We start from the raw sequence: 72,089 nt of genomic DNA, 5'->3' as shown, positions 1-72,089 counted from the left end.
GTATTTCTTCTTTTTCTTCTGTTTTATTTTCTTCCCTTCTGTTGTTGAGGCATCTGTTTTGTTAGGATTGGTGAAGACAGCAGATCGCGAAGGAGAAAGTGTTTAAAAGGAAGATGAGAATCTGGGTTGTGAAGAGATCTGAGCCGTCGATGTAGGACATATAAAGACGCTAGGGATCGATAAAGTGAGATGTTATTAATGACCGACACGTGAACACCTTTATATTTATTTATTAAGAAAAACAAATTATAATATTTTTAAGTATTTTAAACTTTGACTCATATACAAAATATTTTTATAGTATTTTTACCGCTTTTGAGAATGAAACCATTTACAATCTACGATCTAATTTTTATTCATTTTTTAATATTATTAAATTCAATTTTTAATTTAAAAGTAATTTTCTTTTTAATAATATGCACATACAAAATACCATTTTTATGATAACTTCTACAACAATTTTCTATCACATCACTTTAAAATATTATTAAAATTTAATTTAATGTATAGCTTTTTTGACATTTCACCTTATTGGTAATCAACCACATTAAATCAAAACACGACATGTTGTTTATTTGTAATTTATTAAAGTTATATTTTTTTATAAAAGTGAGATTATGACAAATATATAAATAAATAAAAATTGTGAGGACAAAGAAACATATATATTTAAGAAATAACATAAATGTTTTTTTAAAATAATAATGCATTTTAATGTGAATTTTATTTTATTCAATATCAAAATACCATTTTTTCTTCTATTTTTTAATATACACGCGTGTTTAAAAAAATTAAATCAAATGGACATCATATTTAAAAATTGGCGCATTGTATTTTTATTTTATTTTATTTAAGTTAGTTACGAATTTGACTTTTCGTAAATAGCATAGAAAAATTATAAATTAGGTGCGGCGCCAATAACTTATAAGTATCGATTTCATTTAATTTTATTTTATTTGAAATGTGGGTATATTGAAAAATATGAAGATGGGATACTGATATTAAGTGTTGGAAACTTTGTTATTTGGAAGAAAAAAAATCTCTTATTATATTTTTGTTTAATATTATTTTTAATTTATCCTAAAGCAGGGTTGTTGTTCTTTTTCGTAAAAAAAAAGTTTATGGGGTTGGACTTTTAGGGCTCACCACATCGAGTAAGTGTGTCTCAAGGTTCAAAGAACTACAATTTTTAAAAGGTGACATCAATATTCTTAATCGAATAATTTATAGATTTAATTGATTAAAAAATGCAAAAATTCAATTTTTTTATTCTTTTTGGTTTGAAAAGAGCTTTAGCGTCGAAATTGCTTTTGGAATTTTTTTTTACTTTCTGACCATTTTTTTTTTTTTGCTTTTGGGATATATTTTTGTTACTTTTTGAATTTTTTTTTTCAAAACTTCATTTTTCATAAAATAATTAGTAGAAAAATAAATATAATGAAAGTACGATATTTAAGCACGTGTTAAAAGAATAATTATAATTTTTGAGATTATTCTTTATCAAGTGGCTTACTCTGTTTTTTACCAAACAAAAAAAGAATAAACTTTAGAGGACTAATTGACACCTTTGACCGATAAGGCTTGTGATATTTCTTTCTTTATCAAATTTCATTATTAGAAACTTTTTGAAGAGTTGTCGTGATTAACTCATTTGACAATTGTCATAAACACAACTGTTTGAGCAATTGTAATCATCAAAACAAATTGACGATATTACATGTACAACGCATATAACCATATTTTCTCCCTAAAATAGAAGTGATAGATAAAAGATTATGAGTTATTAATTTCTCCTCACAGATAAAGAGAATATACTTTACTTCATATAAGAGTATACTCCTCATCCTTTGAGATTATCAAAAAGACAAAATAAACAAATAACACATAGAGAACATCATGAATATATAAGCAAATGAAACTGTATTCGTTTTAAAGGCAAAAAAAAATATTATAAAACAATGAATATGAAAAAATATAAAGCATGCAAAAAATGGAAGAAAAAAAAGTTAAATCAAGACAACTACTCATTATTTCAATCATCATCAATAGGAAATTCGTGAGGAACTTTTGCTCCAGCGTTAATCGCTTGATTTTTCAAGAAAGCAACTCGCTTGGACAATCGATGAAGAGTTTTGGCGTTGTTCTGAAGTAGCTTGTTGTTTTCTTGGGTTCTTGCAATAATTGAAGACAATAGGGCTTTTGTTGAGGGAATTTGAGGAATTTCAAGGTCAAAAACTTCCAAGTTTGTTGTCTCGTGTTCTAGGATTCCATTATTGTTTCTCAAAATGTATCTTAGAGTTTCTTTCAATCATTGAGCATATTGAATATGAACATTCCCCTTCCAATCTGATTTAGGGATGTCAACGGGTAGGGTAGGGTGCGGGTTTCACATTACCCAAACCTGCACCCAAAATCACCATCCGAACTCGAACCCAAATCCAATGGATATTCGGGTGGCAAAATAACACTCACGCCCACACCCGTTGGATTCGGGTTTTTTCACCCAAACTCGCAGCAAAACACATAAAATACAACATCAACTTTGAAATTTTCCATCAATTTTTCTACAACTTTCCATCAATTTTTCTACAACTTTACATCAATTTTACTACAAATTTCCAACATCAACATTACAAATTTCCATCAACAATGAAATTTAAATTAAAGTCTACAACTTTTCATCAAGTTTGTTACGCTTATATATATTTAGGGGCACTTATGCAATTTCAGCTCTAAGCGGGTGTGGTTTCGGGTTTTGGATGCAGATTTCACACTACCCAAACCCGCACCTGAAATATCGGGTGGCACTCGAACCCGAACTCAGCCAACTCGGGTTTTCACTTGTTGACTCGGGTTCGGATGCGGGTGGGCTCCGCGGGTTTGGGTCTGCCTGCCATCCCTAATATGATTTGAGCATGACACGTGATTTTCGTGATAACGCCTCCATATGGTAACCATGTGCTAGTCCTTCTTTTGCATTCTAACATATGTTGACTTATCTCATATGCTCTATTGGTTTCAATGATTTAAGACAACATCCAATTGATCACAACATCGTTCCTAAAAAAATCATCTTGGTGGATTTCCTTGGAAATAACACATGCGACATAAAATATAGAATGAAACAGTAAGATGGTTCCATATATCTCGCATCGATATGAAATCTATGACATGTATTAGGATTAGTGATAGGGGTTAGGGATGTTCGTGATGCAGTTCTCTTAGAAAACTGAACCGAACCAAACCATTATATAAAGTCATCTGAACCATACCGAATCGTTTCAATTTTTCTAGAACTAAACCAAAAGTTTTAGTTTGGTATAACAGTTCAGAATTCTGAACCGTACCAAACCATTAGAAGACAATTTTTTCAAACCGAACCATTTGTTAAAGAACTGAACCGTTATATTTGGTTTTGAATTTTTTTAAATAAAAAACCTATTTAAAATTTTTTTTAGAATTTTTTTACAAGCGTTTTTAATATACTGTTTACAAGATTTTTTAACTTAAAAAAACTTTTTCTATCTACATTCACAATCAAAATCGCAAACGCATTCAAGTGCTAACAAAAATAAGCACGTATGAATAAGCTTGTACAACTTTCATGAACCATTTCTTAAACCAAAAGTAACTAAAATTAAACTAGGGTATTCTGAAACTCTTTTAGCTTGCAAAGTCTTCTTCATCATCATCAAGATTAACCGACGTTTGAGATGTTATCTCTAGAAAACAAAATAAACCCAAAATAATATTGAGAGTCATTCAAAATGTTAGTTCCATGGTTTTTGTATCGGCATAATTTTGCTAAAACATGGTTCTTAACTGATATTGAACAAGATGTGTTAACATCATGTACTGCTGTCATAACAGGTTTTGCTGCTATGTGTATGGACAGATGTTCTGCCAGATGTTGTAACATTCTATACCAGAACATCCTGACAGTTTTGACTGTTTCTAATCCTTGAAAGATTTGATTGAAAAATATGAGAATCTAGAATATTTGGATAATCATTAAAGGCGCAGACAATCAAGGGATGATTAGGACAAATGCATATTAGTCAGATTAGTCTCTGTTTTTAGAAAAAGAATCTTTGAGATTTCTTTTGGAAAACTAAGATTTGATTTTAATTTTATTTGTTTCTAATTTGTAAAAAGATCTTGCAGGTGTTTCAGAAAAGAGAATACTGGATTCAAAATTGAAGTCCGAGTCCATTATGTAAGTATTTATAAAAAGAAACTTGGAAAAATCTAGTTTACCAAGCTTTCTTGTAAGGAAAATCGTGGGAGAAATAAGGATTGTTGTTTTGGTAGTTCTTCAAGTCCTTCATGTTTTTTATTTATTTGTGTCAGTCATGTATCTTCTGATACATTGAGGTGGACGTGTGTTCTTACTTTTGAAGCTTTTAAGCAAGAGAGTTGAGTGTTGTTCTCGATCAAAGCTTTTAATCAATATCAAGTATTGTTCTTAGTTAGGATTCTTAACTAAGTATTTTGTTTACAGGAAAGTGTAATCTTTCTACTTGGGTTTCCTTGGTCACGGGGTGTGTGATTGTTTTATCACTGGGGTGATTAGAAGTGGGATGGAGATTTCTTAGGTCTAGATGTCGACTTCTAGGCAGAAGTGTTAGAACAAGATTTGTTCTGATCAATATTCTTAGTTTTGATGATAACAAGAATATGAATTTTGTATGAGATAATGTGGTACTCTAATACACTGCAATTTCCCTTTCAGGAAATATATATAAAGAGTATGCACAAATCAGCGCTCAGAAGCTTTGACTCAGAAGGTTCAGCATGCAACATCAGAACATGGTCTGGCAAGACATCAGAAGATGGTCAAAGCAGAATCAGAACATGGGTCTATGGAAGCATCAGAAGAACTTGAGATCAGAAGCAGAAGCACTGAAGTTCTCATGGTATCACTCTCAGAAGCACTTCAAGGTCAGAAGACAAGAAGATGCTCTGCACCAAGCTGTTTGACTCTGATGATATTCAAACGTCGTATACATAAACATCAGATCAGAAGCAAGTACAAGATGGCAGGCTACGCTGACTGACAAAAAGGAACGTTAGAAGCTATTAAAGGCAACGTCAGTAGACACAGCGTAAACAAGGCTCGAGGTAGTTGACAAAAGAGTGAAACATTAAATGCAATGTTGTACGGAATACGCAAAGCATTAAATCCTCCCAACGGTCATCTTCTCAAGTGCCTATAAATATGAAGTTCTGATGAGAAGCAAGGTTACCGATTCTGACGAATTCTGTGAATACAAACTTGCTGAAACGCTGTTCAAATCAAAGCTCTCAAACTTCATCTTCATCAAAGCTCACTACATTGTTGTTGTAATATATTAGTGAGATTAAGCTTAAACTTTAAGAGAAATATCACTGTTGTGATTATAGCTTTTCAAAAGCATTGTAAAACTCTTAGAATTGATTACATTAATTTGTAAGTAACTAGAGTGATCAAGTGTGATCAGGATACTCTAGGAAGTCTTAGCTTGTGTCTAAGCAGTTGTAACTAGAGTGATCACGTGGTGGTCAGGATACTCTAGAAAGTTTTAGCTTGTGTTTAAGTAATTGTTCCTGGAGTGATCAGGTTATGATCAAGATACTCTAGAAGACTTAGTCGCGGACTAAGTGGAAAACCATTGTAATATATTGACATTAGTGGATTAAATCCTCAGGTGAGGTAAATCACTCCAAGGGGGTGGACTGGAGTAGTTTAGTTAACAACGAACCAGGATAAAAATAACTGTGCAATTTGTTTTTATCGTTCAAGTTTTTAGATTACACTTATTCAAACCCCCCCTTTCTAAGTGTTTTTCTATCCTTCAATTGGCATCAGAGCGCCGGTTCTAAGGTGCAAGCATTTAACCGTGTTTAGAAAAGATTCAGGAAGAGAAAAATGCTTCAGTAAAAGATGGCTGGTGAAATTCCAACAGACCCACCTGCATCTACATTTGGCTCTGCTGAGCAATACAATGGTAACAATGGTTATACTAGACCACCAGTATTTGATGGTGAAAACTTTGAATACTGGAAAGATAAACTGGAAAGTTACTTTCTTGGTCTAGATGGTGAACTATGGGATCTTTTGATGGATGGTTACAAACATCCAGTGAAAGCTAGTGGCGTAAGGCTTACAAGGCAAGAAATGAATGATGATCAGAAGAAGCTTTTCAAGAATCATCATAAATGTAGAACTGTTTTGCTGAATGCTATCTCTCATGTTGAGTATGAGAAGATATCTAACAGGGAAACAGCCTATGATATATATGAGTCATTGAAAATGACCCATGAGGGAAATGCTCAAGTCAAGGAGACTAAAGCTCTTGCTCTAATCCAGAGATATGAAGCCTTCAAGATGGAGGATGATGAAAACATTGAGAAGATGTTCTCAAGATTTCAAACGCTAACTGCTGGATTAAGAGTTCTGGATAAAGGCTACACCAAGGCTGATCATGTAAAGAAGATTATCAGAAGCTTACCCAGAAGATGGGGTCCAATGGTAACAGCATTCAAGATTGCAAAGAATCTGAATGAAGTTTCTTTGGAAGAGCTTATCAGTGCCTTGAGAAGCCATGAAATAGAGCTGGACGCAAACGAGCCTCAAAAGAAAGGTAAGTCTATTGCATTAAAATCTAATGTTAAAAAATGCACTAACGCTTTTCAGGCTAAAGAAGAAGATTCTGAAGAATCAGAATCAGAAGAAGAAGATGAACTGTCCATGATCTCCAGAAGGGTAAACCAACTCTGGAAGAGCAAGCAAAGGAAGTTCAGAGGCTTCAGAAGTTCAAAGAGATTTGAACGAGGAGAATCTTCTGGTGACAGAAGATCTAACAAGAAGAAGGCTGTCTGCTATGAGTGCAATGAGCCTGGACACTTCAAGAATGAATGTCCAAAACTTCAGAAGGAGAATCCCAAGAAGAAGTTTCATAAGAAGAAAAGTCTTATGGCAACATGGGATGATTCTGAATCAGAATCAGAATCAGACTCTGAAGGAGAGCAAGCCAACTTCGCGCTGATGGCTACAAAAGATGATGGATCAGAATCTACATCAGAATCAGATTCTAAAGAGGTATTTTCTGAACTATCTAGAGAAGAGTTAGTTTTCAGTTTAACAGAACTTCTGGAACTCAAGGCTCATCTTAGTATCAAATACAAAAAGCTGAAGAAGCAATTTGAATTTGAGACTAAGAAGCTGGAAGTGGAAAATTCTGAACTGAAGGAAAAAGTTTTAAATCTATCCAAAGATAGTGGATCTCTTTCTGAAACAGAAAAATCCATTCCGAGTCTCAATCATATTCTGAAAGAATATGACTCGAGCTTCAGAAAGTTCTTATCTAGAAGTATTGGCAAAAGTCATCTTGCTTCTATGATATATGGAGTCTCTGGAAACATAAGGTTTGGTTTTGGCTATGAGGGTGATACCTCACATAAATTTGAACCTATTGATGATCTGAAGATCACATACAAGCCATTGTATGATCAGTTCAAATATGGCCATGCACATGATATTAGGCTCACTTCACATGCACAGAGTTTTAACACTGTTCACACCAAGAAGCATGTGACACATCCTAAGAAATATCATGCTGACAAACCTAAAGAATATCATGTTGTTCCTCCTGTTAAATATTATGCTAAACCCAAGTTCAATCAGAACTTGAGGAAAAGTAACAAGAAAGGACCCAAGAAATTGTGGGTACCTAAGGAAAAGATTATTCCTATTGCAGATATCCTTGGCTGCAAAGAAGACAAAGCACAACATGTCATGGTACCTGGACTCTGGATGCTCGCGACACATGACAGGAAGAAGGTCTACATTCCAAGACCTGGTGCTTAAACCAGGTGGAGAAGTCAAGTTTGGAGGAGATCAGAAGGGAAAAATCGTTTGCTATGGAACCATAAGTCTTGGTAACTCTCCTTCCATAACTAATGTACTTCTTGTAGAAGGATTAACGCATAACTTATTGTCCATAAGTCAATTAAGTGACAATGGTTATGATATAATCTTCAATCAAAAGTCTTGCAAGGCTGTAAGTCAGAAGGATGACTCAATCCTATTTACAGGCAAGAGAAAGAACAACATTTATAAGATTGATCTTTCTGATCTTGAGAAGCAGAAGGTGACTTGTCTTATGTCTGTTTCTGAGGAGCAATGGGTCTGGCACAGAAGATTAGGACATGCTAGTTTGAGAAAGATTTCTCAGATTAACAAACTAAATCTGGTCAGAGGACTCCCAAATCTGAAATACAAATCAGATGCTCTTTGTGAAGCATGTCAGAAGGGCAAGTTCTCCAAACCTGCATTCAAGTCTAAGAATGTTGTGTCTACCTCAAGGCCGTTAGAACTCTTGCACATTGATCTGTTTGGCCCAGTCAAAACAGCATCTGTCAGAGGAAAGAAATATGGATTAGTCATCGTTGATGATTATAGCCGTTGGACATGGGTAAAGTTCTTAAAACACAAGGATGAGTCTCATTCAGTGTTCTTTGAATTCTGCACTCAGATCCAATCTGAGAAGGAGTGCAAGATCATAAAGGTCAGAAGTGATCATGGTGGCGAATTTGAGAACAGATTCTTTGAGGAGTTCTTCAAAGAAAATGGTATTGCCCATGATTCCTCTTGTCCTAGAACTCCACAGCAAAATGGAGTTGTAGAGCGAAAGAATAGGACTCTACAAGAAATGGCCAGAACCATGATCAATGAAACCAATATGGCTAAGCATTTCTGGGCAGAAGTAATAAACACTGCATGTTACATTCAGAATAGAATCTCTATCAGACCTATTCTAAATAAGACTCCTTATGAATTGTGGAAGAACAGAAAGCCCAACATTTCATATTTCCATCCTTTTGGATGTGTATGTTTTATTCTGAATACTAAAGATCATCTTGGTAAGTTTGATTCTAAAACACAAAAATGTTTCCTTCTTGGATATTCTAAACACTCTAAAGGCTACAGAGTATACAATACTGAAACATTGGTTGTAGAAGAATCAATCAATATCAGGTTTGATGATAAGCTTGGTCTTGAAAAACCAAAGCAGTTTGAGAATTTTGCAGATTTTGATATTGATATATCAGAAGCAGTAGAACCAAGAAGCAAAGCTGCAGAAGTTGATAGTCTCAGAAGCAATGGATCAGAAGATCAAGTTGCTGCATCTTTAGAGAATCTCAGGATTTCTGAAGAGCCAACAGTCAGAAGATCACCCAGACTTGCATCAGCTCATTCAGAAGATGTGATCCTTGGAAAGAAAGATGATCCTATCAGAACTAGATCCTTTCTAAAGAATGACTATCGGAAGTAGCGATCAGAATCAGAAGATGTACAGTCTTTTCAAAACAACACAGCTGTCATCTATGAGTATCTGAAAATGAACGCGTGTCTGTACGGTCAGTACAAAGCGTGCAGTTGAAAAGACGCCGACCTAGGTAACTGTGTTAAATCATTTCATTTACCATGTTCTCTCTCCTAATGTCATTTCTCATTAAATGCATAATGATGTTTGTTTCCTTCAAAACAGTTTTCTTTCTTTATTTTAATTTTTTTAAATCGTTTAAATAACCCGCTTCATCTTCATTTCTTCCTTTTCTCTCTCTCTCTCTCTCTCTCTCTCTCTCTCTCTCTCTCTCTCTCTCTCTCTCTCTCTCTCTTTTGTGTGTCTCTTTCGTTGCACTTGTTTTCAAACCCTAGTTTCTGATTTGATCTCAAAGCATAATCATCATGAACTCATCTTCAAGTTCATCAAGCCCAGCAGAAAGTCTCACTTCTACACAGATTCTTCTACGCAAATATGGGTATGCTCCTTTGAAAACTTGCATGATTCCCACGGACGAACTGGAAGTTCTTTGTGAATGTGCTGTGGACTTCGACAATCTTAGAGCAAATGGTTTTCTGTGTGACGTCAGAATATTGGAGCAAGGATGGTCGAAATATCTTGATAGACTGGTTGGACCAATTTATCCTGAACTTGTGAAGGACTTCTGGGTACATGCAACGGTTACCCCAACTGCTATAATTTCCTTCGTACTAGGGCATGAAGTGGTTATTACTGAAAAACTCATCAGGAAGCTGTACAATCTGAATGATGAAGAAGGTTGGTCCGGCTTTCGACCTGGTACGATTAACTGGCATCAAGTTGAAAATCAAATCTCTCTTGCCTTCGGAGCTGATTCTCATAAAACGGGTACTTTGAGGCCGTTTTATCAAGTATGGGCTGAGATTATTCTGGGTTCTCTTCACCACAGAAAGAAGATGTTCTCTCCCTCCGCCTACATCAGTCCGGATCACAAGTACACTCTCTTCTGCATTGGTAGAAAGATAGAACTCAACATCTCTCACATTCTATTTGAGAATCTGAAGACTTCTATAGTTGAATCAAGAGAAGATGAAAGGGCGAAGTACCCTCATATTCCTAGAAAAACTATTCCTTTCGGAAGAATGATTTCAGACATTCTGATTGAAAGCAAATTGCTGGACTCCATCAGAACACTTGATGCGTCCCATTTTCTTGGAGTAGTTCAGGGTCCCATCTTCAATGGTGTGGATTTGTTCAGACTAGAGCTCATCCAGAATGTATCTTCTATGTGCACAAGCTTTCCTGACATTCTGTCAAGAAGAGTTGTTGTTGAAGGTTTTGTCTCTTTGTTTCATAAAGAACTTCATCAGGTTGTCAAGCTTTACCTGGAAGATTGTGTTAGGAAGCAATCAGATATTGATCCTGCTTGGATCCGTGGCAGAGTACTTCTGTCCAAAGCTGATCTTCTGAAGAAGGATCAGAAGGAACAACAGGCAAGGCTAAAAAGAAAGGCCCGAGAAGATGAGGCTAAGAAAGCCAAGAAGCTGAGGGTCACCTATGATCTTAACAAGGTGTACTCTCCTGAATACAGGGATAAAAGGATCAGAGACTCTTTTCGCACCACCAGATCTACATATGCTTCTTCTGAATCCGTCACCAGGCATGTTTTTACTCCACCTCCTTCTGTTCCTAAACCTTCCCAATCACTTCCTTCTGAACCAAAAATCAACTTCACTATACCAAATCCTTCTCCATCATCTCTTTCCACTCCCATTCTAAACCCCACACCTTTAAGTATTCTTCCCCCAACTACTTCTGATAAATCTTTCTCACTAATCCCCTTCATAAATACTCCATCCTCTTCACAACCTATATTTTCTGATACTCCATCCACATCAATCATTCCCTCAGATGTTCCTTCTTCCTCATCCACCGCACCTCCACCTTCTTTATCCCATCCCTTACCTATCAGAAAATCCAAACCCTACTGCCTTCTCTACCCTGACTACAAATTCACCTTCAATCCACCTGAACCTGAACCCTATGCCTACCTGGAACTGTTCAGACATGAGGTGATTAGCAGTTTAGACCTTCTGAAGGATGCCTTCCTAAATGGTCTGGATGATGTTTCTACAAGAAATCTCTGGAGAAGCTTTCGCCAGGATTTTCAAGTAGGAGCAATGGGAGTACAGAAGAGACTAGTGGCTGCTGCCCCTGGTTACCCTGGTTACCTTCTGGAGGGTGATAATGGTATATACTACCATCCTCTCAGAAATTGTGTTGCTGTTGAGGAGAAGCAGTTTGTGGATGAATTGGACGAAGCAAGACTTGCTGCTGCATTGGAAGCTAATCCTTGCAGGGAAATTGTGGTCTGGCGACCTCAATATCCTGTTCTGCTCGGAGACTTCAAGACTCTCTTTGACTTTCTAAGGGAAAACCCTTCTAAGAAAGACCCAAGCTTGGTCATTCCAGAAGTTGTTGACCCACCAGAAGTTGAAGGTCCTTCTGCCCCTAGGAATCTAGCTGCCATTCTTCAGGCACTTGAGAATGGAGATTCTGAGATTCCGGTTGTAGAATATGAAGATGCTTCTATGCAAGAAGCAGATGTAGAAGATCATGCTGCTGAAACAGTTCCTGTTAAGGAAAACCCTGCAAATGATCTATCAATGGAAGCTACAGATCACAATGCCATCCCTGTGGATAGAAGCTGTGAAGCTTCTTCTGATGAACCTTCACGTCTTTCAAGGACTCTGGAAGTTATTCAGAAGAACCAGGATGAGCAAAGCTCAGTCAATGAGGCAGAATGAGCACAACAATGGGGTTCAAGATATGCTGGCCAAGATCTTGTTGAAGCTAGGGTCATCTTAGATTGAGTCTTAGTTGTTTTGTTTTCGTTTTTTCTTTGCTGCATCTGTTTTGTGCATCTTCTCTGGCTTATCCTCTTGTACTTCTGTCTTCTTGAGCTTAAATGAAAGTTATCTTTTTCTTCCATCTGTTTCCTTTTGTTTTTCATCTGAATCTTTTATGTTTTTGATGTTATGACAAAAAGGGGGAGAAAATTGTGATAAATGATCTGATTAATATTATCAGTTACCGGGTAAAAAGGCCCCACATTTCTAACAGAACTTGCAAAGTTCTATGCTTTAAGTTTTGTTATTGCAGGAATTGAAGATCTCTTCAAGGAGAAGCAATTCTAAAGAATCAAGCTCTTGGATTCTTGAAGCAAGCTGAGTGCTATGAAGCTTCAGAATCAGAAGCAAGAAGCAAGAAGGAAGAATGTTCAGATATTCTGATGATAGAATATGCTCTGAAACATTATGTCCATTTGTTCTGATACATATTATGTGGCTCTGATACACATTATATGTTCTAACTCATTCATGCTGACTTTTGTCGTTTAGCGTTGTTCTGTAACATTTCAGGATGTAGAGATGCTCTGATGATGCTCTGGTACATTCAACAATGTTCTGATACAATCTAGCATGAAGTGATGTAAAAAGAAATTCAAGCTCTGAAGCTGTCCTGATGGAAGCAAGAATCAGAAGCTGTGAATGTTCTGAAGATCAAAGAAATTCAAGCTCTGAAGGTGTCCGATGGAAGCAAGAATCAGAAGCTATGAATGTTCTGAAGATCAAAGAAATTCAAGTTCTGAAGCTGTCCTATGGAAGCAAGAATCAGAAGTCATTAATTTTCTGAAGATCAAGCACTGTGAACGTCTCTACTGAAATACTCAGGGAAGTTTTTTTAAAAAAAAAATTCTTCTAGTATTAATTTCAGGGGGAGATTATTCATCTCAGGGGGAGATTGTAAATCTCAGGGGGAGACATATTCACATGCTTATACTTTAGCTGTGTAATTGTCTTTAGCCGTCAGCTCTTTTTGATCGCAAATTCATATCATTTATATATGTTTTTGTCATCATCAAAAAGGGGGAGATTGTTAGAACAAGATTTGTTCTGATCAATATTCTTAGTTTTGATGATAACAAGGATATGAATTTTGTATGAGATAATGTGGTACTCTAATACACTGCAATTTCCCTTTCAGGAAATATATATAAAGAGTATGCACAAATCAGCGCTCAGAAGCTTTGACTCAGAAGGTTCAGCATGCAACATCAGAACATGGTCTGGCAAGACATCAGAAGATGGTCAAAGCAGAATCAAAACATGGGTCTATGGAAGCATCAGAAGAACTTGAGATCAGAAGCAGAAGCACTGAAGTTCTCATTGAAGGATAGAAAAACACTTAGAAAGGGGGGGATTGAATAAGTGTGGCTTTAAATCTTGGACGATAAAAATAAATTGCACAATTATTTTTATCCTGGTTCACTGTTAACGAAGCTACTCCAGTCCACCCCCGCAGAGATGATTTACCTCAACTGAGGATTTAATCCACTAATCGCACGGATTACAATGGTTTTCCACTTAGTCCGCAACTAAGTCTTCCAGAGTCTTCTGATCACAACTTGATCACTCCAGGAACAACTGCTTAGTTCACTCCTAAGACTTTTCTAGAGTCTACTGATCAACACGATCACTCTAGGCTTAGTTCACTCCTAAGACTTTCTGCTCAGCCAACTGCTAAGACTTCCTAGAGTATACTGATCACACGATCACTCTAGTTCCTTACAACTTAATGTAATTCTAAGAGTTTACAAATGCTTCTTAAAAGCGATAATCACAACTGTGATATTTCTCTTAATCGTTTAAGCTTAATCTCACTAAGATATTACAACAGCAATGTAGTGAGCTTTGATGAAGATGAAGATTCTGAGTTTTGATTTGAACAGCGTTTCAGCAAGTTTGATATAAGTTGTTTTGGTGCAGAATCGTTAACCTTGCTTCTCATCAGAACTTCATATTTATAGGCGTTGAGAAGATGACCGTTGAATGCATTTAATGCTTTGCGTGTTCCGTACAGCATCGCATTTAATGTTATACGCTTTTGTCAACTACCTCGAGCCTTGTTCACGCTGTGTCTACTGACGTAGCCTTTAGTAGCTTTTAACGTTCCTTTTGTCAGTCAGCGTAGTCTGCCACGTGTACTTCCTTCTGATCTGATGTTTGTGAATACGACGTTTGAATATCATCAGAGTCAAACAGCTTGGTGCATAGCATCTTCTGATCTTCTGACCTTGAAGTGCTTCTGAGCGTGATACCATCTTCTGATCTTCAGTGCTTCTGATCTCATGTTCTTCTGATGCTTTCATAGACCCATGTTCTGATTCTGCTTCGACCATCTTCTGATGTCTTGCCAGACCATGTTCTGATGTTGCATGCTGAACCATTTGAGACACATCTTCTGAGCGCTGAATTATGCGTACTCTTTATATATATTTCCTGAAAGGGAAATTGCATTGGATTAGAGTACCATATTATCTTAAGCAAAATTCATATTATTGTTATCATCAAAACTAAGATAATTGATAAGAACAAATCTTGTTCTAACAATCTCCCCCTTTTTGATGATGACAAAAACATATATAAATGATATGAATTTGCGATCAGAAAGAGTAGACGACAAAAGACAAATTACACAGCTATAGCATAAGCATATGAATATGTCTCCCCCTGAGATTAACAATCTCCCCCTGAGATAAATAATCTCCCCCTGAAATAAATACTCGAAGAACTTTGATAAAAGACTTCCCTGATTATTTCGGTAGAGACGATCATATAAGCTTCTGCCTTCAGAGAATTCATAGCTTCTGACTTCTGCTTCCATTGGACAGCTTCAGAACTTGAATTTCTTTAGATCCTTAGAACACTCACAGCTTCTGATTTCTGCTTCCATTCAGGACAGCTTCAGAACTTGAATTTCTTTGATCTTCAGAACATTCACAGCTTCTGATTTCTGCTTCCATTCAGGACAGCTTCAGAACTTGAATTTTCTGGATCTTTTAGGACATTCACATCTTCTGATTTCTGCTTCCCTCGGATAGCTTCAGAACTTTGAATGTCTACCAACATCACTTCATGCTAGATTTGTATCAGAACATTGTTGAATGTACCAGAGCATCATCAGAGCATCTCTACATCCTGAAATGTTACAGAACAAAAACTAAACGACAAAAGTCAGCATGAACGAGTTAGAACATAAAACGTATGTTTGAACACATTATATGTATCAGAGCCATATAGGCTGAAATAAAGTATTAGAGCAAATAATGTATCAGAACCATAACATTATATATATCAGAGCAAATAGAATTTTGTCAGAACAGGATAGACAATGATATTCAAATTCTATTATCAGTGCTTCTGATCGTGCTTCTGATTCCTGAAGCTTGACAGCACTCAGCTTGCTTCAGTTTCCATGGTTTTGCTTCTTGTGTTTGCTTTTGAAGATTCACTCCACTTCTCTGTACCTGCAAAACACTTAAACCATATAGAACTTGCAGTTCTTGTTAGTGAATGTGTGGGAGCCTTTACCCAGCAACTGATAGATTTAATCAAATCATTTATCATTTATCTTCTCCCCCTTTTTGTCATAACATCAAAAAGAAATATTTAAAAAGATTCAGATGTATAAAACGACAAAAGAAAACATTTACTGGAATGTAAAAACAAAGAAACTTTTCATTTATAATCAAAAGATATTACAAAAGGTTCCTATGTTTAACAAGATGAAAAACATTCCTAGCAAATACAAAGTAGAATTTCCAAAGAGGAAATGACTACAAAAATTAAAAAAATACAACATTCGGTCAAGAAACTCAACATAGAAGTTGAGCATATCTTCCCACAACTCAAGAAAGTCTTCTGTCTTTGGATGAAAGTTGATAACAACATCAAAGCAGGATCTGTCTTGAGAGGTATTAGAAGAGCCATCCCGAGATGCACAGAGATCTGTCGCCTATGAGTCATGGAGCTTCAACAGACTTAGGGTGAACGCTAGGTTTTGAGAGAAGAAATGAAAAACGAGAGAGAGAGAGAGAGAGAGAAGAAAAAAAACTTTAAGAGGAAAACAGAGAGATAGGAAACCAAAAACCATTTTGAAGAGTATTTAAAAGAAAATGAAACGAAACGAATGATGAAAAACATTTAATGTTACGTGACGTGAGGAGAGATAATAAAGACGAATGAGGTGACTAGCACAGTTACCTATGGTCGGCGTCCCTTCAACTGCATGCGCGCTTATCCATGAATAGTAACGACAGGTTTACCATCCCGAGATAAAACGTAACAGCTGTTTTGCTTTAAAAGAGGTTCTGAATCAACTTAGACAATGAAACGTTAGTAATAACCGAATCATAATTTCTAAAAGAATTCAATCAGAACTTCTGATTAAAAGAAATGTTCCACATTCATTTCAGAAGATACTCATACATGAGAATTTCTCATCTTCTCATTCTGGGCATAAATCCATACTGATGTTCTTCAGAATGAACTTAAACCTATCTTCAGCCAGGGGTTTTGTAAAGATATCAGCCCATTGATGGTCTGTATCCACAAAGTTTAAAGAAATAACACCCTTCTGAACATAGTCCCTTATGAAATGATGTTTAATCTCAATATGTTTAGCTTTTGAATGAAGAATAGGATTCTTAGATAAACATATAGCAGAAGTATTATCACAGAATATAGGAATGTTACTCTCAAATATCTGATAATCTTCTAACTGACTCTTCATCCAGAGCATCTGTGTGCTACAACCAGCAGCAGCGACATATTCTGCTTCTGTGGTTGATAGAGCAATGGTTGCTTGCTTCTTGCTGTACCAGGAGATCAAATGACTTCCAAGAAATTGGCAACTTCCTGAAGTACTTTTTCTTTCAATTCTGTCTCCAGCATAATCAGCATCGCAGAATCCTACTAAGTTGTATTCTTTAGATTTTCTGTAAACTAAGCCAACATTAGTAGTACCTTTCAGATACCTTAGAATTCTCTTAACAGCAGTTAAATGAGATTCTCTAGGATCTGATTGGAATCTAGCACACAAACAAACACTGAACAGAATGTCAGGTCTAGAAGCAGTCAGATATAGAAGAGATCCAACCATACCTCTGTATAACTTCTGATCTACCTTTTTACTTACCTCATCCTTACCTAGGATGCATGTTGGATGCATAGGAGTTTTGGCTTCTTTGCAGTCCAGAAGATTAAACTTCTTCAGAAGTTCCTTCACATACTTGGTTTGGTGAACAAATGTTCCTTCTGATGTTTGATTTATTTGTATTCCAAGGAAATACTTGAGTTCTCCCATCATGCTCATTTCAAACTCAGCCTGCATAGACTTAGCAAACTCCTTTCCAAGTGTAGCATTAGATGTTCCAAAAATAATATCATCTACATATATTTGACAAATTAAAATATCCTTTTCAAAGGTTTTACAAAAGAGAGTAGTGTCCACTTTTCCTCTAGTGAAACCATTATCTAGAAGGAAAGAACTTAAGCGTTCATACCAAGCTCTGGGAGCCTGTTTCAATCCATACAATGATTTCTTTAGTTTAAACACATGATTCGGAGACATAGAGTCTTCAAAACCCGGAGGTTGATGGACATAAACTTCTTCATCTATATAACCATTTAAGAAGGCACTCTTAACATCCATCTGATAGAGAGTGATGTTATGTTGAGTGGCAAAAGAAATTAATAGACGAATAGACTCTAACCTGGCCACTGGTGCAAAGGTTTCTGTATAGTCAATCCCTTCTTGCTGACTATAACCCTGAGCCACCAGTCTGGCTTTGTTCCTTACCACTTCACCTTTCTCACTGAGCTTGTTTCTGAAGACCCATTTTGTACCAATTATATTGAATCCATCTGGTCTAGGAACAAGATCCCAAACATCATTCCTTGTGAACTGATTCAGTTCTTCTTGCATAGCAATTATCCAGTCTGGATCTTCTAGAGCATGATCAACAGAAGTTGGCTCGATCAAAGATACAAGACCTAATTGACAGTCTGCATTGTTCCTAAGGAATGCTCTTGTTCTGATTGGATCATCCTTCTTTCCAAGAATGACATCTTCTGAATGACCAGAGATGAGTCTGGATGATCTTCTGACAGATGGTTCTTCAGAAATGCTTAGATCCTCCAGAGAAGCTGATACTTGATCTTCAGATTCTTTGCTTCTGAGAAGCTCTGCTTCTGATGCGTTGCTTCTTGGCTCAACAACTTCTGATATGTCAATATCATAACCTGCAAAATTATCAAACTGCTTTGGTTTTTCAGAACCAAGCTTATCATCAAACCTGATATTGATTGATTCTTCTACAACCAATGTTTCAGTATTGTATACTCTGTAGCCTTTTGAGCGTTCAGAATATCCAAGAAGAAAACACTTTTGAGCTTTGGAATCAAACTTACCAAGATGATCTTTAGTGTTCAGAATAAAACATACACATCCAAAAGGATGGAAATATGAAATGTTGGGCTTTCTATTCTTCCACAATTCATAGGGAGTCTTATTTAGAATAGGTCTGATAGAGATTCTATTCTAAATATAGCATGCAGTGTTTATTGCTTCTGCCCAGAAATGCTTAGCCATATTGGTTTCATTGATCATGGTTCTGGCCATTTCTTGCAGAGTCCTATTCTTTCGCTCTACAACTCCATTTTGTTGTGGAGTTCTAGGACAAGAGAAATCATGGGCAATACCATTTTCTTTGAAGAATTCTTCAAAGGATTTGTTCTCAAATTCACCACCATGATCACTTCTGACCTTTATGATTTTACACTCTTTTTCAGATTGAATCTGAATGCAGAAATCAAAGAACACTGAATGAGTCTCATCCTTGTGTTTTAAGAATTTTACCCACGTCCAGCGACTATAATCATCTACGATGACTAATCCAAATTTCTTTCCTCTGACAGATGCTGTTTTGACTGGTCCAAACAGATCAATGTGCAAGAGTTCTAATGGCCTTGAGGTAGAAACAACATTCTTAGACTTGAATGCAGGTTTGGAGAACTTGCCCTTCTGACATGCTTCACAAAGAGCATCTGATTGGAATTTCAGATTAGGGAGTCCTCTGACAAGATTCAGTTTGTTAATCTGAGAGATCTTTCTCAAACTAGCATGACCTAATCTCCTGTGCCAGACCCACTGCTCGTCAGAAACAGACATAAGACAAGTCACCTTCTGACTCATAAGATCTTGCAGATCTGTCTTATAAATGTTGTTCTTCCTCTTGCCTGTAAATAGGATTGAGCCATCCTTCTGATTTACAGCCTTGCAAGACTCTTGATTGAAGATTATATCATAACCATTGTCACTTAATTGACTGATAGATAAGAGGTTATGTGTTAATCCTTCTACAAGAAGTACATTAGAGATGGAAGGAGAGTTACCAGACTTTATAGTTCCAGAGCCAATTATCTTGCCCTTCTGATCTCCTCCAAACTTGACTTCTCCTCCTGACTTAAGCACCAGGTCTTGGAACATAGACCTTCTTCCTGTCATGTGTCGCGAGCATCCAGAGTCCAGGTACCATGACATGTTGTGCTTTGTCCTTCTTGCAGCCAAGGATATCTGCAATAGGAATAATCTTATCCTTAGGTACCCACATTTTCTTGGGTCCTTTCTTGTTAGATTTTCTCAAGTTCTGATTGAACTTGGGTTTTACATTATAAGCAATAGGAGGAACAGCATGATAATTCTTAATGTGAGTTTCATGATATTTCCTAGGTTGTGTCACATGCTTCTTAGTGTGTGTTATGTGAAAACTTTGTGCATGTGAGGTGTGCCTAATATCATGAGAGTGGCCATACTTGAACTGATCATACAATGGCTTGTATGTAATTTTCATTTCATCAACAGGTTCAAGTTTGTATGGGGTTTCACCCTCAAAACCAATGCCAACTCTTTTGTTTCCAGACACAGCATATATCATAGAAGCTAGCTGACTTCTGCCAATACTTCTAGATAAGAACTTCCTGAAACTTAAATCATATTCTTTCAGAATATGGTTTAAACTAGGAGTGGATTTTTCTGAATTAGAAGGAGATCCAACATCATTGGATAATTTTAAAAGTTTATCTTTCAATTCAGAATTTTCCAATTCAAGCCTCTTTGTTTCAAATTCAAATTGCTTTTTCAGCTTTTTGTATTTGAGACTAATCTGAGACTTGAGTTCCAGCAGTTCAGTTAGACCGGAAACTAACTCATCTCTAGTAAGTTCAGAAAATACCTCTTCAGAATCTGATTCTGATGTAGATTCTGATCCGTCATCTTCTGTCGCCATCAGCGCACAGTTGGCCTGCTCATCTTCTGAATCATCTTCTGACTCATCCCAGGTTGCCATAAGACCTTTCTTCTTATGAAACTTTTTCTTGGGACTTTCCTTCTGAAGATTTGGACATTCATTCTTGTAGTGTCCAGGCTCATTGCATTCATAGCACATGACCTTCTTCTTGTCAAATCTTCTTTCATCAGAAGATTCTCCACGTTCAAATTTCCTTGAACTTCTGAAGCCTCTGAACTTCCTTTGCTTGGTCTTCCAGAGTTGATTTAGCCTTCTGGAAATCATGGACAGTTCATCTTCTTCTTCAGATTCTGATTCTTCAGGATCTTCTTCTTTGGCCTGAAAAGCGTTAGTGCATTTCTTGATATTTGATTTTAATGCAATAGACTTACCTTTCTTTTGAGGCTCATTTGCGTCCAGCTCTATTTCATGACTTCTCAAGGCGCTGATAAGCTCTTCCAGAGAAACTTCATTCAGATTCTTCGCAATCTTGAATGCAGTCACCATCGGACCCCATCTTCTGGGTAAGCTTCTGATGATCTTCTTCACATGATCAGCCTTGGTGTATCCTTTGTCAAGAACTCTCAATCCAGCAGTCAGAGTTTGAAATCTCGAAAACATCTTTTCAATGTCTTCATCATCCTCCATCTTGAAGGCTTCATACTTCTGGATTAAGGCTAGAGCTTTAGTCTCCTTGACTTGAGCATTTCCTTCATGAGTCATTTTCAAGGACTCATATATGTCATAGGCCGTTTCCCTGTTAGATATCTTCTCATACTCAGCATGAGAGATAGCATTCAGCAAAACAGTTCTGCATTTATGATGATTCCTGAAAAGCTTCTTTTGATCATCATTCATTTCTTGCCTTGACAGCTTTGCGCCACTGGCATTTACTGGATGTTTGTAACCATCCATCAGAAGATCCCATAGATCACCATCTAGACCCAGAAAGTAACTTTCTAGTTTATCTTTCCAGTATTCAAAGTTTTCACCATCAAATACCGGCGGTCTAGTATAACCATTGTTACCGTTGTATTGCTCAGCAGAGCCAGATGTAGATGCAGGTGTAGGTGTAGACTTTTCACTTTCATCAACCATCTTTTAAATGAAGCGTTTTTCTCTTCCTGAATCTTTTCTAAACACGGTTAAGTGCTTGCACCTTAGAACCGGCGCTCTGATGCCAATTGAAGGATAGAAAAACACTTAGAAAGGGGGGGATTGAATAAGTGTGGCTTTAAATCTTGGACGATAAAAATAAATTGCACAATTATTTTTATCCTGGTTCACTGTTAACGAAGCTACTCCAGTCCACCCCCGCAGAGATGATTTACCTCAACTGAGGATTTAATCCACTAATCGCACGGATTACAATGGTTTTCCACTTAGTCCGCAACTAAGTCTTCCAGAGTCTTCTGATCACAACTTGATCACTCCAGGAACAACTGCTTAGTTCACTCCTAAGACTTTTCTAGAGTCTACTGATCAACACGATCACTCTAGGCTTAGTTCACTCCTAAGACTTTCTGCTCAGCCAACTGCTAAGACTTCCTAGAGTATACTGATCACACGATCACTCTAGTTCCTTACAACTTAATGTAATTCTAAGAGTTTACAAATGCTTCTTAAAAGCGATAATCACAACTGTGATATTTCTCTTAATCGTTTAAGCTTAATCTCACTAAGATATTACAACAGCAATGTAGTGAGCTTTGATGAAGATGAAGATTCTGAGTTTTGATTTGAACAGCGTTTCAGCAAGTTTGATATAAGTTGTTTTGGTGCAGAATCGTTAACCTTGCTTCTCATCAGAACTTCATATTTATAGGCGTTGAGAAGATGACCGTTGAATGCATTTAATGCTTTGCGTGTTCCGTACAGCATCGCATTTAATGTTATACGCTTTTGTCAACTACCTCGAGCCTTGTTCACGCTGTGTCTACTGACGTAGCCTTTAGTAGCTTTTAACGTTCCTTTTGTCAGTCAGCGTAGTCTGCCACGTGTACTTCCTTCTGATCTGATGTTTGTGAATACGACGTTTGAATATCATCAGAGTCAAACAGCTTGGTGCATAGCATCTTCTGATCTTCTGACCTTGAAGTGCTTCTGAGCGTGATACCATCTTCTGATCTTCAGTGCTTCTGATCTCATGTTCTTCTGATGCTTTCATAGACCCATGTTCTGATTCTGCTTCGACCATCTTCTGATGTCTTGCCAGACCATGTTCTGATGTTGCATGCTGAACCATTTGAGACACATCTTCTGAGCGCTGAATTATGCGTACTCTTTATATATATTTCCTGAAAGGGAAATTGCATTGGATTAGAGTACCATATTATCTTAAGCAAAATTCATATTATTGTTATCATCAAAACTAAGATAATTGATAAGAACAAATCTTGTTCTAACACTCATGGTATCACGCTCAGAAGCACTTCAAGGTCAGAAGACAAGAAGATGCTCTACACCAAGTTGTTTGACTCTGATGATATTCAAACGTCGTATACACAAACATCAGATCAGAAGCAAGTACAAAATGGCAGGCTACGCTGACTGACAAAAAGGAACGTTAGAAGCTATTAAAGGCAACGTCAGTAGACACAGCGTAAACAAGGCTCGAGGTAGTTGACAAAAGAGTGAAATATTAACTGCAATGCTGTGCGGAATATGCAAAGCATTAAATTCTCCCAACGGTCATCTTCTCAAGTGCCTATAAATATGAAGTTCTGATGAGAAGCAAGGTTACCGATTCTGACGAATTCTGTGAATACAAACTTGCTGAAACGTTGTTCAAATCAAAGCTCTCAAACTTCATCTTCATCAAAGCTCACTACATTGCTGTTGTAATATATTAGTGAGATTAAGCTTAAACTTTAAGAGAAATATCACTGTTGTGATTATAGCTTTTCAGAAGCATTGTAAAACTCTTAGAATTGATTACATTAATTTGTAAGTAACTAGAGTGATCAAGTGTGCAAGGCCGTCACAAGTTTTTGGAGGCCCTGTGTAGATTAGCTGCAATTTAACCATAAAAAAATTATTAGAGGCCCTATGTACTCATGATTTAACCTACCAGATATTTTATGAGGCCCTATTTAGCTATAGTTTAACTATGGAAAATTTGAGGCCCTGTGCGGTAGCCCGCTTTGCACGCCCTCAAAGACGGCCCTGCAAGTGTGATCAGGATACTCTAGGAAGTCTTAGCTTGTGTCTAAGCAGTTGTAACTAGAGTGATTACGCGGTGGTCAGGATACTCTAGAAAGTCTTAGCTTGTGTCTAATCAATTGTTCCTGGAGTGATCAGGTTATGATCAGGATACTCTAGAAGACTTAGTCGCGGACTAAGTGGAAAACCATTGTAATCTTTTGAGATTAGTGGATTAAATCCTCAGGTGAGGTAAATCACTCCAAGGGGGTGGACTAGAGTAGTTTAGTTAACAACGAACCAGGATAAAAATAACTGTGTAATTTGTTTTTATCGTTCAAGTTTTTAGACTACACTTATTCAAACCCCCCCTTTCTAAGTGTTTTTCTATCCTTCAAGAAGTAGTGCTGGGAAGTGATTAGGCGAGAATTTGTAAACGGGGGGTTTAGCTTTGAACTAATACTACTGATGATGGACTTCCTTCCTAGTTTGGTATCCCTATATTATGTGTTATTTGCACTGAGTATGGTTAACAATTCATTATGTTATTTATCATTCTGTCATTTACTTTCAATTTTGATATGTGTGATGTAAGTCAGTAAATGTTATAACATCCGTCTTGACATTGTGTGTTGTTAGGACATTTGTCTTGACATCTGTTGTAAGTGCCATAATTTCATAAAATAATGAACCCTGAATCAAAATAAAGATCTGTAAAAGAAATTGAGATGCTCTTACAATCAAATTACAAGATGACAAACTAATTTTCTGTTACCTTTTTTATTTATCCTAACATCCACTTCAATAATAAATACCACCACTCAATAAGTGAAGCACAAATTACAATAGTTTCTTCCCAATTTAAACATTGTGTCACCATTCACAGCTCGTGCTTAATAAGATTTAGTATATACTTTGTATGTTGAAAGTAATTGGTATCAGAAGTTAACTTATAAAGCCAAGGTCTGCATTATTGTTTGCAGTAAAATCATTCTTATATGTGAGACCATATAGTCAAAAATAAAAATGCAGAAACTCAAATTGTTGAAAGTTGTTATAAGTAGAGGCAAAAGTACTTGAATAGACAAAGGGCGGTCTCTTCAAAACAAGAAATAATGGACTCTATCACTATAGGAAAATTTTGTTTCTAAATTATTAGATTATATATGCACAAGTAAATATGCAAGTTCAATTGTGTTTGTACGACATCTAATACTAAATCACCGAGTCCTGAAGAAGCTATAGGACTTCACTTTATCATTGCATATTTGTAACATCACTCAAGAAAGGAAAACTATGAAATCTATCATGTCAAGTAAGTTTCAAGGGATTAGAAATCAACAAAAGATCTGGAATCCTAGCACCATGGATGCGACTATCACAAGTTTAATATTGAGCAAAACAATGCAAGGCCAACATGATGTTGAAAGCAAAGCTTGAACATATTAATAAAAAAAGAATCATCTATTAAGGTTCTATCTTAAAACTACAAAGTCCCAACTTACTGCGAAACTTTTTTTTTAACTTCATTTGTTTCAGAACAGTCTATAATACATTTCAAACTACATTTTATCTCAACATACAGAGACCACATAAAATACTAGACATAAAACTTATTGAAAATCCATTTATTGCTCAATCACTATTCCTTTCCTTGTCCCACAAAACTGTAAGTCTTACACAATGTAGTTCGATATATTTATGAAGTGCAAAATCGATCCCAGAAATTGAAGACTATCATAAATCAATTTAGTCTCTGTCATCAAATGTTGTGTTGGCACATTGCTTAGGGCGCGATCAACTAAAATATGTTTCCTAAAATCTATTTAATCCTTTAGGAGAAACATGATAAGCAAATAGCATTTTCTAGTATTTTACTGTCAAAATCTGAAACCAAAGTAATCTATGTATAACTAAAATTGAAAACATCATACTACAAAAGATATAACACAATCTAAATATAAATTTAAATAATCATATGCATAAAATAGAAAACACGTCTTCAATAACTTAAAAAATTATAAAGAAAAAAAGGTTAGAAAATTGATTTACCTTGCTGTAATTGATGGGTCTCATTAAGGTCCTCCTCAAAAAATAAGGAGATCAATTTTCCTTTCAACCAGTCTTGCATGTAAACAAGCACTTCTGCTATTTTAGGTGTTAGACAATTGAGATAATCACTAACAACCCTTTTACGAGTGCTGAAAGCTGACTCTGAAGCTACAGTAGAGGCGGGAATGGCCGACGCTTCTTGATATATGCTTTCCATAACAGGATATAGAGTTAAGTTGGCTTTCCACCATCCCAAGATTTCAAACTCAACTCTTTTATTGTATGGTACTCGTGCTTCTTGTAGATATGATTCAATTTCAATCTTAAGATCATACTTATGCCCAATTTATTGACTGTAGTGGCGGGAAATATTATCATCATCGTCATCCTTATTTGGTGGTGTGTCTAGTTGGCTAGATTGAAAGTCGTCAACACCTTGATATTGAGCATAAACTTTTGAAAGAGAAGACTTCGATTTTTTTTAAGTCATCAACCTTTCTAGTGTGAACATATAAAAGACTAATATAAAACTCAGCAATAGACAATTTCACCCTTGGATCAAGAACAAAAGCAATCAACAGTAAGATGTTTATTGTGTCAGGATTTCCCCAATACTTGTTGAATTTATGTTTCATCTTCTCCACCGTGTTTTTTATGTGCTCATTATCACTCTCTAAATGCTTATTGATCCCTTTTCCAATGGATAATACATCTGGCTTATATGAAGCATTAGTGACATATAATGATCTAGACAAACAATTTGTAGATTTGTAAGAAATCTCAAGCAAGGGAAGCACTGATGCAACATATGTCCAATCCTCTTTCTTAACTACCCCATTTGTTTTTGTCCATTTCTTCGCGGAATATCTTATCTCATGCATAGAGCAAATCAAAAACTTTTTGATACTGTAAGGCAGCCTTCAACATTGAATAAGTTGAATTCCATCTAATTTCAACATCAAGGAAAACAACACTTTTGTATGAAACGTTTTCCTGCACTGCATATTCCATAAATTTGGCTAGTCTGCTAGGAGAAGATTTGACATATTTAATGTAACACCCTTCTAACCCACAAGGAATATTCACAATATAATACGAATTAACATCAAATAAAATCACCAACAAAGGTGTCGCATCGTTATAAAAACATCACAAACAATAGTCATGCTTCGCAGCGGAATTCATAACTTAAACATCTTTAAAGTTAACTTCATAAACATTAATTGGACATCATGATTCATGAGTCACAACTCAAAACATCAAAATCAAAAGGTAAATCAACTCAAATCATAAAAAAGAACATAATAGTTCAAAATATAACGACCCCATCCCCGATGTTACATATCAAAGAAAGACTCCATTCAATCTAAATTATGGTAAAAGGATATCATGAAGCTATCCTTAAACTTCAACAGACTACTCCTGATTACCTGCGTGTTATCCACGTGGAGGCAACATTCAAACAAAAATGGTGAGTATTTCATAATCATTATGTTAGACATAAGGAATATGTATATTTGTTGTATACAAATAATCGACCATACATATACTGATACAATGTATTCATCATATACGCATACTTACCCAAACCTGCATATCATCGCCTATTCACAACGTCACCTTATGATTCAATGACAATTATCAATTAGATATCCCATATCACAAATAATAAATATCATCAAACCACACATCATCATAACAATACAATGCAACAACAATGGACTCATGCATGTGGTACCAATTCGTCACTGATGAATCTGTCATCGTTCTCCAAAGATCCCCTCCATAGGTTCGATTCTCGCTTGGAACCGGAGCTCATCAAGAACTTGCACTCAATCCGCACAATGGGATTAAGGGCCATCACTGGACCAAGGTCCTACAACATCACTAGACTTTCGTCCTATAATTATGCTATGAATGCATGATGCTCAACTTCACAAAATCAACGACCACAGCTAGTCAAAATGGCATCATCATTCAAATATTTATCAAAGTCACATCATCACTCAACATACACGTCATAAGCATCTTATTCAACTTAACACACAAATCACCAAGTAATCATGTTACCAATCAACACAACAACATTCACCACAATCAAGTATAGGACACAAGATTTCACAAGGTCAAGTTTCATATAAAATGCTTTCTAAACCTACCCATTCGTGCGCAGTAAATTCCAGAAAATTCCGAAAAATTCTAATAAAATATAAGTCACCATATTCTGGAATCATTTTTCAAAAATATAATTTTCAAATTTCAGGGACCGTGCTAAGCACGGCCATACCGCGCTAAGCGGACTCCTCTCTATCTTGACCGTCTTTTTATTTTTTAGAGCGCACTAAGCGGGCTCCACCATGCTAAGCGGGCCCTGCCATTCTGCAGAAAGTTCCAGCGCGACCTGCATCATACCAGACACAATCTTTTGCCTAAAAACTGATTTTAATCGTTAATTTTCTGCGATTTAAGGCCTATTAACCTAGTTCTAGCATGGATTAATCATTTCAAACACCAAATTACAACCATTCAGTATACTTCCAATGAATATTCATCAAGCCTTAAACCTTCAAATCCTTAACAACGGTGGATTTGAGTCTAATTCATATTATCAATCACCAATATAACAATCATCATCATCATACAACATATTAATCATGCAATCAGAACCAACCATCGTCATAAATCATCAATTTCATCAAGAACAACACAAACCCCAACATATAATTATCATTCCATTAAATCAAACATAATAATTAGGATAACCCCCTTACCTTATATTTTTATCTTGATCGATTATCTTCCCAAATTCTACAGTCGTTCTTCTTCTCCTCTATTACCCTAACTATCTCTTCTCTTCACGTTTTCTCCAATTCTACGACTAATGAGTTTCTCTCCCTTTTTCTCCTTTTACCTAGTTAGCATTAGGACCCTTTTTATGAATTTCCTCATTTGCCCTTACTAACTTATCTCACCATATCTCTTATTTTATTAAATTAATTAATAATGCTAATTAGAAATTATATTATTCTAATATTCTAACTAGCACCTTAATTCTACTACCCCGCACACATCAACATAACATCACACATCACACATTATCAACTATAAATCACCGTGATTCATATAATCACATTAAAAAAATCAAAAAATCAATTAAATAATTAAATCCAAACATCGGGGTGTTACATTTAATTGCATAACAAATTTTTTTATGCAACTTTTATCCTCCTTCAATCTCAATTTTACAATTAAATTCAAGATATGCGTACAACAACACATGTGAACAAATTCCCCATTCAAAACAATATTACTCGAAGAACTCATTCTTACGTTGAGATACTTAATCACAGTGGTGTTTGTCGAAGCATTGTAAACCGTTATGGTCAAAATTTGACTTAACCCCTAATTTCTTAAGTAATCATAAATATATTTCCCAATCATGTGACCCGAGTGCCCCGTGATTTGACAAAAGTTGATGATTTTCTTATGAATCTTCCACTCGTTGTTCACAAAATGCACGATCAAACTCATGTAACTTAAGGTTTAAGTTGAAGTCCAAGTGTCAGTGGTCAAACAAACTCTTCCACAATTTGGAAATAATTTTTTCAATTTCTCATTTTCTTCCAGGTAAAGTGCCTAAATATCACACCTCAATGTAGACCGTGATGGGATATAAAACTGAGGCTGCAAGGTGATCATTAGCTTTCTAAGCACTTCATTCTCCACAAAACAAAATGGAAGCTCAGAACACACAAATTTTTTCACAAGTAGCGCTCGACATTCCTCTTGATCAAATTTAGAATAGCTTGACGAACAATCTACTTTCCCTTCTGAAGTGGGTTTTCTCCTTTTATTTGGTTGGGGCTTGGGATTTATCATTATCATAAATAATGCATATATTTAGATGAGTCAGCATGCCACTTGTTCCATTACTATACTTAATTAAGACTCCACGATATTGATATTTAGCTTTTTTTCTCATCACATTCCACTGTGGTGAAGTGGTTTCACATATCAGACCGTAATTGACGCTTTTTTTCATTGGGATGTGGTGGAAATATAGTTTCTTCATGAGGGATGACCGAGGTTGTAAGAATTGTAATCTTTATATTCTCTGTCATCTGATAAAAAATCAATAGACAACACAATGTAAATAAAGTATTAATCAACCTACCAAAATACTTTGCGGCATTATGTGGAGGTAACAAAATTAAGCACATTATATTAAAATCACCTATCTTAGTGTGAATGAATATTTTAATCAACCTATCAAAATAGAGCATTACAAAATATTTGGCTTTCACCATTGTGAAACTTTATGCGCAATAAAACCCCTGACTATCAGTTAAAAAGCCGAAATTTTACCATTGCTAGAAGGCACAATGCTCACTTTCATCAGATTTTTCTTTTAATATGTAAATTACCGAAGATGGGGGAATAGAAAGACTAGTAAATATTTAAGAGCAAAAAAGAAAAGAATTAACAGGATTTGAACAATAGTTGTTTGAACAACCAACTTTGATATAATTTCTGAGTCAATTGACCAATCTAGTTTTAGCTACTAAGCAAAGGTTCAAGTTTCAATTATTCATAGATCATTTTCATAACTAAAAAAGATGAACCAAAACAAACTTCAAAAGAAAAATTAACGCAATGAGCTCAAACTAACATGGTTGTAATCGAAGTAGTCGCATCGATTCAAGATAAAGTTATTGAAAGAAAGCAAACTTCAAAACTAAAATCAATCACACTAAATGGAATAAACTTTACCCAAAATCTAGTGGAACTACGCCCAAAAGTTCTGTCATGAAACAATAACATAAAATAGAAACAACACAATCACGTATAAAAAATACATTGAATGAACAATGGGTATAACTTGAACAACGGGAATTGACCTATTATTGAACTCAGTCACGTATAATAAAATTGATCCATTATTGAACTTAGACAACTTGAATAATGGGTCTGTATAATAAAATGGATAGACAAAAGCATGTGCATGTCCATTTCTAATAAAATCAACTGAAAAAACACAGTCATGTATAAAACATACAATGAGCTGAAATATGGAAAATATTAGAAGATGAAGATGAAGCAAGTTGAATGGATTGTTAACTTGGATTTAGAAATTTTGGATCAATTTGAGGATTTTTTACGATTTGGGGTTCTTCACCAATTTGGGGGTTTAGGGTTCTGGGTCATTTTTTAGTTCTTCAAAGTTCCTATGATTCAGAAGTTAGAATTTAGAAATATTAATTTGAGGCTGCATAATTTTTTATGGGTTCAGCTAAGATCCATTTTAGATTGGATAATTTCTTATTGGTTTGGTTCTAACACTATTATTAAAATACAAGTTCGGTTCAATAACCATTAATAGTAACAGTTCGGTTATTTTAACTCCAGTTCGGTTCAGTTTAATGGTTTGTTTGAACAACCCTAATGGGGCTGGTGCAACAATGAGTATATTAGAATTTTTAGTATTAGATGGAGCGCCCATATAGTAGATTATTTTAGAAATTGGTAAATTACAAAGTTCCCCAAACTTCTTAATAGTGAGAGAAATTTGAATTTTTCAAACCTCTGATGTGATTATTTCTTTATCAAATTTGAGATTAACGTAAAATGTCTTGATTAACGTGAGATGCATCTTCCTGATTTGATGCAAATAAAATCATTTACTTTTGCTTGATAGAGATTTATGAATAACTTAAACCTCGTATAGTAATTTGCATCAAGGTAGAGCGGTTTGTGAAAGTAGCGGTCGAGAAAATCTTTATGGTGGAAATTCTCTTGAATTTTAGAGGAAAAAGCATTAGAGTCATAGAAATTTGATAAAGTGTTTCCAAAATCGAGAACCCTCTTGGTTGCCATTTGATAATGATGATAGCAAGCATGAAGTGTAAAATTCTGGTATCAAATATAGGATGTCAAATGAGATGTCACGACACTATATATGAGTTATGAAGACGAATAAGAACAATAATAATGAACTTGCAGAAAGTAAATTACACAGCGATATGTTTATTCAATTCAGAACAATTCTTCCTACTCTGGGGGATACCAAGTCAGGATGAAATCAATATTCGATAGTATCAATTTGAAGTTAAATAGTCCCAGTTTATCCTTCTCACTTAATCACTACCCTTCCTATGATTTCTACTTAAGTCTCACCTAGGTATGAGGCCCTCCACAAATCCCTCCCAGTCACAATCCCGTGACCAAATAAAATCAAATAAATAAAAAATAAGCAAACTACTCCTTGATGCTTCAAAGCTTACGAGGATGCAAATACTCTCATGCCTTAAAAGCTTTGGATATCAAACAACATTAAACACCTACAGGTTTGTGAATGTACATAGTGGAACACTTATGACCTAATCCCTCAGACTAGAAGCCGTACCAGAAAATAAAGATTCACTGAGCCTTTATAGAGCGATCCCTAGCAATCCTGATCACGGGCGTGTGCCACATAAAATAGGGTTCTCGCACAGCTAAGCTGTTAAGTCAGTTTAAGTAACTGACAACCCAAGACCTAAAAATAGAAACAAACTAAGACATTTCTGAATGCTTCAGAAAACCTGCAATGTCAAGACATCTGTTATGACATCATCACAACTATTACACAATAATTTAGCCAAAATTGCTGCCAACACAGAACCAACAAACTCCCCCTTTGGCAAACTTTGGCTAAAACAGATTCACACATCAGAGTAAAAAGAATCTCCCCTTCAACATGCCAAACAAGCATAGAAAAAGAAATAAACCTATCTGGCAATGTATATCTAGCAACGTATCAACTATTACATAAACGCCTCCCCCTTTTTAGCCACAATATGCCAAATACAGTTAATGGAGACAAAAGAAAGCAAATATTATGTTTTTCAAAAAATCACACACATTATTCTTCCTCATCAGAATTGGAAACAGAATCACCATCATCATTATCAGAAGCAGTTGTATTGCCCTCCACATAATCATTAGAGTTTTGTGTATCATCTGCTTCTTCAGCTGCTGTGCTAGTCCCGATTTTGTCAGCTTGCTCAAGACTTTTGATAAGCTTTTCAATGTCAAGCTTCCTTATGGTGCTGGTAGAAATGATCTTATCCAAGTCCTTGCAGGTCTCCTTCAGAGCTAGAATGGTATCAGTAGTGGCGAGCAACGTTTTCTCCGCAGATGTTAAGATAAGATCTGCAACATGTTTCCCTGCAAAAAGTTTTTCGTGAAGAGATAGCGAGGATTCTCTCTTGCAAGCCATATTAATTCCTAGCAAAATACCAGTATGTTGACTGAGTACAACACCACAAATCAAATGAAGGAAATGCTACAGGCATCTTGGTAGCATTTGTAGATGCATGTCTCTCAGTCTGATAAAAAATATAAGTACCATAGTCGAAGTTAGTTCTAGTGCCAACCGCATACAGGAACTTCCTAATCCTACTGCCACTGTTGATGTGTGATTGGTGGGAACCCAATTTATAGCTCCAATTTTGTGCAGATTGTTATTATTGTCATTAGTATCGGAGGAATTGGTCATAGGTGATTGCTCATTTTCCTCAATAATGGTGGGGGGAACAATATGTGCAAGAGGATGAGTAATCCCAACCACAAGAATATCCTCACACAACACTCTATTAACTAGACGGCTAATAGCCTCATCAACTTATCTACTCTCTTATTTGAATTTATCAAGAACAAGATTAGAGGAATTACCTTTACCGACAGAGGGTCCTTCAGAGCTTGGTGCATGAGAGGTTTGGGATTCCTTCGATCCCAAGTTAGCGTTGAAGGATGAGGGGACAACAGTAATCGCCTTTCCAAGATTCCTGTCTGCAACCTAACTATTAGAGAAAGAAAGCCGACATTGTTTCTTCACCCGTAGAGGTTCCGGAAGAGGATCCAGTCGAATGTTGAGACATCTTGCAGAACTTTCAGTTAGCAATACAGCAAGAAAGTAAGGTTTCTTTTCTAATGTGGAAGGTGAACTAGTTGTTGAAAGGAGAAAGTAAATAGTTGTGCCGAGCGGGAAAATATCTTAAGTAATTTTGAGGGTATTGGTTTTGATAAGCCCACAACCCAAGTAATTTACCGGCTTTTCTGCACCCTATTAATTGCTATACTCTCTCATCAGTGAGGGCCCCTACTCCTTTTTTAAAAACTTGTGTTTTGTGACTATGTTTCTACCCCAATTACTCTATGATAAGGATATCGAGTCCTCTATCTGCTTTCTTTGAAGGTCATTAGGACCGTTTTGTCTAGCACTTGAATTCAAATGTTTAACGCAGTGTTGAAACACTTCATATAACGTTCCACTAAGCAAGGCATCATTGACATCATTTTTGGAACTCGTGTAATTTTTCTTATTTTGGAGTCTTTGACATGATGAGTAGTAAATTGGATTATGAGGAATCCACACATAGCAGTTATTCTTCAACCTAACACCTATCATAACAACTTCATTTTTTTGTTAATTACTTGGCACTCGAATTTGGTGAAGTTGATTCTAAGCCCTTGATCACACAACTGACTTATACTTATTAGGTTGGTAGACAATCCTTTAACCAGCAAAACATTATTAAGATTTGGAACTCCTGAACATTCTAGTATTCCAGTTCTTATAATTTTTCCTTTGGAGCCATCTCCATACGTTACATTCTTGGAAGGGCAAGGTTTTATACCTACCAACATATCCTTGTTATGGGTCATATTCCTTGAACATCCACTGTCAAAATACCATTCCTCCTTGGCCAACTCTCTTACTGATGTATGTGCCATGAGGTTAGTAGTAGCACTTTTGGGGACCCAACGTTGCACCTTTTTGTTATTGACTTCAGTCTTGTTAACCTTAAGGTAGGGTCCAGACTTTGGAAACCCGTGCAGTCTGAAACAGAAAGGCCTTATGTGTCCAGGTCTTCCATAGTGATGACACCTCCAATGTTGGAACTTATTCTTGGTGTGAGTGGTTCTTTTCTTGTCATGATGTTGAGGTCTCTGATTTGACATCTCGGGACTTGACTTAGGGTGTGAGTAGTCTGCACCAGGAGTTTTGTTCTCTTTGAATCCTAACCCCCACATGTCTCCAGTCATTCTTCCCATTTGAAGAATTTCATCTAATGAGTTAGATCCATTATTTAGCATCCTTAGAGCTTTGTGTACTCTGTTAAGTTCAGACTTCAGAGAGCTTACTTCTTCTTTCAATCCAGAGATGGTTTGTAGGAGCCCTCTCTTTTATGCCTTCAGAATGTTTATGGACTCTTTTTGACTCTGGCACAGTTTTGAACTTTTGAAAAATAGCTCTTAATATGATGCAGCTAATTTATCATAGGTTAGTTCCTTTCCATTCGAATTTTCAACTGCCCCCACCTACATGTTAAGGCTTTTACGGACTTGGCAGATTCCTTCATATGATCATTCTTAGTGACCTCTTTGTTTCTGGACTTTGAAGGTCTCTCTATTTGTTTCTTAGAATACGTATGACATTCGCTTTTGTTGTGTTCAAACCCCTCGCACACGAGGCACTGAGGCTCCTTCCCTCGAGAGTACCCCATAACCTTCCTGACTTGTCTACCAAGCTGAGCTATAGCATTGGCTAACTTTATTCCAGTCCTTGAATTATATTCCTCTGCTTCATCATCCGAGATGGCTTCGAAGGTTATACTCTTGTTCTCCAATTTCGATCTTCCTATGATACTTAGCTCAAAAATCTGTAGAGATCCAACAAGTTCGTCTAGCTTTAAGTGGTTGATGTCTTGACTTTCTTCTATGGCTATGACTTTCATTTCAAATCTATTGGGAAGAGATCTCAGCATTTTCTCACCAACTTAGATTCAGGAATCTTTTCTCCCAGTACACTTAATGCATTTGCTATCTCCAAGACATCCATGTGAAACTCATGAATGCTTTCATCTTCTTTCATCCTTAGATTCTCAAATTGAATGGATATGAGCTGAAGTCTTGACATTTTCACTTTAGAGGTGCCTTCATGTGTTGTTCTAAGGATCTCCCATACATCTTTGGCCACTTCACATGTGTTCACCAGCGTAAAGATGTTCTTGTCAATTCCATTAAATATGGCATTTAAGGCCTTAGAATTGGCAAGTGCAAGTTCGTCTTCTTCTTGATTCCAGTTTACCTCTGGCTTTAACACATTCGTGGGTTGATTATCTTCTCCCATAATAACAGGATGTGTCCACCCTTTCAGAACTGCTTTCCAAACCTTGATATCTATAGATTTCAAGAAGGCCACCGTTCGAGGTTTCCAATAATCATAATTGCTTCCATCCAGAACAGGTGGTCTGTTCATAAATCCAACTTCCTTGTCCATCGTACCAGAAAGTAACCTCCCTAGATCTCACTCAGATGCAGAGCAAAGTGCCTGCTCTGATACCAATTGAAATTCTGGTATCAGATATAGGATGTCGAGTGAGATGTCACGAAACTATATATGAGTTATGAACACAAATAAGAACAACAATAATGAACTTGCAGAATGTAAATAACACAACGATATGTTTACCCAATTCGGAACAATCCTTCCTACTCTGGGGACTACCAAGCCAAGATGAAATCAATATTCGATAGTATCAATTTGAAGTTAAACAGTCCCAGGTTATCCTTCTCACTTAATCACTACCCTTCCTATGATTTCTACTAAGTCTCACCTAGGTATGAGGCGCTCCTCAAATCCCTTCCATTCACAATCCTGTGACCAAATAAAAATCAAATAAATAAAAATAAACAAACTACTCCTCGATGCTTCAAAGCTTACGAGGATGCAAATACTCTCCTTGCTTAAAAGCTTCGGAGATCAAACAACATTCAACACCTACAGGTTTGTGAATGTACATAGTGGAACACTTATGACCTAATCCCTTGGACCAGAAGCCGTACCAGAAAATAAGGATTCACTAAGCCTTTATAGAGAGATCCCTAGTAATCTTGATCACGGGCTTGGGCCACATAAAATAGGGTTCTCACGCAGCTAATCTGTTAAGTCAGTTTAAGTAACTGACAACCCAAGTACTAAAAATAGAAACAGACTAAGACGCTTCAGAAAACCTGCAATGTCAAGACATCTGCTATGACATCATCGCAACTATTACACAGTGATTTAACCAAAAATTACTGCCAAAACAGAACCAACAAAGTGGTAACATAAGAAGGCAAGTAGGAGAAGAAAATATTTCGAGATGAAGGAAAAAAAAGGAGTGTACCTTTTTATTGCCATCTTGTAATCGATTAGGATAAGATCCAAACAAAAATTTTCAATGTTGACTGATATATTATTAGGGTTGATTGAAAATTGATTTGTCATTTGATATTTTTTGCTATTTTCGTACTTTTAATCGATTAAAATCTTATCTCAATCAATTAAATCATCAATTTTTATTGATTTCCATCAAAGCTAATTGATTTATAATCTCTTTAGAGATTGGCTTTTGAATTGAGTTTATAATCATTTAGACTTTGTAATTAATGGATTAAATGACATTAGATTTGAAAACAAATAGTCTTAATCAATTATCTGGACATTTTAAAGCTTTTGAGATAATATATGTGCTTATTGAAGAGAACTCAAGGGTTGACCTTCCCTCCAAGCTCGCCAACACAAAAAGAGTAGGCCACACTAGTGCTATAATTTAAGAAAATCTAGATATCCCCAATGTTGAGGCAGAATGAAGCCAACACCCTTGAGGTCACCTAGACCACTATTTGGATGATTCTTATAATATGTTATCTATTGTTAGACGAGCTTCCCCAGTCGAGATGGAAGCGAAAAAGGTTCGAAAACGTGAAGTAAAATATATTGTGATAGGGAAAAAGAAATTTCCTTATTCCTCACAGAGGACCACTAAGGAACATGTGGTAGCCACATTGGCGGGCGTGCACTGGCCCATAAATTTCACATGGTGGGTTATTATTGGCCCACTCCAATGAAGGATATTGTAGAAACTGTTAGGAAATGTGACAAATGCAAAAAGCATGCTAATCGGCATCATGCACAAACTAAGATCCTTCATTTTGTCACATCGTCATGGCCATTTTACCAATGGGACGTGAATATCCTAGGCCTTTTCCCACTAGCAAACGACCAACTGAAGTTCTTAATTTTTGGAGTAGACTATTTCACAAAATGGATAAAAGTTGAAGCCATCTCCAAGATTACAATATAGAGGGTTCATCGCTTCTACTTGTAGCGAATCATTTGTAGGTTCAGGCTACAAAGAGTTATCATCTTATACAATGACACTCAATTTGCAATTCAACTATGGTTTTGATTTCTATTATGACCTAAGAGTACAGACAAAGTTTATCTCACTTGTCCATCCACAGGCGAATGGGCAGACCGAGTCGGCAAATAAGATAATATTGGGCAGGATAAAAAAAGTTGGACGAAGCGAAAAAGCTTTGGGCCATATAGCACCATGAATTACTATGGTCATATCACACCATCCTCCATTTAACTACCAAAGAAACTCTATTTATAATGGTATACGACGCTGACGCCATGTTGCATGTTGAAATCAACACGACCACATGGAGGCATTCTCAGTTAAGTGAAGAAGAAAATGAGGCAAGGCTTAGATATACAACTAACCTGATTGACGAAACCCAAAATGTCGCCTATATTAGAGAATTCGCCGACAAATAGAAGGCAACCTAAGGATATAATTTCATGGTTGTCCCAATAAAAATGCAAGAGGATGATCTCGTGTTCAGGCAAGTTTACATGTCAGCTCACCTGATAAAACTACAACCTAACTAAGAAGGTTCATACTATATATATGTCAGAAATTACCTCACAAAGCTTACAAACTCGAGGAACTGAATGGAAGACTCATCCCTGAACATGGAACTCAATTAACCTGAGATACTATTATAGTTAGGTATTTCATGTTTCATATTTTAATAAGGAAAATCCATTTAATTCCATGAACCTTCTTTCAATTATTTTATTATCATGTTCCCATGAAGTATCACTAGTTCATATCCATGTTGGAGTTCCACTAGAAGATCCTTACCCCCTTATATACAATATCAATGTTGGACTTTCATTGGAAGATCCTTGTCACTCTTAGAGGCAATGTCAATGTTGGTATTCTCCTAGAAGATCATTGCTGCCCTTAGAGGCAATATCAATGTTGGACTTCTACTGGAAGATCCTTGCCACCCCTAAAGGCAATATTAGTGTTTGACTTTCACTAGAAGATCCTTTCCGCCCTCATAAGCAATATCAATGTTGAATTTTCACTAGAATATCCTTGGCGCCCTCAAATACAATATCAATGTTGAATTCCACTAGAAGATCCTTGTCTCCTAAGGGACAATACATATATTGGGCCAATACTAAAGAATTTTCAGGTTTCATCTTATTTATAATTAACCTTCTTGCTGGATCATAAAATATACCACGTAGTGGATCCTTTAATAAGCGGAGAAACAAGTAAATCAATTTAAGGTCCTGCTTAAGGGACTCAACTTAAAGTCTCGTATGAGAAACTCAACTTAAGGTTTCACATGAGGGACTCGACTTAAAGTATCGCCTAGGGGGACTTAACTTCAGGTTTAGTTAGAGGGAATCAACTTAAAGTCTAGCCTAAGATACTTAACTTAAAGTCTTGCATGAGGTACTCTACTTAATGTCTTGTCCGAGGGACTAAACTTAAAGTCTCTCCCGAGGGACTCAACTTAAAGTCTCTCCCGAGGAACTCAACTTAAAGTCTCGCCAGAGAGACTCAACTTAAAGTCTCACATAAGAGACTCAACTTAAAGTCTTGCCTGACTTAGGGTCTTTACTAAGGTAATTAACTTAAAGTCTCGCATAAGAGATTCAACTTAGAGTCTTGCCCGAGGGACTGAACTTAAAATCTCCTTTGAGAGATTCAACTTAAAGTCTCACTTGAAGGACCCCAAACTAAATCACTCAACCCGTTACAAGAACTCGTTCTTGATGGACTGTGTATTTGGATAATTCTATTTGATCTAAGAGAGGGCCAATCACAAGGAAGTATGACATACCTATTTGGGGGCGAATACGTAGCTAGCATTGTATGTTGCCCAAGGTTGGGTTCTAGTCGCCCATTTATCACCACATGCGCTCATTGGCTACAACACTCGCTCATATTTTGCATCATTCGCCTTTTGTTAGGCTTGGGTCGAAATTATTCATCACCCACTTATGAAAAATGGAGATTGACATGTCCTTAGACACTAATAATATGAAAGCTCAGGAATAGGGGAAGCCATATTCTCTGGAAGAATATGAGAGGTAACACTTTCCACGCTTATGAGAGGAGCAGAGTAACTATCCCCTGAGTCCAAGAACAAAGGCCTAATACCTCAACCATGGGATTAAAGGGGGACATTCAATTCACTTAAAAATCATTCAAATTCAAAGTTTCTCACCATCCTGCGTGAGTTTGCTCTAACACCAATAACAATCATAAAACCCTCACACAACCCTATACAATTAAGAGTTGTCTCTCATTGTAATTTTAACAAGTACACTTATAAAAATGTAATTACTTTTTACTTAGGATCTGCCTAACCCTATACAATTAAGGGTTGTCTCGTTGTAATTTTAACCAGTACACACAAAAATGTAATTACTTTTTACTTAGGATCTGTCTAACAGTGATGTAAGAGCCCATTCGAATTCAATACATGTATATTTGGAAATCACTTTTACATTGAATGTCATAAATCATCCGGGTTTTCTTCTCCGTAATACCCCTTATGCTCTTAATTATCAAGTATTCAAGATTTGTTTTTTCACTATATATAAATTTATCCAGATTTCTGTTATAATATTCAATTTTTATCATATTTAAGATTTTTCTTTACACCAGTTATAAACTTATCGAGCATTTCTATCTTTTATCATTTGTTATATGCTTGAATTATGATCTTGTTCTCATTCTCCTTCACTCTCTGTGTACAATTTCATTTAAAATTTAAATAAAACTCAATTAAACCCACAATATTCAAGAAAACTCATATTAGGCATAATCAGTCACACATCAATCCAAAATGACACGAATGATAACTTAAACAAACATAACATAAACACACATGTCTACAGATAAAATTAGTTAATAATTTGAAGAAAAAAAATTACTTCATTTTAATTAAAATCACATGGGTCAGAAACACCCACCAACAAATAACTTAAACTTTACATTAAAGACCAACCATTATTTTACAAATTTTATTCAAGAACTTATATACAAAAACAAAGAGATCATTCTTCAACATTACTTGATTCATGACATGGAGAGAACAAAGATTGCTCTTTCCTTTTACTAGAGCTTGTAAGCATTGCAACAACCTTACGCATGGTCGGTCGTCTAGAAGGATACGCGTCGGTGCAAAGTAAAGAAATTTTCAAGACATCAAATATTTGAGCAACATCAATTTCATCTAGTAGGTCCAATTTTGGATCAATGATGTCTAGTTTCAATGAATATTTGTTGATATGATTTGTCACCCATGTTACAAGATCACCACCACCTTGATCCAATGACTGGATTGGCTTCTTCCCTGTTAGTAACTCCAATAGCACTACTCCATAGCTGTATACATCACATTTTTCTGTGACTTTCATTGTGTATGCATACTCTGTAATCACAATGAAAGATCGCGATACACGCGTGAAACAATGATTATTGTTGAAAAAATGAAATGTGATAATGTTTGGAAGAATGCTTACCAGGGGCAATGTAGCCATAAGAGCCAACAACTGCAGACACTGACTTCGACTTTGAGATATCGATAAGTTTAGCCAAACCGAAATCACCAACATGAGCTTCGAATTCATGGTCAATAAGTATGTTATTGGACTTGATATCGCGGTGGATAATCCTCGGCTTGCAATCATGGTGCAAATAAGATAGTCCTTGTGCAGTTCCTAGAGCAATCCTAAACCTGGAATACCAATCAAGACTAGAGGAAGATTCTCCATGAAGTAACTCTCCTAAACTACCCTTTTCCATGTGTTCATAAAGTAGCATATTAGAGCCGCTGTAGTTGCAGAAACCGTATAACTTCACAATATTGCTATGCCTTATTTTGCCCAAAGTTAAGATTTCAGCGCGGAAGCAACCGTTTAAATCAATGCTGTTACTGTTTGATGTAAGTTTCTTTACAGCAATTGTGTTTATATGATTAGGATCATTTGATATATCTGCTCTGTACACAGTTCCACTGCCGCCTTTTCCGATTTCGTATTTGGAATGAAAATCTTCGGTGGCTTCAACCATGTCTTGGAAATTCAACTCCTCTTTCGGAAAAAAGTACATGTTTGAAACATTTGGAGAATTCGGTTTAACTATATCTTGGTTTGGCACAGTGAGATTTTTCATTAGATATATGATAACCAGAATTAAAATCAATGAAACTCCACTAACAATGGCTGCAACTATAGCTAGAATTTTTCCTAGTTTATTTGGAGGGGAATGAGATGTTGAACTTTGACAAGGAACAAGAAGTCCTCCACATAGTCCTTTGTTACCTGAAAAGCAGCTGAAGGTGGAGTTTTGAAAGAGAGGTAAAGAAGGTAAAGGGCCGAAAAGATCGTTGTATGAAAAGTTGAAAGAAAGTAAACTAGAGAGTCTGTTAAAGGAGTTTGGAATTTCGGCGCTCAAGTGATTATTGTTGAGTTGGAGAGATTCTAGCATAATAAGATTCCCGAGTTGAGAAGGTATTTGGCCGGAAAGTTTATTATAGCTGAGATTAAGTGCAATTTGCAAGGATGCGAGTGCACCTAACTCGTGTGGAATGTAACCACAAAATGAGTTTTCGCTCATTTGTAGTTCGGTCAACCGCAAGAGTTTTCCGACTTCTGATGGAATTTTACTAGAAAAATTGTTATTCGAGAGCCTTAGAAGCTCTAGCTGTGAAAGAGTTCCGATCTCACCTGATAAAGTACCTACGAAGCCGTTGTTGCTGAGATCAAGTCTTTGGAGCTTCCTGCAGTTGAAAAGTTCCGTAGGCAGTCTACCGTAAAGATGATTTGATGAGACATTAAAGGATACCAACTGAGAGAGGTTACCGATTTCTTTCGGCAATTCAGCCGAAAAACGGTTGTTAGAAAGGTGAAGTCTTTGCAAATTTGGGAAGTTACCAATTTGTGGAGGAATTGGGCCAGTGAATTCATTCTGTTCCAACTCAACTGTAGAAAGATTTACAAGCTTGCATAAATTCGAAGGAAACTTGCCCCTCAAGTTGTTACCGAAGAGGCGTAGATACACTAAAGACTTGCAGCTTGTAATTCTATAAGGTACATTTCCGGCGAGTTTGTTTGATCCTAAGTTCAGCATCATCAAGTGAGACTGTTGGCAAAGATGAATCGGAATTCTTCCGACTAAGTTGTTGAACGACAAATCAAGCACCCAAAGTGGACTATTTGCTCCAAGCGCGTAAGGAATTCTACCATTTAATGAGTTGTTGAAGAGTTGCAATGAGGACAGTTTGGTCAAATCCTGAAATCCAATCGGAATAGTACCGCTGAGGTGATTGATAGAAAGATCAAGCTGAGTTAGGTTTTTCAAAGTTGTGAACTCATTCGGAATTGTGCCGGTTAGCTTGTTCTCGAAGAGATGAAGCAGTTGCAAGCCTTTGATATTAACCAACTCGATCGGTATCTCTCCTGTAAGAAGATTCTCCGAAAAATCAATCTCAATCGCAAAAGAAAGGTTTCCAATCTCCTTCGGAATATTTCCTGTCAACTCATTCCTGTAAAGGTATAGTCTCTTTAGGAATTCAAGGTTTCCAAGCTCCTTTGGAATTTCTTCCACGAGATTGTTCTGATATAGTGCAAGAACCTCCAAATTTGTACAGTTTCCAAGCTCTTTCGGTATAGCACCATGAAGATCATTTTCCCTAAGGACCAAACATTGCAAGTTCTGGAGTAGTCCGAGTTCTTTCGGTATTTCACCACTTATCTGATTTTGAGTTAAACCAAGATACTCCAAGCTTTCACATCCACCTATCTCATGAGGTAAACTTCCCGAGATCATATTCTGTCCGGCTCGAAACCGAATCAATCTTTTAAGGTTCCCCATAGAAGCCGGCAAGGATCCGCTGAGATGATTAGTGTAAATAGTAAATATCGAGAGTGAAGAAAGGTTACCAATTTCGTCCGGAAAACATCCCGAGAGCTGGTTGTTGGAAAGATGCAACTCTGTTAAATTCGAAAGCCGGCCTATTTCGACGGGAATTTGACCTTCAAATTGATTAATGTTGAGAGTAAGAACCTGCAAGCTTGAGCAGTTTCCAATCTCCTTTGGTATAAAACCAGAGAAAGAGTTCTGAGATAAATTAAGATGAAACAAGTGAACCAAACCACCAATGCTGGAAGATAAAGAGCCGGAGAGATTCATTGCATGCAAGTCAAGAGATTCAACCAATGGATTGATGTCACTGTTGCAGATGACACCTTTCCAACCACAAGGTGTCGAATCATTTGAATTCCAATTCTCAAGATGATTGTATCTGTCGAACAATTTCCCCTTAATATCCATAAGATATTTTCCCTCTGCATTAAGCCCTTCAGAGAGACAGAAAATAAGAGTACATATCAACAACATCAGAAACAATGCATATACATTTTTCTCCATATTTGCACATGCAAATTCTGCACAGGGTTCTATTAGAGGTGAAACACTAACTATTTTTATTTTCCTTCTTGGAAGAAGAAAGAACCGAAGCACTAGAAGATTCATTAAAACATGCAAAATTTTGAGGAATATCGAGAAGAGGAGTGAAACTTCCCATGATAATGGGAAGGTGCATAGAGCTGACAACTTGATAATATGATAATGGTAAAGAATGAATAGATAGCATATTAGCATATAGATAATTGGTGGACAAATGAAGCATTCAAAGATTCCACTTTCTAAGATAATTCATCTTATATAGGATGAATATCATTTGAAACTCTTCTCAAACCCTCATTATATTATAGAGATTCTTTGTCATGTAGCCTCTGCAATTTTAGAATCTTAATGAAGTTTCTCCAATCAGTAGTATTAAAAGGGTGAAATATTGATTGAAAAATAAAATGATGTATTTTGAGCAAAAGATATTATTTGCTAGTTGAAGCTCCATGAAGATGAAAACCAATTGAATTGAAGATAAGTGGAGTTTCATCTGACACTACATCCACATTGCTTAATTTATCAGTGTAGTCAAAAGTCATTATTCTTCTACAAACTTCAGCACTTCAAATCATTAAAAAATTGATAGACTGAAAAGAGAAATAGTACAGAGATGGTGAAAAATATAATGAATGGCATAATATAAAGTTTGATAAAAAAAGTTTAAAAGTGATACTAAGAGAGAAAAAAAAGTGTTAAATAATCTATGACTAGGTGCAAAAGTAGTTTTACTGTAACCTGGCTTGGATTTAGTCTATATGCATTGCAATGAACCTTCAAACAGACAAAAGAGAACTTACGGAATTATTTTAGGAATCTTGTGAGTGGGATAATACCTTAGCAGAACTCATTAAATAAGTTAAAATGTGTTGGTGCTTCAAACTTTTTCCAATGTTTAACATTCTTCAGACACTGGGAATATAGAGCACATGCTAAATTTGTTTGTAATGACTTTTTTTTGTCCGGTTTCAACCAGGATACGAACATGATTGTCCCGATCAGGATTCGAACTTGGAGTCTCCCAAACAATTGGTCTTTAACTCGAGCTCTAATAACTTGATTATTTGTAACGACGGCAACATTAAATTTTGTCTGTTGGTTGTAATAGATTATGGCGGAGTAAAATAAAAGCGAAAAATAATGGAGAGGAGGATAAGCAGCATGACAAATCTACAAATATGGTAAGTTTCCAGGGTCTGATACTAAATATTAACAGCTCAACTCAAATTTTGCACAAGAGTACAACAAAGAAATAATTAATATTACATGAAAACTAACCACTACGACTTTCTTTTCTCGTGTAAAATAGTACAACATGAAGGCATAATATTACAATCCTGCTGCATCCGTGACATCATTTGAAGCATTATCAATCTCCTGTTTAGCAGAAATTACCCTGTCCAGAGTTTCGTCTGAAACCGAGATCCCCGTTGTCTCCAAGTCTGCCACAACGGCAACAGCGGCATCTAGTTCCCCGAGGTCAAGGCAAAGAGATATGATCTCATCATAAAGCGGTCTGAAACATAGGGGAAAGAAAGGAAAGCAATTATTAGCTAGAAAGCAACAAAAATATCAAGATATGGGTTGGGTAACCGAGTGAGTCTCTAGTCTTAAGAGACTCCAACTACAAGAGTTTCGTTATATAAAGAAAATGGCGTTACCTCCCAAACTTATAGCCAAGACCATGAGTTATTTGCAAAATTGTCAAGAAAGCAGAAGGTAGAGGTGCTTTTATAGCTGCACGCAAGATCACGGCACAATCTCCAATAGTTGGCATCCCTCCCAATTGTATGACCTGCGTAATACAGCCAAATTATGAATATATCTCAGCTATGATTTGATACATAAGCCAAATTTCAAAATTGAATGAAATATCACACTATGCTTGAACAGGAATCTACAAGCAGATGCATAATGCAAAACATAACAAATATCACATTATCACCACTGAGAATATTTATAAGCTAATATTTGAAGCAGCGCAAATTCATTCCTTTACGGGTAGCTTTCTAGCTGACAATACAAAAAACAACTGTTATAGACACTTCAAGTTCTTTGTAGATTTCCTTCTTGATCAATGACAACCACAGCATTGACACCATACTTAATAATCATTATGCCATTGCTAACTTTTAGTTCTATACAAGTACTTACAGTACAGCTCCAAATATTTCTTTTTTGTTCAATGTTTCTAAAGGTGTATTTGGTACTACTTATTTGATCATAATTTATAGCAACATCAATGTCATCACTACAAGCATAATCTTCGATTATCTGCTCCTATTACATATTAATTCACAGGCTTACCTAGCCAAATTTGAATGAGTTTGAAGTTATATTATATCATTCTTTGTTCTTTCAGTCAAAAGGCTTAGACAAAACCGTGTTAAAAGAAAAACTAAAAATTGCAAATTTTTGCATCTATCAAGTTTTAAGAAGTACCAAATGTAACGGATATATCCTCCTATATCCTATATATGCCACTATCCAATATGGTCGCTCACAATCTATTTAAGTAGAAATTCCTTTAGTTTTATGATCTTTCAGAATTTTGTGAATACATAACTCAGAAAAAGATGAAAGAGAAAAAGAAAGATGATTGTCGAACAAAAATGCACAAGAAAATAAAGCTCTCCAGTTTATTTGATTATCCATTATAGCAACCTACAAGGCTCATAAGCAGAACTAACCGATGCCAAATGACATTACTATTTCAAAAGTGTAAAAACATAAACATTGCAGTTAAAGGTTCAAGCATATATATTAGTAAAAACTGAGGAGTGTAAACTTTATTGTGGTATCCATTGGGCTGAGTATCTATTTGCAATCTGTATGAAAATAAATGTTTGATTTAAGTGCAAGCTGATCATGAATACAAGATAATTTGACTGTCAATTTTCAATACCATTTTACACCATTTTGGATCTACTCTCAAGGGGAGTTATAAACAGTATGTTTCATTTTGTTTGCATGAAGCAGTAATTCTGATATATGCCTATTAGGATTTAGAAACCGTGACATTTTACCATTTCAAACCAATTCAAATAGAGAAGCTTGCAATAAAAAAAGTAGTCCAGGTTTAGTTACTTGCCTTCTGCATAACTTGGATTGCCAACTCGACTTCCCGTTCCTGTGACCATCTATGAGGAGGCTTGTTCTTCAGTTCTCTCTCCCATGTCCATCCCCAAGCATCTGCTAAGGAGTACATGTCTGATACATCAAACACTCTACGATTCCTCATTTCCTTAAATGCCTCAAATATGTCCAAAGGAAACCAATCATCGTCGGCATCATCCTGCAAGGAAACAACTTTAGATTCTCAAACAACGTCAAAGTATTCAAAATGTAACAATGCAACAAAGAATAAAAGAGTATAACATTAAATTCAAGCGCAAGGTCTAAAACAGACTCAGCCTCTCATGCATGATCCCTCCAGGTCAAGAAAACAAATCATCCTGCTTGATCCCCCTCCCCGACCAACTAGAATATTTGGAATGGAAAAAAAGACACCCAAGAGATTATCATACCTCGACCATATTCCGAGATGTTCTTCTTCTTGACTTTTTAGAAGAGGCCGAGGGTTGGTCGGAATCATTCAAGAGCTGGATTCCAATCATTTGAAGGGGTTTTTTAGCTTCAACTTCCTTTTCCTTTATCCTCTCTACGTCTTGGTTCTCATTCGGTTCTACTTCCTCTTCTGCCTTTTCTACTTCCTCATCATCATCATCTGCTTCATCATCTTCGGCCTCTTTTGCATCACCCTCTGCAACATCAATATAATCTTGAACATCAGGGGACTCTGATGTATCTTCAATCATGGCATTTCCTTGAGCACCAGGTAAGCCTTCTCCTAAGAAGCGGCGTTTCCAATACTCTGTATTTCCTTCCTCCAGCTTTATGCGGGAAATCAATGCATCCAACTCTTCATCCACCTGCAACATTAACCATATTTAAGTTTATGCATTATATATAAAGATCAAGATGGCCGACAAAAGAATATGGCATATGAGCACATTAGGAAAAAAAATCAACCTCTTCTTCCTCCTCTTCAATGTGAGGAACCCAAAGCGGCCGACCACGAGATTGATTTATTCTCCTTGCTTTCTGAACACGCTGATAAAGAACATTTCTGGTTCCATCAGTAGGCAAACCTTGTGCTTCTAGTTCTTCCTTCAATTCAAGCACAAGCATTTTACTAGCAGCCTTAGGCTTTAAAACATTCTGTTCAGGCCCCTTTATGATTTTCTTTAGCCACGTAAGCACTCTAACATAATCAGATTCAGATACATCATCCCCTAAAGCTACAATTCCTTCAAACTGCAATTTCTTCAGAAGCTTCCTATGGTACAACTTCCTCTCCTTAAGGCATCTTTGTTTGAAGGAGGTCTCCATTGGATTTGAATATATAAATCCTTCAGCATCAGGATCTAGAGGTGTTTTACCACTTCGAGGCACCCACCGTTTGCGCTCTCCAGTAAGGCCACCTTCTTCAACATATCTGTTTCAATGAATAGCAAACTTGCAATCAAGACATCAACAAACATAAATCAATTTAATAATATGCACTAGATCAATAAGCCCCATTAACTAATATATACTAGACCTGTGGCTAGCACATGCCTACATCAAATAGAAAGAAAGCAAAACCAAAATGAAAAAGCTTGAAAATTTTCTAGGTAGAAATTTTTTAAGAGTTTATTCAGACTAGTACTTAGATTTTGGGCTGCCTATTTAGCCAATAGTCCAATTTTGGGTACTGTAAGGACTCAAATTTATAAAATAACACTGTGCTCTGGTGGACATTTTGGTCAGCACGCCAATGTGGAAGCTACAGAAACAGAAATTACCATCACAAGGTAAGATAAGAATCATTAGGTAGGCACATTAGTGACACTACTCTTGGACAGTAAAATAACAGTCAAGATGAAACCTCAATCAAAACTAAAAAAGACGAGTCAATTCATTACAATAATTTCAATTTGGGGTTTAGTGACTTGAGCAAGATTAAGCAATAAAAGTATGTGTGCACACATAAATAAAATAAATAACTCAGACCATAATAATAACAATAACAACAACAACAACAACAACAACAATAATAGTAATAATAATAATAATAATAATAATAATAATAATAATAATAATAATAATAATAATAATAATAATAAAACAACCAAATATAAAATAGAAATGATTTGCATAAATAGAGACAATACCTAGCAATATAATCAATCTCATAACCAAGATCAGCCTCCTCTTGTAAAGGTTCAATCCATGAGCTCACTAAGGTCCGGTATTTTCTGCTCGAGATCATTGCCCGTGGGGGAATTTGTTGGTTATCTTTGGCCATAGCTTCTAAAGCTTCAAGCAAGTCAAAAATCCTTCCTATAGTACAAAAATGTCTACCAGGTTAAGTCAAAGCATTCCTGAACAATTTTGGTCATAAATATGTATGAACAACTTATGACACTACATATTGAACTACACGGACAATTACATTTACCGTGATTATTATCCTTAGTAATGTAAGTTATTTTACTCGCCGCAAGAGTAACAAAATATAAGAAAATAGCTTCTTAAGGGAATGAAAATAACTTGCGGAAGCAAACCTTCTACACATGATGAAATAGCATATTACTCTTCAACTAATAAGTAATAACCTGAAAATTATTCTTTAAGCTGAACATATTTTACACCCTATAGAATACATGCCTCTGATGCCCTAACATTTTATACAGAATATTAATGAAATATTAAATTCTTTATCAATAAAGACAACTATTCTAAGAATGAGAATACTTAAAATAAATAACCAGTATAATCAAACCTTCCCGACACAATGCCCGAAGGTACAACGAAAGAGGATCTCCATAGTTCCCTTCATTATGTAGAACTTTTATACCCCCTTCAAAGTTTTTAAGTGCTCGGAAATGCCTGATAGCTTCTCGTATTACACAGTACTTGGTGAAACACTCTACTAACAGCCTACAGAGACACCAAAGGTTACTTAGTCACAAATGCAAAGTAAACTCCTCGCAGAAGGAAGTATCACTAAAATCTATACATTAAAGCAGGAACCCATAGGCCTTCTAAATTTAAATAAATAAAAAAAATCTTAACCTTAATACTCGCCCACAGTCAACACTCACACAGATTATGATGAATTGCTTGTTTCTCATTATGTTTACAAAAAGGTTTTCCACAAGAAGTGAAAGTAGCTCAAACTTCCATACAAAATATTTTTCAGTATGAAAAACTTCTAATATTTTTCAAATAAGTCAGCTACAAAAACTAATGAATATTGCCAATAAAAGGCCAAATTATATACTAATGAATTCAAATCATCCACTATTCAACATGCTAAAATGGTCAGGTTTGTAAAAGAAAAATATAAATAATGTGCCTTACGCATGGGTCTTCACATTTGGTTGTATGCGCTTATGATCTTCGACCATCATGCCAAGCAACTCAGCGACATCTTGTACTCTATAAGTCAAACGGAAACAACTTTGGTTAGATCACACAATAATAAATTCAATCCAAGAATATTCAATGGGGGCCTTAGTGTAGTTATTATTGTTGTATGATAAGAGAAATTGTGAAAGATTTTACAAAATTAGCCTTCATTAATGGTATGGGAAAGATAAATTGAAAGAATGGAAAGAAGAGAGAATAATAAATGCTTATGGGTATAATAGGAAGAGTAACATTAATGATTGGTATTGTAAAACAGCATATAATTTGGTACTAAACTTTTTTCCAAAGTGACGTCAACAAATAAAAAGGTAGAATATGAAGATTGCAAAATAGTTTATTTAACAAGTGAAGATTGAGGAATATAATCCTTATCATAATGTTTCCTTATATATTAAGAGTTCATACTGAGGAACAAATCTAAATTGCTAAAGAACAAAGATTGCTTTGCAATAATGTTGCCTTTTGCCTACTGTTCACCATGCACACGCAGCAGACTAACCTGTCATAAGAATCAGCTCTAGTATACGCTTGAATGACCCAATTGTATGTTTCTGTATCCGGCTTCATATAATCTATAGCATAATGAATTAAAGACTATTCAACTCAGACGTTCATAATAGAGAAATAGGCTATATCAATCTAGAAAAGAGCGCCCTTATCCCAAACAGTATTCACACGCAATTAAAGAAATAAAAGAAGAGAAAAACAATCGGAATTGACAAAGGAGTGTTTCACAAGTAAAAAGAAATAGAGACGTGGAATTCAAACCTTCTCCATATTCCATGTTCTCAAATGTTGTAAAGGCTATTTCAGGTATTCCGCAGGTAGCCTATTTAATTTGAAGGAAGTAATATTAAAAAAACATAACGCAAACATCCAGGTCAAGACCAAAACACATTCATAATTTGTTTTTTCATAACGAATTGAAATTTGAAAAGTTAAAAAAACTCAGCATTGTTCACCCGAAATACTGAAACATGTAAAAGTAAATTTACATTACATCATATTCTATATCAGTAGTAATCTTAACAGACTTTATAGTCAAAAAGAGAAGCACAACCCATGGAGCAAGGTTTTGGTTAGAGTTTTAACTTTTAAGTATGGAATTCATCTACTAGATAATGATGTATGTATAACGGCTACAACATATGAGTTAACTAGTAACACATAATAGTTTCGGCATCCATTTTTAATGTGATATGAAACTGACCCTAAGAATTGCACACAAAAATAGATGGAGAAAGTTAACCTGCACAGAAAGGAGGCAATTAAAATGAAACGTTGTTGCCATTCGTCCAGCAGCTTCCATCTCATACGAAATTTCCAAAGCATTAGAATGGTCTCCCGCTTTGCAGTCTTGCTCAATCAAAAGATCATAAACTTCATCTGTAGCCCTAAGGCCACCCTTAGCACCCTTCAAGAACACTTTGTTAGCATCTTCCAAATGCTTATTCCGAACGAGTTCCTCTACATCACACGAGAAAACAAACACACAATAAACAAGTCACTAACCGGAAAAAAAAAATCAAATTAAACCATCACCAGTCAAGAGTGAAATGAATCGCATAAAAAATCAAAATATACCAATAAGAATAATCCAAGCTTGACGAATATCATAATCTAGCTTTTCCATAGCTCCAAGTATCTCTAAACCTTTAGTGGCTTGACCTTTAGACCCAAACAATCTTACTAACGCAATGAAAGTTTCATGAACCGGTCGAAGCCCCGCACCTAACTCTCTCTTCAGCGAATCCATCTACACAATGTAACATAAGTGCTTATCATAAAAGCTGTTTCTATAAGTCATTTCAATCAGTCTCACAAGTCACAAATACCTATGCCATTACATAGACTCAAATATATCAATTCAAATAAACTCTTAAGCTCTGTTTGGATAAAACTATAATTCAATTCGATAGAATCGATTTTGGTATCTGATTAGTGAAAAAGAGAATTACCGCTGCTTGCTCATCGCCGTTAAGAGCATACGAAACCACCAAACCGTGAAACGACCTTGGACCGGGACTCAAACCGGCGGCAATCATGTCGTACATGACTTGAGAAACTCCGGTCGAGTCACGGTTCCTGGCCTGGTTCATGAGCTCCTCCATGAAACTGAACCGGAGACTGGTTTCAAGTGAAGTGTCGTCATCTTTGGGTTGTTTCTTCTTTCTGGACCGCTTCTCCGAGGAAGTGACCGCCGCTGCTCGAACCGGTGCGGTTCGAGGAGGGAAGCGGTTTAATTTGAAGGGGATGTAGGTATGGGCGTAACTGTAAGTGTAACATGAATGCATGTATGTGGATTTTGTGAAATGAGTTTTGGTTTTGAGAATTGAGAGAGTGAAGCAGTGAGAGTGTTCAGTATGCGAAGAAGGAATCTAAGAGCTCTTGTGGTGAAGATGATAAGGATTTAGTACAGAAATGACGATAGTCAAATACAATTCCAAACGATTACTAAATCAAAACTTCACTTTTTTTTCTCTCTTTGGGCCTTGTCTTTGGGCTCTCATGTAAAAATTCAAAATTGTTGTTCAGTAATTTGAAAATATATTTGAGAAATTCTGATTCCACTTGCACAGACTGCGGCGCCTCAGAGTTTTGGAATAGGACTGTCTGATTTATCTCTTCTTCCTCTTTACCCCGACCATGTTGTTAGACGTATTTAGGACACACATGTATGAATTTTGAATTTTGATTTCTATTTCATTTTTAATTATGATTTTATTTATGAATTTTGAATTTTGGTTTTTTGATTAAATCCATAAAAACATTTATGCAGGACCGTACGCTCAAGGTCATTATCCATGTGCGGGAGATTGGTAAACTGGTAACCCCTACGGAGCCATGGTTTGATGAGCTTTTAAAGCCTACAGGGTTGAAAGATCTGGCCCTTTGTGGTTACAACGTGGTCAATTGGGGTATGATTAACGCGTTCGTCGAGAGGTGGCACCATGAGACGTCTTCGTTTCACATACCACATGATGAGATGACGATCACACTCGACGACATCGCGTGTCTACTGCATCTTCTGATCAGAGGGAGATTCTTGGATCATGGGAGGATCAGTAAGGAGGAGGCGTTGGATTTGTTGGTTGAGATGTTGGGAGTTACCCCTGAGAGTGCCCTGGGAGTGAATTTACAAAACCTGAGGTAGTCATGTCAAGTACAGTTATTTGGATGAGGTGTTTGGGGAGGAGGTATAATGTGCACGAGATGTCGATGGTGATGTCGAGCAGGTTATCATGCATAAGAGGTATGCTATGAGAGCATACCTTTTGTATCTTGTTGGCACACAGATTTTTGTGGACAATGCCACTTACACTGATATCATGTACCTCCGGTTTTTTGCTAATCTTGAGACGGTCCACGAGTGGAATTAGGGGTGTTGCTTTCCTGGTATACTTGTACACGAAGTTGGACGAAGGGATTAAGTGGAATGCAAAAAAGATAACCAGTAACACGTCACTGATGACAGTGTAACTTCTTTTTCGTTGTGGCCTTTGTTAATTATTTTGATTCGCGAAACTAACTATTTAATTTTTTTATTCCAGGGATGAATCCTACAACACTTCCCCCGTATCTCGGGTTGGTCACTTGCGAAAGGTTATACTAAAGATAAGCCGCGTGTCTGCGCATACGACCCCCTCTAAGGGAACTAGGAGGTAGAGTCGTTCCGGTTGTACATTGACCGGTTGGCCTATGAGGACGTACACTTCTCTACATATGCCGACCATCGTGAGACGATACCATTTAACGAGGTGTCGCTATTTATAGGTTGGTTGGCTTGCGGGATTCGCAAGACAGCTGCCTATATGCCTGAGCGGGTAATGCGTCAGTTCGGGTTCATCAAGACTATTCTCTGGGATCCTGCTGTAGCTGCTCCTCCGATGGTGAGACGAATGAATATGGATAAGCTTTTTGATGATTTTGAGAATCATCTTGTTCTTGAGGAGGCCAGGAGTACCGTAGCTACATGCGACTGGAGCTACGAGTACGGTTACATGTTATGGTTCTTCCGGATGTCTCATCCATACATGATACTGGATGTTCCAGGAAACCCACCGAGGCCAGTTCATCAGGAGATCCTAGAGGAGGAGCAGGTTAGGGCTGATCATGCCACTAACGTCTTGCCCAGGTGTCGTCGTATCTTGGAGCTTGCGAAGGGGAGTATTGACCGAGTTTTATTTCTTGATGGATCCGATGCTAGACGGTCTCTGGATGCCATCTTGGTGGAGGCTCAGGCTGTTATGCTTTACAGGAGGCAGCGGAGGAATGCCTCGAGGGTGACAGGCTGACCCATCATCCGCCATACCAAGTAGTTTTTGTTACTTTTTTTGTTATTTGGTTGTACTTTTTTTATTACATTTTGGATTACATTTTTTTATCTCATACTACTAGAACACTATATATATATATATATATATATATATATATATATATATATATATATATATATATATATATATATATATATATATATATATATATATATATATATATTCAGTAGTTCTAGTTCAATAGCTTTTTTTTATTCAGTAATTTGTGGCTTTTTCTCATTTGTACAAGTATTTGTATTATGCGTAAACGAATCGTAACAATATTAAAATGGTAATAGAAGAAACCAGAAATATATTGCCGATTTGAAACCGCAAATATACTTTCGATTTTCAATCAATTTTAACAAGAGATGGTGCGCACCAGAAATATATTTTCGGTTTTGAAGGGGCATTTTTGGAATTGTATGTGGTACTTCTTTGGACCATGAGGTGGAATAAGAATTCCACATATATTTTGGTACGTACTTTATTATATATGAGGATTTTTTAGTGCATCAATAGGGTGAAAAAACATTATGAAATTCGAAAATATCTTTCAAATTCTAAAAATGTATCTCCGGACGCACCGTTTTCTATAACAAAACACGTTTTAAGTGAGACTCACCCTAAATACATTCGTGAATGAGAAAAAATACTCCGGAAATGTATCTCCAAAATAAATTTAGTCATAAAATTGGGACATTGTTCAAAAGCGACTGAATTGTGTGTGTTTGAGGTGTGTCCAAAAATGCATTTTTGAAATCTGAGAGTATTATTATATTTTTACAAGGTGTCATAGTAATCCATAGGGTACATTAAGAAATTCCCTTTTATATTCCGCATCTTTTCGTGAGTCACACTCTCATTTTACCATTAATTACTATGGAGATGCATCTCTGTAAAATTTACGAAAGTATACTACTTCCATAATCACCCTTTAGGTAGTAAATTTTGACACTTTTGAAGAAATACATTGATGTTATAAGTATATTATGTTTATAATAAGTATACCGTCATGATAAATTTGTTATCAAATAAATCATACTAATGTAATAAGATTAAAATGTCATATAATATAATCAATCCAAAATCTATAATACTATCAAAATGACAAATTGTAAACCATAATACTATCCATAATCCATAATACAAATACTATTAAATATTACTGGGTATATCCGACCCCTTGTTCCTTCTCTACATCTGTACTACAATGTGGTTCGTGCCTTAGATAGAATGACATCTATAGTAGTCCTAACAAGATTTCCTCCTAAAAACTCCCATCTCTCTAAACTCACACGTGTAATGGCCTCTATACACCGACATGTAGGTAACACATCAATGACATGATCTTTCCGAAGCTGCTCCTCCTCTAATATCATTTGATGATCTAGCTAGGTGGATCTCCATGAGCATATAGTATCATGTAGAGATGTGATACTCTAATATACAGTTGGATGTAGCCAAATGCACTACACTATTAGTGACAAGATTTCACATTTTATGCTTCATCTGGTACCAGATGATTATATAAATCATCATACATCGCATCTACATAAGTCCAGACCATAGAGAGAGGAGCATACACGGAGGAATCTCTTGGAATAACTTGTAGATACCTGAACTGACGCATGACTTGCTTTGAAAGACGTGGATACATCACGCATGACCCACAAGTCAACCATATAGAGTATAGGGCTATGTCATCCAAGGGACGAGTCTGACGGTGACCGTCATACGATATGTAACATACATCATCTACTACAATGCGATCAAGAAACACTATAAAGGGCTCAATCATCTGATTCCCTCTCAGTGGGACAAATTCATAAGCAGATGGATGAGCCTCAGAGTAGTCATCAACATATGACCAGCCAAAGATGTATGGAAAGTGTTAGAGGATCCATACTTGAAAATGGTATATATGAAATATTAGTAATGGCGTATCACAAGTGTCATGAAAATGGTACAGTAACAGTAAATGTGAAAATATATTATCATAAATAGCCTGCAACTTGTTGTCATTTGTCTGGTCTTCTAAAGATAACATTCAGCTAACTTCGAGTACAAGTAAACCAAACAAGTGACCCCCTGTTGTACTCATGAATTCGGTCGTCAATGAAGTATCTAAGATAAACCGCATCACTGTAATAAGCATTTTTATCCACAAATATTGATGTGTCAACCAAATATATGAGGTATGACATCAATGCACATGTTTTATGATGCATAACATATGCATCATCACAATCGGCCTCCGCTGCCACAATAGATGGTGTATATATAACTTTTTTAAAAATGCAAATCTAGCATGATACCCTCTAGTGTCTTACAGCTCCTTTAGGGAATTCTCTGGGTCTCAAATAGGTCATCATCATCTCTGGTGCATCACGTCTAGTCATTTTAGAATGGTCTAATAATCTTTCCCTAATCAAAAGATGTAGAAGGGATAACACATCATCTAGTGTGATGGAGATCTCACCAGGTGGAAGATGAAAAGATGATGTATTTGAGTGTCATCTCTCAACGAAAGCTGACAACATACCATGGTTAATAATAATATAACCATTATTGCATAAATATTGCAGTCCACCTAGCTGTATGACATCATGAAACCATTGCTCCTTAGGCTGTTGCCACCTTGCAATCTTCCTACCACGGCTGATGCTTTTTAAGGCATCACGACACTGCAAAAAAATACATTATCGTCATAAAGTTAAAATATCATAGAACATGTGTTTCAAAGAATAAATAAAATCAAATTTTACCTCTCAGTCTGATATATGCCTAGCAACATGGTTTGCATAATGATGCATTAGTGAAGTGTCATAGGGACCTCCTGCAAATTCCTCAGGAACGACACTAGGAACGGTAGCATCGACAACATGTGCATCAAATTGGACTAGCGGGCCTTCTGTGGCAACACCATGTGACTCTTGCCTCCGGGAAGATGAAGGTAGAGACACTTGAACTCCAGGAGCAAACGCTTTCGAATCAAATGAACCGGTACTAACAGGTGATCTTGAAGGTTGGGCTCTCTCCCTATGAACAAATACATGTTGGGACACTCTATCGTGCCTAAAATGTTCTTGATTGTCAGCAATTTTACATATAAATAAACTAGACAAAGCAAACAAAATCAAACCTAGATGAAAGACATCCAAAACAAAAGATGCAGACATAATACGAAAGTGTACTTTTGTATTTTTGGAAAATCAAATTCAAATACGGAAGTGCACTTTTGAATTGTTCTGAAACCTTGAGAATGCAAAAATGAAAAAAAAAAAAAAAGGAATACAAAAATGACACAAAACGCATGCCTTATAAAACTTCCTAACTATGAGTGCAACTACCTATATAATAATGTTTCTTAAACGACCTAATGTATCTATTTAGTAATGCATGGAGAGAAAAAAGGAAATTAAAAACTTGCCAAATATTTAGTTGAAGTTGAAGCACTTGGATTGAATGAATGTTGAGAAGTAATTGATAAACCACTTGGACTGAATGGAGTAGAAAAAGTACTTTGATTGAGATAGATTTGGTTCAGTTTTATCCAAGATTTTGCTAAAGATTTAATTAAACAAATATTTCATGAAAAGAATTAATGGGATCTCTTTTAATTACAAGATATGGATCTGCACTTAATGAGAAGATCTTCATTATAAGATTTAGAAGTTTGGTTTAGTTTTAGCAAGAGATTTATTCTGAATCCTTTATTTGAAAAGATGGAATTATGATTTATATTAAGTAAATATTTTATTTGATTTATTCAAGATTAGAATTATGTTACAAGGAAAGATGTCAAACCAGATGTTCCTGTATGTGTGCAACATCTGACCTTTGACAGCAGGCCATGATGGATGTTATTTTGAACGTAATTTTTGGTTGGGTTTAAATTAGATTTGTTGCTATATTTTAGCAATGCATTTATGTAGATTTATTTGATTAGATTGGATGTGATCAAATCAATTTAAATGAAGATTTAAATTCGAATCAAATCAAATATTTTTGTTGATGGTTGTTAAGAAACAAATCAAAACAGAATCTCCTATATTTCTGGATGAGATCAAAGTTGCTTATGCCCATTGGAAAAATCGTAGAGTAAGTATTGATATTTAAGGATACTTAAACCTAACGTTTGAATTGTGCGTGTATTAGAGATTCATGCATTAGTGTTTATCCTTTGAATCTTTGTTTTTGTTGTTGTTTCTGCACCGCTCTAGTGCTTTCATTCATATCTAAAGCATAAAGTTTAATTTGTTAGTTGATTTGTAATTCAACATTCTTTATTTTGATTATTATAATGATCACTTGGGATTAGTGATTGAGAGGAAGTGAGAGGGGTTCTCATATTTAGGAGTAGTCCTAAATAGAAATCAATAGGATTAGGAAGAGACATTAGAAAACATGGGGTTGTTGTTCCTATAAGACTTATTGTACTAACGCAAAATAATGAATTTCCTTTCTTAGGTTGGAAGCCCCCTAGACGTAGGTGAGGTTGCACCAAACTAGTTTAACAATTCTTTGTGTTATTTACTGTTTTTACATTGAATGATTGTTGTTGTCATATTGTGTTAAAACAGGTTTAACAAGTTGGGCAAGTTGTCCCAAACATTTGGTCCAACATTTGTCCCTTGAGGAACTGAATTTAAATTTAGTACACCTTCGACGGGCCCAGAGGAGGAAGGAGTATTGACCAACTTCAAAATATTCGAGTGGCATACTACCTTCGCGGTGGGTCGGATTCCCAAACTTAGTAGGCAGATTGCTTCCTCATTCTTCATCGAGTATGCAAATAATGATTACCAAAGTAAGCTCATTATAGATAAACAAATTGTCGACAAGGGGGTCAAATACTTAGAAACTCACCAAAAATGACATTCCTTTTCCTCATTGGGTCAAGCATCCATCAACAAGTGGGTCACTTTCATACCCCAAAATTTGCCCACCACATTTTTATACTCAAGCTCATCCAAGTATCAACAGCTCAAGATCTAAGTGGATGCACACTCTCCTAAACAAATAACCTACAACTAGGGTTTTTGCTTTTCTTCAAGAAAAATCGAGTTCTGACAATTCAAGTGGACCTCATAACCTCTCATATGCCTCAAAGGATCCTCATGCCAAGTTTCAAGCCTTGATTCAAAAGATTGCTCACTCAATGGTCCAAACGATCTATAATCGACTGGTTGACCTAAAAGTCAAATTATGGTCAAACCACAGTCAAAACTTCTGATTTTTGGTCAACATCCTCATTATGAAGTATCATTCATCATTTGATCAAGGATTGATCATGATTCATCAAGAAAAGATCAGAAATCAACAAAATCCAAAGTTTCTAAATAAGGGTTTTTGGACTGAAAGTCAACCCAACTTTGACTAGCCATAACTTTTACATGGAACATCAGAAATTTCCCATCCAAAGCTCATTTTGAAGGAAATTGAATTCTCTACAACTTTGTCACTCACATGCCAAGGCTAAAAATTCTTCATTTGAAAGATATGGGTCAAAAGATTAGAGGTCCTCCAAAAAGTCAACAAAAACACCTTTTGGGTCAAAGCTCATAACTTGGAAATGGAAAAATCAATTGAGATGAAACCAAAAGGGTCATTTAGAGGACATCTTGGGCTTTCCAAAAAGTCCTAGAACACTTCCATATGATAGAAATTGAACGAGTTATGGCTTGCACAAGTTGGGCAATTTTGAGAAAATGCACAAAAGGCGAAGTGGTGAATTTTGAGTTTTTAACCAAATGGGCCCAAATCTTTGGCTCCAAACATGATCTATAGACCATCCACGACCCCCAAGCCCATTAATGTTTTATTATTTTATTTATGTTATTTAATTTTGATTTTTATTCATTAAAAGTCAAATTTAATTAAATAAGTAATAGAAAATATAAAATAAATGCATGGACCTATTTTCCAACTAAATCATGAGCATAATATCTGATTTAAATCACATGAAATTTTGTGGGACTTGATTGAGAAAGATTTGAACCAAATATAGCAAGTTTCTATTCAAAACTTCAAATCAAATTTTTCACCAAAACTCATGATTTCTTTCCTAAACTCATTAACCTAATATGACTCCTTATATATACACAAAATATTTAGGGAATAGGGGACGAAAATAGGAGAAGAGAGCTAGGGTTTCAAGAATACGAAATTTTTCAAAGGAATGTACAATATTAAAGCAAAGTTTCAATCGAGTTTTCAAGCAAACCATCCATCCTATTCAGTGCTCAAGGGTCCCAGTGGTTCATCCTCATCTTCTTCAAGGTCCTGAACACGTGTGAAAGCCACATACGAAGGTGCAGCAATTTGGTAAAAGTTGGAATTTCAAACTCTCGATTTACACAATATAAATATTGTTTATGCATTCATACATGTTCATCGTGCTGTTTTGAGTCAATTTAATGCGTTATGTTCGAGGTTTGATGCAGGTTCAGACACGCACCACTGTTAGGGCAAACAAGGTCGTGATCTTCATAATCACCTTTCTAGGAATATTTAGCACAAGCCGACCCCACCACCGTGTTCGTAATGATTTATTTAGACGATCTGGGCGGTTTTTAAATTCGGTTTAATCATATTTTGCGGAGTTGAGTTTTGCAGATTATTTGCTACGAAACCATGTTGCAGAATCCGCAACTGATTCGTGTGTAAATCGTACCTAAATTCTAATAAAAGAAGAAGAGGTTGAAGACGGATTGCGTGGCGCGTAGGGACAGGCCAGTCAACTATCCAATTTCTCTCAGCACGCGTGGCACAATCTGGCTCGCTGGTCAAATATTCCGATCCCTTCCCTCCGATGGTGATTGGCTGCAACGTGAAGCGTGGGCCCCAGTTTGACTATTTTGAATTTGTCCAGGTTTGTTTTCATATTTGAAGATTGTTGTTGGTTTTATTTTCAACTAACATGATACAGCACACTTGACAATGAGCGTTTGAGTTTAGTTTGGGGTCCTGGGTTCGAACCCCATGCGCTTCAATTAAATTTTTTACAAAGACTTCACACGAGATCCAATGCAACGCGCCCAGAAAAGCCACCATACGTCCTCACCCTACAGCCATCAGATGGCTTCCTCTCCAGATCCTACGCATATGGACACGCCGGTACACCATGCTCCCTCAGGAAGGCACAACACTTAATCAGAGCTAAGTTTTCCTAAATTTTTTTATTTTTAATTATATAATCCTTTTATTTGTTTATTTAGTTTCTTTATTTTTTTTACCTTATTAATTTATTTGCTCTAAATTTATTTTTATAATTACTAAAAAGGTTATTTTTTATAATAATTTATTTTTAATCGAAACACTCGATTTTTCTTATAAACATTAAAAATAATTGTTTTTAACAATAAAAATTATTATTATTGTACATACTTTTAATCAATTAATTTTTTAGGTTTGTTAACCTTGATCCATTTATAAACCCTGGTAGCCTTAGGTTTACTGGTAGGTGTTGCCCATTAACCCTGGTTAACTGTGTACCTTTCAAGGTTTGCTTGCCTTGCCTTTTTATTTATTTGCCCAAATTATTACCATTTTAATTTTTGATTTTTTGATCTGTTACGTTATAATCATTAGATCATTCCTACACTAACATCCTTCTTCTTTATGCCCAACTTTTAGGGTTAACCAAAATCCTCCGACTACGCGCCGTCAAATCAAAAGATGTTCAGAGTCAATTGGGGGTTCGAGGAAGATCAAGGCATTCAAGATAATTAAATTGATTATTCATCTCTCTTATTTTTTGCTTTAATTCCCCCATCCCCGCAGGTGTTTATCCTAATAGCGTAGGACTTTATATTTTTCCTGCCTTTAATTTCTGCAATTTTTAAACTGCGTGGTTAGTAACCCTAGGGAGTGATAAACCATGAATTGAATCTAGAGTCACCTAATTACAAGATAAATGTCAAGATAAATGTCATCAAATTTAACCAGCTGATTGTGCCACACACACACCTTTAGGGTAATCCTCTTGTTACCTGTTGCCTTATTTATCTGTTGCCTTGTTGCCTTAATTTTGTTGCCTTAAAATAGTCAAGTCCCTCGATTCCGAGGATACCCAAAGCAAGGTTACCTTTAAAGATTGAAATCATCATAGGAGATCTAGTCCCTCGAAGTTGCCTCGGTAAAACATGATGATTGTCCCAATTGCTAAGGTATCCTCGCCTGCTGCCTAAAAGATTAAATGACTATTATATCCTTCCCTTAGACTACCTGCCCTCTTTATGGCAAGGGACAGTCTTATGGCGAACGATATCTCGATGACCCTTCAAATATCCAATTGAAAGACTTCCTGCCTTCTCATGGTATGGATAGACCCTTTCACCTTGAAAAGCTAAAAGAACAAATTTTAAAACTTAGGGTAGTTGCTACTAATTGCTTGCTCTAAATTCAAAACCTTTTTCCCACTCTTTTCAAAATCAAATTAAAAAAGACTACGCTTATTTACAAGCTAAAGTTCTTCTTCGAAATCTTTTCTTATTCAAAATCTTTTCAAACAAATTCAAACAAACAAGTGAGCTAAGCAATTAAGAGCCCATGGATAACCATGGATGCAAAGGGTGCCTTACACCTTCCCTTTGTATAACTTACCCCCCGAACTCAAAATCTTTCAAAAGGTCTTTTCCTGTTCTTTTAGCCTTTCTATAATTGGATAAAATAAAAGTCGGTGGCGACTCTTGCTTACCGCGACATTTCAAATAAAGTCAATTCACCGTATTACAGTCACAATAAGTCGTTTCAAACATCTCTATAAAGATCCTTCTCAGACAGATCATCTTCTTTGTAGACGTACACTCCATTCCCCATAAGTAAATGAACTTTGTTCCAGTACTTGGGAAACATAATAGTACACCTGTCTTCCACCCGGTCCCTACGGTACATACTATTGCACGATCATGAAAAATCTATTTTCGTAATGCTTAAGGTCCTCAGAAAACATTCCGAAGTTGGAGACAACTTTCACCTAATTAATAAGACCATGGCCCCATAATTACATTGTACTTTGAAGAGATGGAAGAAAATGTACATAAAGGGTTTTCCCTTTTGATATTCACACGAGGGTTTGAAAACGTTAATATATGCCAAACTCGCAAGATGCATTTGCAAGGGGGAAACCATTAAGTGATTCAAAAATTTTATTCCAAAGCTATTAAAAGTAAATCAAAAGTCCATGATCGAGAAAGTACATTTATAGAAAGGAATGACACATTAGTTATAATGCCTACAAACTCTCTTATCTTCATCAGAGGTCAATACACCCCAAATCTGAAGATTTGCCTGTGTCTAGAAAGGCTCCGTCAAGACCACTCTCTCGAACAAAGACATAAACAATTGATGAAGAGGCATGTCAACCAAGAGGCACAAGTATCTTCTTTTGTTTTTTGACTCATGATGGACTATACTTTCTTCATGTGTAGAGAGGAAAGGCATTATAGAAAATATAAATGTAATAAATCACTTTATGTGAGATATTTAATTCTTTTATACTTGAATTTAAGGGTAATTTATATATTGATTAATGTTATTTATTTATTTATTTATGTTTTATATTACTTTAGTTAATTTAGGATAGAGCACACTAGGTGCTCTCTTTTGTCAATTTTATGTGTTTTGTGCATGTGCAGAATTAGCGTCAGAGATGAGTAGTGTCACGACTGTAATCCTGGAACGCCAACTAGCAGCTTTGATCTTGAAGTTTCTGGTACGAGTTATCTACTTCAGTGTAAATGGTGATGTGGCAGAGATTTAAGAAGAAAGTAGGGCTGCGTTGGAAAGAATGAATTGATAAGAATGAAACACTACAAGGCAAGGGATAAAATGAATGGATAAGGATGAAAACGCTACAAGAAAAAATTCTGAAAAGTTGCCACACTGCTGTTGGTGCTGCTGCCACACTATTGTTGATGCAATTCTGCCACAATGTCGTGTTGTTTCCCATGTGCAGTGTACTATCATAGTACAACACAAAGGAATATGCTTTATTATTTGGGCTTAAGTTAATGGATCATTGCAAAGGCCAAAGAATCAAAGAGAGACATTATGTAGTTGGAAATCCTCTATAAATAGAGATGCAATGCAATGAAGAATGTGGTTCTGAAACTTGGAAAATTCAGCAAAAGTGAAATTAAGGAGGAGCCATCATTCCCGTCGAGGAGAGTGTGAAGTTAAGCTTCTCTATGATGAATATATTTTGATGAAGACAAATATCTTAATGACAAGAAGGAAAAGATGAACTTCAAAGATAAAGTATCATGTTCAAATTTAAGCAATTACATTTCAAAGTTAAAGCATCATGATTCAAGGATTTAGATTCAAGCTATTGCATTTCAAGAAGGTATAATGATAATATTTACCTTCACTAAAGTCTTAGATGCTCAAGTTCTCAAAATTTCTTATAATAGACAAATCATACGTTGAATATATTATTTATTCAATTGTTTAGGATGAGAGAGAAATTTTATTAAATTTTAATTTATCGACATTTAAAAAAATATAGTCTTATTTGTCAAGCTGAATCATTTATTTGTTAATATTTATAATATAATTTTTTTAAAATAAATCACCGTTTTAAAATATTTTAATCCAGATTAACACACACACACACACACATATATATATATATATATATATATATATATATATATATATATATATATATATATATATATATATATATATATATATATATATATATATATATATATATATATATATATATATATATATATATTATTAAGGTTATGAGCACCGATAAAAAAATAAAGTGTAAGAGTTAATATTTTTCTGTTACTTTTATATAAATATTTGATGATTATAAATATTTATAACTTAACTATGTACATTCCACATATGCATTTGAGAATATTTTTGTGTACATGTGCCTCTTTCTTATGTGCAACAAGAATATTTTTGAAGGGTTAAAAACAACTTATAAATGATAGATGATTAAATTCAAAATATTTAAGAATTGTATTTAAGTGAACCCACATGTAACATATTGTACTTTAGTACAATGTAAATGCACGGGTAATCAGTAAGAAATATATTTCATTTTTATTTAATTTGCAAATTGTTTTTTAAATGGATGTTTAATATTTTTTCTTAATAATTACTGATTTAATTAACTTATATATTTATTTTTTACTACATTTTTTTTACTATTTTACAATTAAATTAAAATATTTTCTATTTTACTTGAATTTCAAAATCAAATTGGGGATATATCTGCGATCCACACCCGTACTTGTGCGGACGCCAGTACCGTGTAAACGCACAGGTAACACACCAGTACCGTGTAAACATACGGGTAATACACCAGTATCATGTGAACGCACAGGTAATCATACCAATATTCATACGAACACACGGGTTTTAGCATTTTTTATATTTTTTAAATCATAGTCCAAATTTTAATTAATATATTATTCTTAATTCTTTTATATCATTCTCTTTTTTTACTTTTATATTTTCAACTAATTTTAATTTTAAAATTTTATTTATCTCATTTATTAAACTTTATAAATATTTTTATTATTACAATTCTATCAATCCTAAAAAAACAATTTTTTCTATTTTTCACAATTTTTTTTTACAAATTATTTATTTAATAGTTTTTTTTAAAACTTATAAAATTATCTCGCGGTCTATTTTTTTCCCAACAATATTTTGATATTTTTTTAATTTGTTTGAATTCTCATGACAAACTTGTGACATATCCGCGGTCCACATCAGACTTTTACGGACGCACGGGTTTCTATAAATATATAATATTTTTGATTTATTTTCCAATTTACTATTTTTGTATAAACAAATAAAATGTTTTTATTTCAATTTCATATTAAAACACTTTTTCGATTTTTTTACTTAATACTACATGTATCTAATCAACACAGTCCAACCCACACCAGAACCCGTGCGGACGCACGGGTTTCCCACTAGTTGCTTTCAAGAAGGTATAATGATAATATTTACCTTCACTAAAGTCTTAGATGCTCAAGTTCTCAAAATTATCATGGATAAAAAACTTTGATTCAAATGCATAAAAAGCTTATTTGTTATTATGCATTGAAAAATTTATTTCTTTGTTTGCAGCATGTTAAATCACTTTCAAGTATATTACTTTTCATTTTTGAACTATGTTAAATCAATTTCAACTATAATCTTTTGACTTGGATAATTCAATAGATGTTGCATAAGGTTTGGTTTAAATATTTAGACAATTTTTCCAAAAATTTTGATTTTGGTAAATTATGGCATTTTGACCCCCTGTAACAGCACAAAAACCGCCACAATTTACAATGTTCTGAAGCAATATTTTTAAATTTGAAAATTGCTGCAAACTTGTTAAGTCAGGTTTAACCGACTTAACAAGTCTTGTACGAAAACAATAACTTTTTTAATACATTTTCATGCACTCTTCATGAAACCTTTTCATTTTAACTTGACGTTTGTTCATATGTTATTTTCCACGACTTTGCCATGTTTCATAGAGGTGTTATATGCTCTTATAAATACATAAAATTTCAAATTACAAACTCACCTCTTCCATTGCAATTTAACATCATATTATTCACTCAAAATTTCAAACAAGTGTTTTGTTCTTAATATTTCATAAAGAATTTTCCGTATGCTCATAACATCCAGAAAATTCATATCACTCATAAACACTTGAGCACTATATTGTCATTATAAATTTCTTGTTTGGAAAAGAAGATCAATCCTAGTGATTGATATATATTCATCAACTTTATTTACTCAAAATAATTTCCAGATTTGGTTGTAATTTTTTGTTGTTCATGATTGTTGGAAACAAGAGAGTAGAAAGGAAAGGATTGTTTTCTTGTTCTACTTGTTTGTTTTGGTCCTTGCTATCCAAGATTGTTGGAAGCAAGAGAGTTGAGTTTGAGATGATTGTTCTCATTTCAACTTGGGTAATCACAAGAGGAACGTTCTTGGTGATTGTGTTGGTCTTGTATAAGTCCTAACAATATTTAAATCTCTTTTGTGTTGAAAGGGGACTGGAGTACTCTCGGATTGTGAGAGGAACCAGGGTACATCCTTGTGTTCTTTACTTTTCCGCATTTACCGCTTTCATAAATCATAACCAGAAAAGAAAGTAACACATTTCAAAACTCTTGCACCTAACCTGAAAAATAAGAACAAGTATTCTAAAACCGGATAAATTTTCAAAGTCTTAACTCACCCTCTCTTAGGCGCACTATTGAACTTACAGGGAGGCGTGACGGAAGACATCACTTGCTGATTAACAAATTGCAAGTGATTGAAGTGTCATCCTTAGGTTTATCATTTCTATCTTCTTGCTTAGAAATGTGTAGCTTAAGATCTCTTTGTGTTATGCTCATTTTACTCATTATGAGCTAAACTTGTTTTGTTAGATAATGTGTAGTTTAATGAATTAGTGATCTTTTGTATGTTTGAATGTGTTGTCTTGATATATTTTGTTCATGTAAATTTATGCCATATTTGTTTGGCCAGCTTAGAAGTAGATAACAGCTTGTTAATGTTGAGAGATATTTAACAAGTGGATTTTATGAAAAATGTGGTTGAAAATAATAGGATAGAGATATTCACTAGATTAGCTACTTTATAGATAAAGAGCTACACTCATATGGGAATTTCAGAATGAACCGAGACATGCACCAATGTTACAAGTAAGGCTTAGAGATTTGTCCCCTTGATACTTGATTTGATGTATATGTTTATGATGTTGTAGAGCTACACCTCTAGATCATGTTCTGACCTCATCTGTCACGTCACTACTTATCAGACTCATATATTAGATGAACTCATTAAATGAAACATTGTCCAACATATTTTTTCTCTCTGTGTTAAACCTTAATTATCATATTTGTTTTTCCACTTTCTTAACCACGTGACACATACCATTATTTTATTACCTTTGCTCATGTTAACTTTACAACTTCTTGTATGAAAATCATTATGCTTAATACAATCTCTGTGGAATCAATACTTTTTCTTATCACTTGCTACTAATTTGACCGTGTATACTTGCACGTACATAAATTAGCCCATCATGATAACAAAGAAGCAATGATAACATTTCAAGAAAGTGCAAAATCGACTCTTCAAGAATCGTGTGATAAGTTACTAAAAGTAATGACCATATCAACGCTCTAGATTGCATAAGTAAGAGACTCGAGTGTTTCAGTTTCCAAAGGTCATTATGATGAGACCTACAAAAAGACATATGAAGCATGGGGCACATTAAAGACATGAATTCCTAAAAATAGTAAAGTCTTCTCTTGACTTTCCATTTAAGCTAAAGGAATGACTGGCACGAACGAGGCAAGTACGACAAATCCTCACGCTACCAAATAGAGATGAGGGCTTGGGGGCAACTGTTTTGGACCGACCAGTCTAACCATCGGCCGCGCCCCAGAGGAAAGAATGATTCACTAAAATCACTCACAGTCTAGAGGGACTATATTGTGGAAGAGTATAGGAGCCTCGGAGCCCGGATACATCCAATGGTCTCCGCATCACACACCTAAAGAATAATGAGTCGTTATCACCACTCCATTATATAAAGGGCATCACGCGTATTTCGGGGACATCATTTTAAATTCAAATTTTATTCATTCTTCTCCTTCACGTACTGACTTGAGCGTTAGAGTGGTAACCTTATATGTCAACCCCCTCTTCATTACGTAAGAGGCTCAAGTCCACTATTTCTCATCGCAACCACAGTTCTCCGATCAATTCTGGTTTAACAACAAAATAAATAGACTTTGACTTCTTCCTTGGTTCATCTTTATTAAATTCAATATCATGACTCTGAAGGAAACTTATGATTCTATAAGAGGAATCTTCCTAAAATCTTTTTCCTCTTCGATAGACATAACTTTGAATCTCAATCTTCTTGGTAGATTCTTTAGAATCTTTTTCACATGATCGGCTGTTGTGTCGCTTTTCCCAAGAGCTTTTAATCTAAGAGACTAAGATTTGAAATCTTGAAAACATACTTTAAATGTTTTCATCTTCCATCATCTAGAACAATTCGTATTGTATTCCTCTAGATGAAGCAAAGAATTATTTTTTGCATAATGTGATCTTCCATCCGATGAAATAACATTAAATTCTTTTAATCCTTAACTTTTTTTCCAGAGTGACCTTTCTTCTGATGAAGTAGGTCCAGACTAAAAGATTTCCTATCAAGGTAAACTTAAAATTTCACTCTTAAATGAAAGAATGAAGATTCAAAACAAGAAAGTGAGGCCAAAAAAAATAATTTTGTAAAAGAGGATATTCATTATTCAACATAAACAACATATATACCATACATAACAATAATTATTAATTAAGTTCCAATTTATATAACAAAACAAATAGACATATACATCATAAAAATAATATTTTTTTGGTTGGTTTAGCTAGACAGTACTATTGATCTTGGAATCCAAAGCCAAAATGGTACTGAGATTCATAGGATATATGAATTCTGTGGAAGCTGTCATAATTTTCTCAACAATCAACTTGTTAGCTTTCTCTGATGGATGAAATGAATCCCAAAACAAATAGTCTTCACGGTTTTGACATATGTTTGATGCCAATGTGCATAATCCAATTCCATTATATGGTCCTTGGCCACAACATGCTTCTTTTGTTTCAACAAATTCTACATTCATAATTTCACTACATTAGTTAAAAATCAAATTTTCAGTGCCAAAAATAAGCTGTTCTAAATATATATTCATTTACCGTTTTCAAAACTGCCCTTCACATCCATGGTAACGACGACGAAGACATCAGAACCTTTCTCTCGGTTAAGTTCTATGATCATCTGAAAAAGTTCTGGGTTATATAAGGATGCAGCACGCTCTAACTCAACCGAGCATTCGTTATTTGGACCTCCTCGACGGGCTAATTCCGCTGGAACACAGCCCATTGGACCCGTTCCTGTCACCACCACCCTACGCGCTCCAAGCTTATATAGTCTCTAAAATATAAAAGTCGCATAAAATTTTGTAACATTATTATTTTTTTTAAAGCAAAAATACTTATACAAATCGTATATATTTTGAAAATTATTTAAAAATTACCCGTAAAATCTTCTTGTATTCGGTGATCAGATAGTTAACGAACTTCGGTAAATCATATTGGCGCGATCTTAGAGAGTTTGACACCAAATAGTAGTTATTCACAAAATCATTACCACCACATGAGATTAGTACTAATGCTCCATTTACTAATTTTATAGCTTCTTTATCTCCAATTAAAGCACTTAACTTTTTCTTGTATTCTTCAAAAAGATCTAACTGTTTGTGCATTCTGATTATTTCTATCTGCAAAATGCATAATATAGTAAAACTATATATATATATTCAAAATTTAAATTAATTAATGCTACAAAAATTTTAATTTTGACATACAAATTGAAATCCAGTGTCATTGAGAATTCCAACACCAGCAGAAGCAAAGTTGGCACCAACAAGCAATTTCTTCCCTTTGAGCTTAGGACTTAAATATGGCAATGTGGTTTCTGATCCAAGTTCTTTACCTATAAATATCACAAAAAGAAACTAGTTATTAATTAATTAGCAAAACACTAAAATGCAAATATAATAAATTAATTTAAATAATTTACTCAACTGATTAAATCAGGAATGTTTAAGCCATTAGAGAAACGTCCGGTGGGTCGGCCGGTCGGATAATCAATGCCATAAGGCGGAGCGTCGGCTCGAGCCAATGTGGCCAAGAAATTGTTGTTGCCATTATCGACGAGTGAATCTCCAAACACGAAGAAAGCGCGAGCCGCATCAACACCATTCATATAATAGCCATTTGATAGACACAAAATTACAACAATGTAGGATGTGAAAACAAGAAAAGTAGCCATGATTGTTAAAATTGAATGAATATGGCTAGGAGAATATGGTTTTAATAATTG

The 72,089-nt window shown here is 35.6% G+C and overlaps 4 protein-coding genes and 1 pseudogene across 4 annotated transcripts in view; all 5 read right to left on the bottom strand.

The window, feature by feature from the left end:
* The window catches only part of LOC131644207 (probable UDP-N-acetylglucosamine--peptide N-acetylglucosaminyltransferase SEC), a 10,843-nt gene extending 10,703 nt beyond the window's left edge, over nt 1–140 (bottom strand). Inside the window, exon 1 of the mRNA XM_058914639.1 lies at nt 1–140. This exon is cut by the window's left edge and continues 338 nt beyond it. The gene's annotated coding sequence lies outside the window, so the exon portion shown is untranslated.
* Nucleotides 141–26,565: 26,425 nt separating this feature from the next.
* LOC131654139 (zinc finger BED domain-containing protein RICESLEEPER 2-like) lies at nt 26,566–29,571 on the bottom strand (annotated as a pseudogene).
* An 11,201-nt stretch (nt 29,572–40,772) lies between these two features.
* Nucleotides 40,773–45,390, bottom strand: LOC131644205 (probable leucine-rich repeat receptor-like protein kinase At5g63930). The gene is made up of 2 exons (XM_058914636.1): nt 41,402–45,390; nt 40,773–41,310 (listed from the first exon to the last, which is right to left on the bottom strand). The coding sequence occupies exons 1-2, from the start codon at nt 44,541–44,543 to the stop codon at nt 40,934–40,936; spliced, it is 3,519 nt and encodes a 1,172-aa protein (XP_058770619.1). The 5' UTR covers nt 44,544–45,390; the 3' UTR covers nt 40,773–40,933.
* Nucleotides 45,391–45,530: 140 nt separating this feature from the next.
* On the bottom strand, nt 45,531–53,269 carry LOC131644206 (uncharacterized). Its single transcript, XM_058914637.1, has 13 exons — nt 52,784–53,269; nt 52,410–52,581; nt 52,075–52,292; nt 51,594–51,654; nt 51,325–51,397; nt 50,757–50,834; nt 50,176–50,333; nt 49,565–49,733; nt 48,381–48,846; nt 47,876–48,280; nt 47,440–47,643; nt 46,010–46,143; nt 45,531–45,864 (listed from the first exon to the last, which is right to left on the bottom strand). Exons 1-13 carry the CDS (start codon nt 53,117–53,119, stop codon nt 45,678–45,680), a joined length of 2,661 nt encoding a protein of 886 aa, XP_058770620.1. The 5' UTR covers nt 53,120–53,269; the 3' UTR covers nt 45,531–45,677.
* A 17,247-nt stretch (nt 53,270–70,516) lies between these two features.
* LOC131616812 (GDSL esterase/lipase At5g33370-like) overlaps nt 70,517–72,089 on the bottom strand; it is a 1,574-nt gene continuing 1 nt past the window's right edge. The window contains exons 1-5 of the mRNA XM_058888260.1: nt 71,792–72,089; nt 71,572–71,699; nt 71,242–71,484; nt 70,901–71,138; nt 70,517–70,817 (exon numbers count right to left, since the gene is read on the bottom strand). The exon at nt 71,792–72,089 is cut by the window's right edge and continues 1 nt beyond it. Coding sequence (XP_058744243.1) covers nt 70,573–70,817; nt 70,901–71,138; nt 71,242–71,484; nt 71,572–71,699; nt 71,792–72,038 — 1,101 coding nt within the window. The 5' untranslated portion in view covers nt 72,039–72,089 and the 3' untranslated portion in view covers nt 70,517–70,572. The remainder of the gene's footprint in view (nt 70,818–70,900; nt 71,139–71,241; nt 71,485–71,571; nt 71,700–71,791) is intronic.

The sequence above is a fragment of the Vicia villosa genome, linkage group LG1, assembly GCF_029867415.1.
Source record: "Vicia villosa cultivar HV-30 ecotype Madison, WI linkage group LG1, Vvil1.0, whole genome shotgun sequence".
Taxonomy (NCBI): domain Eukaryota; kingdom Viridiplantae; phylum Streptophyta; class Magnoliopsida; order Fabales; family Fabaceae; genus Vicia; species Vicia villosa.
The sequence above is the reverse complement of the archived record's forward strand: the minus strand, read 5'-3'. Positions and strand labels throughout refer to the sequence as shown.

Excerpts from the sequence above, each read along its gene's own strand:
- LOC131644206 (XM_058914637.1), bottom strand. The coding sequence starts at position 53,119 with ATGCATTCATGTTACACTTACAGTTACGCCCATACCTACATCCCCTTC. Across the intron at positions 50,835-51,324 it reads AGAGCTGATTCTTATGACAG|AGTACAAGATGTCGCTGAGT; the intron begins GTTAGTCTGCTG and ends TTTGACTTATAG. Across the intron at positions 47,644-47,875 it reads CATCTCGGAATATGGTCGAG|GATGATGCCGACGATGATTG; the intron begins GTATGATAATCT and ends GTTTCCTTGCAG.
- LOC131644205 (XM_058914636.1), bottom strand. The coding sequence starts at position 44,543 with ATGCTAATATGCTATCTATTCATTCTTTACCATTATCATATTATCAAG. Across the intron at positions 41,311-41,401 it reads TTATGGCTACATTGCCCCTG|AGTATGCATACACAATGAAA; the intron begins GTAAGCATTCTT and ends TTGTGATTACAG.